Source organism: Nelusetta ayraudi, unplaced genomic scaffold (genome assembly GCF_046127955.1).
Source record: "Nelusetta ayraudi isolate G7.1 ecotype Tasmania unplaced genomic scaffold, CSIRO-AGI_Nayr_v1 ptg000020l, whole genome shotgun sequence".
NCBI classification, from domain to species: domain Eukaryota; kingdom Metazoa; phylum Chordata; class Actinopteri; order Tetraodontiformes; family Monacanthidae; genus Nelusetta; species Nelusetta ayraudi.
In genome coordinates, this window is record NW_027466070.1 from 1 (window position 1) to 69,983 (window position 69,983).

The 69,983-nt window shown below is 49.2% G+C and overlaps 3 protein-coding genes across 6 annotated transcripts in view; 1 reads left to right on the top strand and 2 right to left on the bottom strand.

Annotated features, from left to right (window-relative positions):
• The first annotated feature begins 11,018 nt into the window (after positions 1-11,018).
• Positions 11,019-40,405, top strand: syt7a (synaptotagmin VIIa). Its single transcript, XM_076027152.1, has 9 exons — positions 11,019-11,515; positions 13,875-14,273; positions 18,565-18,699; positions 29,612-29,714; positions 33,086-33,353; positions 34,608-34,777; positions 35,604-35,718; positions 37,377-37,576; positions 39,151-40,405. Exons 1-9 carry the CDS (start codon positions 11,436-11,438, stop codon positions 39,253-39,255), a joined length of 1,575 nt encoding a protein of 524 aa, XP_075883267.1. The 5' UTR covers positions 11,019-11,435; the 3' UTR covers positions 39,256-40,405.
• Positions 40,406-58,238: 17,833 nt separating this feature from the next.
• Positions 58,239-60,077, bottom strand: lrrc10b (leucine rich repeat containing 10B). The gene has a single exon (XM_076027137.1). The coding sequence runs from the start codon at positions 59,391-59,393 to the stop codon at positions 58,239-58,241; it is 1,155 nt and encodes a 384-aa protein (XP_075883252.1). The 5' UTR covers positions 59,394-60,077.
• Positions 60,078-64,261: 4,184 nt separating this feature from the next.
• Positions 64,262-69,983, bottom strand: part of eps8l2 (EPS8 signaling adaptor L2) — a 16,541-nt gene continuing 10,819 nt past the window's right edge. For 3 of the 4 annotated variants that reach the window (XM_076027155.1, XM_076027154.1, XM_076027157.1), the window contains 13 exons: positions 69,823-69,890; positions 69,572-69,698; positions 68,617-68,705; positions 68,455-68,529; positions 67,232-67,380; positions 66,911-67,127; positions 66,801-66,835; positions 66,614-66,719; positions 66,369-66,488; positions 65,996-66,065; positions 65,723-65,903; positions 64,866-64,998; positions 64,262-64,460 (listed from right to left, as the gene is read on the bottom strand). In XM_076027155.1, the coding sequence (XP_075883270.1) occupies positions 64,374-64,460; positions 64,866-64,998; positions 65,723-65,903; positions 65,996-66,065; positions 66,369-66,488; positions 66,614-66,719; positions 66,801-66,835; positions 66,911-67,127; positions 67,232-67,380; positions 68,455-68,529; positions 68,617-68,705; positions 69,572-69,698; positions 69,823-69,890 (1,457 nt within the window). In that variant the 3' untranslated portion in view covers positions 64,262-64,373. Of the gene's footprint in view, positions 64,461-64,865; positions 64,999-65,722; positions 65,904-65,995; positions 66,066-66,368; positions 66,489-66,613; positions 66,720-66,800; positions 66,836-66,910; positions 67,128-67,231; positions 67,381-68,454; positions 68,706-69,571; positions 69,699-69,822; positions 69,891-69,983 lie in introns of all 4 variants that reach the window. The other variant, XM_076027153.1, reaches the window with a different exon arrangement.

Below are 69,983 nucleotides of genomic sequence, written 5' to 3' on the forward strand. Positions count from 1 at the left end.
ATCATCACCATTACCACCACCATCATCATCATCATCCTCATCACCATAACCGTTACCATCATCATCACCACCACCATCATCATCATCATCATCATCATCACCATCACCATTACCATCATCATCACCATTACCACCACCATCATCATCATCATCCTCATCATCATCATCCTCATCACCATAACCGTTACCATCATCATCACCACCACCATCATCATCATCATCATCATCCTCATCACCATAACCGTTACCATCATCATCATCATCATCATCACCATCACCATTACCATCATCATCACCGTTACCATCATCATCATCATCATTATCATCCTCATCACCATAACCATTACCATCATCATCATCATCATCATCATCATCATCGTCACCAGTACCATCATCGTCATCACCATTTTTCATCATCATCATCATCATCATCACCATTACCATCATCATCATCACCGTCACCAGTACCATCATCGTCATCACCATTTTTCATCATCATCAACATCATCATCATCACCATCATCATCATCATCACCATTACCGTCATTGTCATCATCATTGTCATCATCGTAATCATTGTCATCACCACCATTACTATCATCATCATCGTCATCTTCATCATCATCATTACCATCATCGTCATCTGTTTGTCGTCTTTGCACTGGGTTAAAAGGTGCAGAGGTCTATTTTGATGCTGCATGCCTGCGTGTGTGTGTGCGTGTGCTCCTGTTCTTCCTTCCCTGCACTAACAGCACAGAGGCGACTGTCCCTTCCAGACTGTGTGAGTCCTCGCCCTGGTTTCGGCCGTCGCTCACGACTCTTCCTCTCAGTTCACATTTCACACCTGTCCCCCCCCCACCCCGCTGCCTCCCTCCCTCTCTCCCACCCTCCGTCCCTTCCTCCCTCACCCCACCGTGCCCCCCTCCATCCCCCCCGTCTCCCTTGGCCTTGCGTGCCGTCCTCCTCTGTCCTTGTTTGCTCTCCCGCCGGCTGCCGCTCTGCCTCTCTTTCTTTTTTCTTTTTTTTTAATTCGATTTCTATTTTCGGCCGTCACCCCCCCGCACCTCCACCGCCGCCGCCCCCCCCTCCACCGCCCGACTGGCTCATCCTCTGCGCCTCCTCTCGCCAAGTTTTTAGCCGTCGCCAGGATTACTTTGATAGCTTGTCTATTTTTTTGGGTTACCTGCCTCAGAAACCGGAGGCTGTTGAAATGATCATGTGCGCGGCTCCCTATGAGTCGCTGTGCTAGCATAGCGCGGCCCGCGATTGCAGCGAGTTATTTGCTTCCGATTGAGCTGATGAGCGGCTGTTACAGATATTTATAACGGCGGCAGTGTTGACTGAATTGTTCTGACGGTAGCGATGTAGTCCAGGCCTCCTCAACCGAGACCAAGACCAATCAGAGTGTCCGAATCGACAGTGTAGAAGAAAAGCTTCATAGTGGGCCGTGTGGGGGAGGTTGTGCAGCTCACGAAGAGAAGAGGCGGAGAAATGGTGGAAAGATCGACATTTTAAAATTTGTGCCACACAATTGCGTAGCAGTACAAAAAGGTTCTGTGCAATAGTGTTAAAGGGACTTCAAGGGGCTTTTTTGTGCAGTGGTTGTTGTGCGTGTTGCATGCATGTAGCTTTTTTGTGGTTTTTGGTTCAGTGACACCATGACTCCATTTCCAAATGAGCTTTTTTTTTTTCACCTGTCAGTGAGACTTGATGGATGGAAATGATGTGTCAATGTTGGTTAATACGATCTGTCCCATTTCAAAACTCTATCAATCGTTCAGTGCATCTTTTTACTTGCATCTGAAGAGGAAGAATAAAAAATGCTGTGTGTGTGCTGCTGGTGTCACCGTGCGGATGGCGGAGGAGGAGAAGTTGCATCATCCTTTGTTTTGCTTTTTCGAGTTTGTAAAGTCCCGAGTTTGTCGACCAGCAGCTGCTCAACTGGTCGATCAGTGTGTGTGCACAGCTTCCAGGGTCGGCGGCGGCCGTGTGACCAACCGGCAGCTGTGTTTCCCGGCGGATGCGATGGATAGCCGATGGGCTTTTTTTTTTTTTTTGCGGTCTTTATCGGTGTTGCTCAGCCGAGCCATTGTCAACCGCTGCGGCGACGGAGCGGAATTTAAAAAAAAAAAAGTCATTTGTGTTATCTCGAGCTCCTCTTGCGCAGCGACACACATGGACGCGACGTGCAGAGGCAAATAATGACGACGGGAAAAAGCGAGCGCGGGGACGCAGCGGCGGAAGAATGAAACATCGGCTCACAGCCTGAAAAATCTGAGCTTGAGTTGATAAAGTTCAACTTCGACGGTGTTGGAAAACCACCTGTTTACCGACAAACAGCAGCAGGTGGAGGCGACGAGCGGCTCGTCGGCTCTTTAGTATTTCTTTCCCGGCCGAAACTGAAATATGAAGATTTAATCGTTTGCAGAACAAAAGCAGCGTCTTCCCGACTGGTGGCTCGCTGTGTGTCTCCACTATTAATAAGCAGCAGCGGCAGCACCTCGCATGCATGATAGAACTGTGTGTGTGTGTGTGTGTGTGTGTGTGTGTGTCTTCCTGCTTCACTCCTCTCGGGTTGTGCTGAGGTTGTTTCGCTCTCCGGATTGAAAAAGCCAATCCGACCATTTGCGGCTCTACTAAAAACTGCGTCCGGAACGCCGGGATCTGACTCCTCGTCCCTCCGTCCGTCCCTCCATCCGTCTGCGGGAGCTCCCAGTCGGAGTGTTTTCCAGCCGGCTGTGACCGGGTGGGTGTGGGCCAGGGCGAACCAGTGGACAAAGTAAAGCCGGCGGTGCTGGAGGTTAATTCGGGCCCGGTCGGCTCGCTGTCACGGCTCATTACGGGAAGGTCGCCTCCCTCAGGACGGGAACAGCGACGCTCCTGTTGCTCCCTTTGATCCCTCCTCCTCCTCCTCCTCCTCCTCTGACTACAAGCAGCACGGTTCAGCGAAGGGAAATTGTCCCTTCAGCCGCCTGAAGATCCGCCTTTTGTCCGAGCGAAGGCTTAGCGCACCCTGTTTCTCTTTCCCATCCCGCTCAGTGCGCACCCTCTACACCCCCCCTCTGCCCCCCTCCGTCTATCAGAGCATCGCCTCTAAGAGGTCTCAGAGATCTTGGGGTCGGGGCTTTAAACTGATCTCCTTCCTGTCCTACTGGTGACGCCGTGTCGGCGGTGGGGATTACCTGCGTCGTGCAGCGCCGCGCCGCGCCGCTCCGTCAGCAGTAATGAGCTTTTCCGGGACGATGCGCCCGGCGGAACTTCACATTTCCATTCTTCGCCCCGAGGTATCGGCCGGTCACGCTCCGGCTGGTCGCAGGTTTTCCCCCGTTAGGCTCCTCTCGGGTTGCCAGTTGTGAGTTTGGTGGACGGACGGCGGCGCGAAGTGACGGCGGCGGCCAGAGGTGGCGCTCCGCTGCACATTTGAACCATGATTAGCGTCATCACCAGGTTACCGTTTTCCTAAATCCTCTTGATTGACTCTTGATGGGTCCCTCTCTGTGATTGGACGAGCCAATCAGCAGTAGCAAGATTTTCTAGCCTCTTCCTCATCTTTTATTGCAAACATATTTATTGCCACATTCTCTGATGCAGCTACCGTTTCTTTGCTAATGGTTTTAGCAGCAGCAGCAGCAGCAGCAAGGCTGCCAGTCACTTCCTGCATCATCTTCTTCTGCGGTTTTAAAGGCAGCCGTGTGTGTGTGTGTGTGTGTGTGTGTGTGTGTGTGTGTGTGTGTGTGTGTGTGTGTGTGTGTGTGTTGTCAGGTTTTAAAAAAAGAAACGAAAAAGAAAAATTTCAAAATAAAACAAAACAAAACAACAGATGCAACAGATTGTGCAAGACAGGATGTCAGGCACCAAGAAAAGATAAATGTCCTGTTAGTTAAAATGAATAAATAAATAAATAATCACACATCACTGCAGGAAACACCCAAACACAGCAAAAGAATAATTATTATTCAAGTGTTTAGTTAAAAAAATATCGTAATTCCTGACAGTAGAAAAACTAAAAATCGGCATCCTCGTGTGTGAATCCTGTTCAACTCTTCTTTAATTATGTGAGGGATGAGAAGCGTTTTCTTCGGGAGCTCAGCAAAGACGGAACGTTTGAGATTTCACGGTTGGAAATCTCAGCCATCCGTCCTGCGTTGAGGTCAAAGGTCAAAGAGTGACGGCGCTCGTTCACACCTCAGATTACCCTCATAAACGTAGCCCGCCGGCTAAAGGAGCCTTCCGCGCTAACCTTTTACCTCCCGCTCCCCCTCCCCCCTCCCCCCTCTGTTCGTTCCTGGGCTGCAGGGGAAGAGGAACAAGCCCGGCGTGGAGACGGCCGACACCCCCGACTCGGCCCGCAGCCGAGGAGAGAAGAAAGCCATCAAGTAAGTGGCGCTGCTGACGACTGTGGTTGGGTTGGAATTGGCTGGTTTGGTTGGGGTGTTTTTTTTTTTTTTGTATTTCTTTTTTTTTTTTTAAATGGCTCCGTCAGAGGCCCTTGAATCAGGGTCAGTGCTTCAACCAGCCTCACATTTAATCTGCCTCCACCTGCGAACGCTCTCGGCTGGACTGGACTCCTGGAGGCGGGACTTCCTGTTGAGTCTGTAGGCCTTTTAAAATGCAAATGTGATTTTTTTTTTTCCTGTTCCCCCCCCTCAGTTTTTATTTATTTATCTTATTTTATTTTATTTTAGCTCCAAACTAACGTTTTCTTGCAGGGCTGCGGCTCGGCTCAGGTATTTCCTGGGTCAGCGGCGGGAAATGTCAGCGCTGTGCTGCTTTAACTCCACTAAATGCCTGTTAACCTGCTGCTCACTGCTCACTTCTCCTCTGTAGCCCGCCGTGTTGCGTGTCTGTGCTGACTTTGTCTTATTGTTTGAGTGCCAGCAGCGCACACAGAAAAAGTGAATGTATTCTGACTCCTCTTCTTTTGATTTCCAGTCATTTTTGTACTCGGGTCTCTCAGTTTATTGCATTTCCTCTCTGACTGTCTGCAGCAGCGTCGCTGTCGGCCATTTCCAGCTTCAGACTGTGTGTGTTTGTGTGCGTCCACTTCCCTCTTCCTTCTTCCCTCTTTCCCTTTTCCTTCTTTCCTTTTCCTTTCCTCTTCCTACTCCAAACTTCCCTCTTTCTACTTCCATTCTCCTTCATACTTCTTTCTCTTCCTACTTCTTACTTTCCTATTCCTTCTTCCTACTTCCCTGTTCCTTCTTCCCTTTTCCTTCTTTCCTCTTCCTACTTCCCTTTTCCTTCTTTCCTCTTCCTACTTCCCGCTTCCTACTCTCCACTTTCCTCTTCCTTCTTTCTCGTTCCCTCCTTCTTCTTCCCTCTTCCCCCTTCCCTCTTCCTTCTTTCTACTTCCCTCTTCCTACTTCTTTCTTCCTACTCACCACAACCCCCCCCCCCCCCCCCCCCCCCCTGTCCTGGCCTCTGTGCTGCAGCTCCGGTCGTGACATCATCACTCTTCTCTCTCCACACTCTTCTATCTCCACTCTTTCTTTTTTCTCTGACTGTGTGTGATCCCTCCTCCTCCACCTTCTTCCTCCTTCTCCTCCATTAAGATTGTGTGTGTGTGTGTGGTGGGTTCGGAACTTGTTGCTGTTTTGCTAATGTGTGTGGTCGGTGGCTGCCGCCGCCGACTGCAACCGACAGGAAGTGATGTCACCTGCTTCCTCTTCCTCCTCTTGCTGCCTGTCGTTGCTTGCCTGGATCAACAGCTTGTGTCGCTGCCTCTTCTGTCATTGTTTCAATCCATTCGTTGACTTCTTCTCCAACCTCCCGCCCAGACTGGGGGCGGAGCTCGCGCTCCTCTCTGATGTCAGCAGCCGGTGGGCGCGGCCTGTGTGTTGCTCTCACCTGTTTCCCTCTCTTTGGCCGCAGTGATCTAGACAGAGACTTTTGGAATAACAATGACAGCAGCTCAGTGCAGCAGAGGTGGAGCTCCTATCCGCCCAAGGAGTTCCTACTTAACATTTCTCCCTATGCCCCATACGGAGACCCCCGCCTCACGCTCAAGTGAGTCTTTGGTCCAAGGCTGGTAAGAGACTCCACCCCCCTCCTCCCCTCCCGCTCCCACCACCACCACCACCACCACCCCCACACCCCAAACCCCACCCACTGGCAGGGCTGTAACGAGGCAGGGGTGGAACCCCCCTCCCCCCCGCCCCCAAGCTGGCAGGTGAGCGGGAAAACCTGAGCAAGCACTTCAAGTTCAGCAGATCCACAGGCTTTACTTTACTTTACTTTACTTTACTTTACTTTACTTTACTTTACTTTACTTTACGGCCAGTTGTTAAAATCGTCAGATCACAAGTCATTAAAAAAAAAAAGAGAAAAGAATTTTGCAGCTATGAACTGTTTTAGTGATTAATTATTCTGTTTATTACTTCCTTTGATTCGATTATTTGAATATGCAGAAAAATGTTTTTCTGAAAACAACAAATAACTCCTCCTTTTAGTGTGAAAAAATGAAAAGTATAAAAATAAAAGGATGTGTATATATATATATATATGTGTAGGCATATTGTGAGTCAGTAGGTGCGTGAAACACACAACAACGGAACCAGCGTTTAGCTACAGCCATTGTAATGAATGAGTTTTTCACCACATTCATTTTTTTTATCGTTTCCCCGTCAATTAATTGCCTCAGCACTGAAATTATTATTATTTCTTTGAGCCGCCAAACGACCGCTCAGCTCAGAAATGACGGCCGCTTTATTTCCACAGTAAAACAGGGAAGTCGACAGCGGACCGGAACAAACACGTATCCAGTGTAATTCCGGGCCAGCAGCTGATTAAATGCGCCCGCAGCGTCTCGGCCTCCCTTATTTTACTTTTCTCTCCCCGGAGCAGATTTTTCCCATGAGTCACCAGGGCCGGTCTGTCGGGGCCGGGGGGCCTTTTCTTTTTTTTTTCTTTTTTTTAGCTTCAAGTAAACAGAAGCAGAGGGAGAGAGAGAGAGAGAGAGAGAAAAAAAAACACACATCAGCAGCAACAACAACTAGCGCGGCTCTATAAATGTCACCCGGCTGCAGTTCCAACTGCGCGTCCCTGCGCTTGTTAGTGGCTGAAAAATGAAAATAAATCAGTTTCTCCTGCATCGGCGCCGGCGATGACGACGTCCCGGCCGGCCAGGACAGTGCTGCCGCTGCCTCCGCGGGGCAGCCGTGGTTCCTCACCGTGACTCATCATCTGCTCGGGAGACGGGAGCGCAGTTGGGAAATGTCACGCGCATTAAAGCACCGCGGCCGCTGCGGCGGCGGCCACGTCGGCCCCCCGGGGGGCCCTGCTCGTCCCTGCCGCTACCTCTCACCCCCCCCCCCCACCATTCCCCCTGAACACCCCCCCCCCCCCCCTCACTCCCTACAGCCCTGCCAGCCCCCCCCCCCACTAACCTCTGACCTTTGACCTTTCTCCCATGGGCCTCTCTGACCATGGAGACGGACAACCCTCGCTGAGCCCCCGCGCTCGCACGCTCGCCCTCTCGCTCTCTCTCTTTTACAAGTGACCCATGTGCTCTCTCGCTCTCTCTCTCTCTCTCTTTCTCTCTCTCTCTCTCTCTCTCTCTCTCTCTCTCTCTCTCTAACCCAGTGCTCCTTGGTGTCTCTCTACCTCACTGTGTTGTCGGTGTGAAGCTCGACTCGCTGGCCTGTTGCTCGCGGTGGAGGGTTGACCGTTAGCGGCAGGTGCCAGCATTCACCCGGCGCACGTCTGTGCCCCCCCCCCCCCTTCCCCCAGACAGCGCCCCCCAAAAAAGAAAAAAAACAAATGAATAAAAAACAAAAACGCTGGTATGAAAATAAAAGTAATTTTTGTTCCCCCTGCCCCCTCAAAACCCCATACAACCGCCCCCCCCCCCCACCCCCCACTCACCCACACTCACACAGACACACACACACACACACACTCTGCACTTGAAACTCGAATCCAATAAAAGCGGCGGCGGCGGTGATCGGCTGGAGACCTCTGAGCTGCCAGGCATCGGTCTGATACACCGTCCAATAACTGCTCATCTTTAATAGACCTCACTCCTCCTTGAGGAGAGTGAGCGAGTGTGTGTGTGTGTGCACACGCGCGCTAATGTTTGGGGACTCTGAAGGCTGCCGATCTGGAGAAAACAAGGCTCCTAAGATGTGGTGAGGAGCAGGTTGTGGTTCTTTTTTCTCTGTTTGTTCAGGTTTATTGAGGGGGAAAAAAGCAACAGGAAAATAATTTTTTATTTATAGAAAAAAAAAAACCCTCAACGTTGTCGTGTTTTGTCCTTTGAGTTTTTTTTTTTTCTCAAGGCCTCCTCCCGCTTTCCCTGTTGTTGGAAACAGATTAAACCTGTCGGAATCAAAAGAAAACACAAAGAGCAAAAACGCTGCGGTTTTTCATGAGCGAGTCCTGTTAGAAACAACAAACCGCTTCACTTTCTTTTCCACGGAACTGCAGCTTTCAACCTGCAGTGGAACCACATGTTCCGCTTCCTTTTGGGGAGCGTTTTTGGTAACAACAAAAAAAAAAAGAAGAAGGAAAAAAACAATAATAAGCGAGGCATCTTATTGGCTTTTGAGCTTTATCCCACGTTTCTTTGGCGCTAGGCTAAGTGTCCTTGAGCCGCTACACTGGCCGCTAGTTTGATGCCTTTTTCTCATCTAAACATCCATCAACCAATCAGTTTTTATTTCTAAAATGCTAAATTACATCCAAAGGCGTCTCAAAGCTCTTTCTATAGTCAAAGCCCGAACAATGTTTGTGCTGCTGCTGCTGTGCTAGCCTGGCCACCGTGTCACTCGGCCGAGTCTGTGGGCAGGCAGGCGCAGCGACTGTGTTGTTGCGGTGTTGTGGTGTTTGTGAGTCAGTTCTCCAGGCTGAGGAGAGAAAAAAAAATCAGGTTTCTCCAAACTGGGATTCATAAGTTTGGTCATGTTGCGTTTGTGAGTCAGTGATGTGCGCGTGGTGCTAAAAAAGAAGCAGATTAAACTGTAATTCGCAAGGAAACCAAAGAGGGGCAGCGTTCTGGACGTACTTCATGGTCAAGCAAGCGATGTTGATGTCCAGGCCTGGCTACACTGGGAGCTTTCCTCCATCCGACAGTCTGGATGTGAAGTTTACAGACACTCTGAGGAAGCTAGCTGGAACGATGCGAACTCCTGTGGTTCCGTGTTCAGAGGCCCTGATAAAACCTTCATATCTTATCCAGGGTTTGAAAAAAACAGATTTTTGCCACCTGGATGACGCAGCGTGTCTCTCTGACACCTGCCGACTGTCGCACTCAGCCGAGTTATGCGTCAGCAGCAGCAGCAGCAGCAGCAGCAGCAGAAGAAGAAGAAGAAAAAAAAAGAGCAAATCAAATACAGTTTTGTCGGGTCACTGGTTTGATGCCGAGAGGCAGCAGAGGGCAGGCAGAGAAAAGAACAGGAAGTTGATCGCGGGGAGGTGAAGGTGCAGGTTTGTCCGTTGTTTTCGCCCGCAGCTCGATGCGCACCAGGAACTCGTCGGCGCTCGCAGCCGCTTCAATAACGAGTGAAGACTTTCACCTTCTGGCCGCCTGGATAAACGACCCCACCCCCACAACATTGCCCCCCCCCCCCTCCCTCCCCCCTCTCCCACCACCCCCGGTGTCGTGTTGTCGTGATTGATGACTTGTCCACGTGCACTGTCAGGTCAATTGGTCAGAATTAAATGTGAGAGGTGACCTTCAAGGGGAGGACGTGACGCTAGCGTAGCGGCGAGCGTAGCCCCCCCCGCGCCCCCCCAACTACTCCTCCTCCTCACACACACACACACACACACACACCAACCTGCCTCCCAACCCGCATGTCGTCTCCAGGAGCGGCGTGCATATTAATGATGTAGTCATGTCACCAGGGGGCACCACTGTGCTTTATTTGTTCTTTTTTTTTTTTCGTCTGGAGACCTTAAATCTAATAAGGGGCGGGTGCTGGTGGTTATGAGAGGAGATCTGCCGTGACGGCTCAGCCTCCGCAGCGACGCTAATGACTTCCCCACTACCTGTGTAGCGTGTTGTGTGTTTTCCCCCTCCTCTTCCCTGGCAGGATGATGTGATTAGTTTGCCCTTTTCTGATCCCCTTCCGCCGGGTCGCCGCCGGTTCTGCTTCCTGCTGCCTCTCGTTAATGATATTTCAACACGAGACGCGCTGAAGGTCCGCGACTTTTCTGATTAATTATCCAAACGGGGAAAACGACATGTTTAGCCCTCTGATTACAGCCACCTGATGCTTATAATGATTTAATTTCCGGCCCCAATAAAAGACGCGTGGAGCCTTTTTATTTGCTCACCTGGCTGTTAAAACGGAGGTGATGGTGGAGGGTATTTCCCGGTCTGGAGCCGGTGACTAAATCTCCTTTTTTTTGTTTACCTCAAACACGACACCGAAGGTCAGACAGCAAAGGGCAGAGCTGAACAGAGAACCAGGCTCCGCCCCCTTTGTAGAGTTCCTGCGGACAACAGCAGAAATCTGAAAGGTCACTTCGCATTCTCACTCTCCTCACCCCCCCCCCCCCCCCACCCTTAAAACAGGTTATACCGATTTTGTATTTTTCACCCAATATAGTGATCAGATTATCCAAGGAAAACTTCTCTGGACGTGCATCTTAGCGCTCTGTTTGCGGCCTCCTGTTAAAACAGTCACTTTGTTGTTTAACCTTCCAAATGTTTTGGTCAAGGAGACAGAAACAACTTTGTGACATCACAAAGGCCTGACCTGCAGGACACACACTTCCTCTAGTTCCAGCTTTAGCCCCGCCCACCTTACAGCCCCGCCCCCACACAACCATCGACAAGATGAGCCCGAGCAGCCGGACGAGCGCCGCTAGTGAACGCTGGCAGCTGTGATCTCGGTCCGGCGCCGCCCAGGGGGAGGGACTCGTTGTTGGTTTTCCGCCCTCCACAGGCTCCTCTTCCTCTTCCTCTTCCTCCTCCCCTCCTCCTCCCCCCTCTGCTCCCGCCCTCCCCCCCTCCCTCCCCCACTCCGGACTCCAGGCCTCCTCATCCACCTGCCTCTCACTGGGCCTGGAAAAACCGAGTGTCCCCCGCCACCACCACCACGCAGACCACTGACCCCTCCCACTTCCCCCTTCAGCCGTGCAGTCGCTTAATCTGCTCTCCTCTGTGTGTGTGTTGTGTTGTGTTGTGTTGGGTTTGTGTTTTGCGTTGTGTCCGTTTTGTTTTATTTTATTTCCTTATTTTGTGCGTTTGCGTCTGTCCCTCTCACACTCTTTGGTGTTTTTTCTCCTCTGCCTGTTGTTATCCTCTCCACTTCCTCCTCCTCCTCCTCCTCTTCTTCTTCCTCCTCTGCGGGGAACTTTTTTTGGGGGGTTTCCGGCCGACGCCCTGCCCGCCGTCTCTCAGTGGGGCGGTGTCGGGGAATCAGAAGGCGGCGGCCAGCGGCCACGGGGACGGTGGGGGGGCTCCTTATCGCAGCGACAGCGTGAAGAGCATGGTGACGGAGGGGCTGAAGACCGGCAGGTGGCAGACGGTCCAGGGCCACGTGCAGGCCGGAGGATTCAGACCCACAGAGTGAGTTGCCGGCACCGCAATACACACATTTATTTATTTATTTATTTTTTTGGGCGGTGGGTCGGTGAGGGGGGGTGGTGAAGATTAAACCATGTCGGAATCAAAAACAAACGGACGGTTTTCATGAGCAGGTCCAATTGGTTTTTTTTTGGTTTTGAAGATTTAAAAAAGAAAAAAAAAGTTTTGGGTTTTTTTTTGAGCTTCATCCCTCTTTATCCCACTTTTGCCAGTGTAGCATCCTGTAGCCGCTACACTGTCCGGCAGTGAGGTGCCTTTTCCTCATCTAAACATCCATCAACCAATCAGTTTCATAGTTTTGAATCTCTAAATTACGACCAAAGGCATTTGGTTCACGTCCAGACGCACGGGTCACAGACGTCCGGCGCAGGGCCTTCCTCACCTTATCACCTTGTCAATACGGCTTCAAAAAGTGCTTCTGTTTCAGGTCTGTGTCTCTTAGGATGCAAATTGAACGTCCAAAAATACTTTGGCTTTTCATCCAAAGTCTGAATTTACACGATTCTCCAGGTGGAACGACCCAGAAAGGCTTTGTGGCCCTCGAAACAAGAGCTGAAAGGTGATTGGACGAGAAAATCCTGCAGTGCCTTCAAGTTCTGACGAAATGTCGTCGGGTTTTGTGAAGCCGCAGCAGCAGCAGCAGCTTCCTGTTCCTGTCTTGGCCCCTGTAGCTCCGCCCCTCTTCCCTGCCGAAGACGTCTGATTGGTTCGCTTTGTGCCCCGGCTGAAAACATCGATTGTTTCACGTTATAGACTTAAAAGCTCAGCTCTCTCGTGATTGGTGCCTTTGGCCATTAAGTTGCTCACCTTCTGACAGGCCCCCCTAGTGGCGGCCACGGTGAACAGGAAGCAGGAGGTTTCTTTACTTCTCCTCCTGATGTAGTTGGGATTTCTTTTTCATTGCTGCACTTTCCAATAAAACCTCTCGCCTCGTGATTTATTCCTCCACGATCCGTCGACACGTCGGCGATCCTCTTCACCACCTCCTCCTCTCCCTCGCCTATAATTGGATTCTATTTTCGGTGGTCGCTATAAGCGCCTGCGTTCTCCTGTGTTTGCAACTCCCCCCCCCGCCCACCACCCCCTTCTTCCTGTCCCCCTCCCTCACTTAGCGTCTAATGCCAACACTGGCAGTAGGGTGAGGCGGGGGGGTGGGGTGGGGGGTTGGCGGAGGGGGGGTGTCCGAGACAGGAACCTTCCGCTCACCTCTTCATCCTGTGATTCGGCGACAATCGATTACACGGACGTTGCGGCAAAAAGCCGTGAGATGGACGGATCTCCGCTGACCCACTTCCTGTCTGGGCGACACCGAGGGACTCCTGGATATATTTAGGGAGCCGGTGGGAGTCAAGGGAGAGGGGGCGGCGATACAGCTGGACCTAAAAAAAACCCCAACCCAAACAACAAAAAAAACCCAAAAAGACGACGGTAGTGATGCATAATGTGCAGTGAATTCAGGAAGGAGGTTTTTTCTGTGAGGGGGCGGAGTTTCAAGGGAGGGCGTCACTCAGTGGGACACGGTTGGCTGCCGGGGCGTCTCCAGGGGGCGCTGCACGTGTTCCAAAAGACAGAAATGACTTTTTTTTTCTGGTCAGCCAGAGGAGGGAGGGGTAGGAGGAGGAGGAGGAGGGAGGAGGGAGGGGCTGTCAGAGTCGGCACGAGTCGACAGGCGGCGGCGGCGGGAGACGATGAAGATCTCTGATCAGGACAGGAAGTCGGCGGCTCGCTGCCGGGCGGCCGCTGCCGCCCGCCGAGGCCGCGCGCTGCCCGCTCGGTCCACGGCGCTCTTCGTCCCTCGGCCCCTCCCTCCACGGGCCACGCCCCCTGGTGGTCGGCGCGGCTCCGCCCCCTCCTCGCGCGGCCCTCGCCCTCACGCACGCCGACCGCCGCCACCGGCGACAACGAGACGGCGGGCGAGCTGGCAGCAGGAGGCGGCGGCGGCGGCGGCGTACACGGCGCACGCCGACCGCTCGCGCTGCACCGCCTGCTGCTACGTCTGCTACGCCTGCTACTGCTGCTGCCTCACGCTGCTCTCCCTCTCTCTCCTCCTCCTCCTCCCCCCACCCTCCGACTCTCTCTCCTCCCAACCCCCACCCCCCCGACCCCCTCCTCCTCCCCCTCCTCCCCCGTCTGACTCTTCCTGTTTCCTGGACGCTAACTGGACCTCCTCCTCCTCCGCTGCTGCTCCGCCCTGCCTCGCCTGCGATGACGGCTCCGCCCCTCTCTTCTTCGTCTCGCCGGGCGACCTGGACCCCCCTCCGCCCTCCTCCCGCCCCCCCCTCCTCTGCCGGCCGTGGCCGTCCTGGCGCTCTCTCTCCTCCCTCCTGCTCTGCCCCCCCAGGCTGGGCGACCCGGTCCTGTCCTACACCTCCACCCTGGACCACCTGCCCTCGGGGCCGGCCCGCCCTCGCACGCTGCTGCGGCAGCAGAGCCTCCAGCAGCCCCTCATCCGCCCGCCGGGCCCCGTCCTGGGCCACCACCCCCCCACCACGTCACAGAGTTTGGGCCAGCTGCATACGGCGCCCGGGCAGCCCGCCGGGGGGGCAGGCGGGGGGGGCGGGAGAGGGGAGGGAGGCGGCGGCGGTGGCGATGGGGGCGGCGGGGGGTCAGGGACCCAAGCACCGGGCGCTTCTCGCTGTCAGGGGGGCGGAGCAACAGGCCGCACACGAGACAATGCCGGCAGCTGGGACTACATGATGGACCAGATGAGGAACCGAGGCCACGACGTCAAGTCCTTCCTGTGAGTGGGGCAACTTCCTGTGTGTGTGTGTGTGTGTGTGTGTGTGTGTGTGTGTGTGTTTGCTGACTTTCTTCCACTTGCATCCCTGTGTGAGTATATATTCCAGTGTTTGCTCTATAATGTGTTATTGTATGTATTATTATGCTTCTGCTTTAGAGTTACACACTGTTTATGAGGTTTGTGAACACTGCTGTGTGTGTGTGTGTGTGTGTGTGTGTGTGTGTGTGTGTGTGTGTGTGTGTGTATATATTTCAGTGTTTGCTCTAGAATGATGTTATTTTGTGTATTTGTAGAATGTCACTCCTGTAGAATTACACACTGTTAATTAATGATGTTTGTGAACACTTCTGACTGCCCTCTGTGTGTGTGTGTGTGTGTGTGTGTGTGTGTGTGTGTGTGTGTGTGTGTGTGTCCTCTCTGCCAATACACACTCTTGTGTTCTCCGCTCAGTCTTCTGGGGACTCTGGCACCTGATGTGTTGCCGGGGAAGGATATTAACTCTGAGGGTCCTTGCTGGCCGTACGGGGGGGAAAGCGGCGCACGGTCAGCGTGTCGGCTTAATGAGTCTGTGTGCGCGCGTGTGTGTTTGAAGTTCAGTCGAGCGGGTGTCGCGGGTCGTCGAGGCCGATGCACTTTAGCCGCCGGGAGTCCTGCCTCATCCAGTCACGACCGCGCTCATCACTGAGGCTGCGAGATTATTGGCGGCTCGCGTCGTTGCTTTGACAAATATAATATAGAAATAAAGCAAAGCGTAAATATAACCAGTCGCTACTTAACAGCCCGCTCAGAATCGACTGTGCGGTTAATTAAAGCAGGCGGGTTGAACATCATTGCAGTCGACTTGTTGCGTTGGCATGGACACAAAGACCCTGTTTGGTGAGAATCCGTCCGTTCCTTTTTCAGTACCTGCTTGTTCCTGCACTGCAGGGTCGCAGGGGTCTGCTGGAGCCTCTCCCAGCCGTCATAGGGCAAAGGCAGGGTGACACCCCGGACAAGTGGCCACTTCATTGCGGGGCTCCATTGAGAGACAAAGACAAACAACCATTCACACACACACACACACACACACACACACACACACACACACACACACACACACACACACACACCTGCCTACGGACAATTTAGAGTTTCCAGTTGACCTCACTGCATGTTTTTGGACTGAGGGAAGAAACCGGAGAACGCGGAGACACAGGGAGAACATGCGATGGAACCCATGACGTTCTTGCTGTGAGGCGACGGTGCTAACCACTGCGCCACCAGCGCAACTGTTAAAAAAAAAAAAGATGTTTGGTTGGTTGTGATGTCAGTGTGGGTTCAGTTCTAAACACCAACATCTTCCTGGAAGCCTCTTCAGGGACGGTGTTCTAATATTCACAAAAAAAAAGAAGTCACACAAATATTTTCCATTTTCCCGTCGCCGCCGACTCAATTGCGCCAATTACTTCTCGGCGGCGCTGCCTGTCGGGACGAATGCCAAACATCCTGTTTGTCCGCCGCCGTCGTCCGCCACCCCCCCCCCCCCCGCGCCTGCTTCCTTCACAGCAAACAACAGCGTTTGCGTGCCGCTGTGCCACCCCGCGGCGGCCTGACGTGTGTCAGCGTGTGTGTGTGTGTGCATGCGTGCCTCACACGGATCACATGTCACAGCGCATCAGCACCGGGGGAGGAGGGGTTAAGCAGCTGCGCCCTGATTGGAGGTCGAGCCCGCGGCATCGATCTCATGTCAGCGGCGCCGTCGCTTCTTCTGCAATGTGCTGTTACATCGGCGGGGGTGGGGTGGGGGAGGGGGTGAGTGGGAAGGACACTGGGAAGGTACTGCCCCCCCCACCCACCACCACGTCACACTAAATCAATTTCCCCAGTTCACGCTTTCTTTCATTTTTATGCCTTACGGGCCATAAACCTTCCAGCCGAACACGCCCACTAGCCTAGCCGTTAGCCTAGTCGTTAGTTAGCGCCTCCCTCCCCTCCCCTGCTGCCCCCACAAGGTCACGGGGGAATGTCGGCGCCGATATCCCGGCACGGCCGACACTCATCACTCTGATGCGCCGGCCGAGTCGTCGCTGTAATTCCATCCCGGCGGCGGCGGCGGCGACGGCGACACACCTTTTACATGATCGATGACACGCGACCCCGTTGTTCTAGCCAGTTAATTTCAATCTTGGCCGCGTCTCCTCTCCACTCCCCTCCCCTTCCCGCCCCACCCCTCCCCTCGCCTCACCTCACCTCCCCTCGCCGCCGGTGTGAGTGACACAGATACGGACGGAGTCGTTTGACCGCGCGGTGGGGCCTCGCGCTTTTCCTTTTCCTTTTTCCGTCATTCCTCCTTGAAGTCGATCATTTCTTCCGCCGTCGTTCACATCTGTTTCCCGCCTCGGCTCTTCTCAACGCCGGCTGCATTGATTGAAGTGTCCCGTCGATCTGACTCCATGTCGACGCTCTCACGCTTTGAAGGTGACGAGGAGTGGGTGGTGGTGGTGGTGGTGGTGGTGGTGGTGGGGGGGGGGACCCAATTATTATTATTAGCACCTCACAGTTGGAGCTAAATGGTCCCGGTGGTGAACCTGTCCAGAGGTGGTGGACGGATTGTAGATTGGGCCGTAAAGTACATTATATCTAGAGGTTTATAGTGCATTTTATTGGGCGATATACTGTAGATAGTGTGGTGGTCGGGGGGGTGGGGCGACCGGCGGAGGTGGTTGGGGGTCAAGGTTGGAATGGCAGAGTAACTCTGCGCGCGATGACGTTTGGTGCTTTAAGTGTTGAGGCGGTGAGGAAATGGTCTACGATAAATGGCAAAATTAGCGGCCGTGAAGAAGAAAAAAGCGAAACCCCCAAGATTGAGTGCTTTTTAAATACACAGTGAAATATCTGAAAACTGCAACACACACACACACACATAACAGAGGAACCGATGGAAACAATCACTATTTTTACATGGACGCAAATAATCGGAATAAAGGCCCAATCAGATTAAAGATGCTTCATGTGAACGCGTCAATCGGAAGATTCTGATCCGATGCTGTCCATTTGGAAAGGAGTCTCATTCCGGAAGAGAGAGGTGGTTTGTGCCGATCATTATTCCGAATGGCGTCTACGTACTCACCCATTCGGATCCTGTCTTCCTGATCGGGATAAAATGATCTCCACTGAGCGTGTGTGCTACGCTAGCGTGACGTGTTTCCGCCCTTGCGGCACCCGGTCGTTTTTCGGCAAGCGGAACACAAAGATCCTCCCACTAGAACTTCTCAAGCGGTCCAGTCGTCCCGCCCCCAAATCCCCCTAACCCCACCCCCTGTAAAAAATATTGCAATATAATATCGTGTTGTGGGATTTTGATTTCGTTACATCCGTCAAACTGTAGAAAAGCTGGGAAGCAGCCAATGAGGTGAGGTGGGAGGGATCTGGAGGAGCGAGTGAGTGAGTGAATGGAAAGAGAGAGAGAAAAGGGCACGAGTGAGTGGAGCGCTGACCCAGAAAAAACAAAAAAAACTGCGTGCGTGCGTGCGTGCGTGGGTGCGTGCCAGCGATGCGGCGCCGAGCACCTCCAGACGCAGTGTCGCTCAAATAGAAGCAATTAGTCCAGATCCTCGTTAATGAGGCTTAATTAGATCTCAGCTGGGCAGCAGGAAGAGCACTTCCAAGGAAGAGGCCAGTCCGGAGAGAGCCTGGAAAACCTGCTGTGTGTGTGTGTGTGTATGTGTATGTGTATGTGTATGTGTGTGTGTGTGTGTGTGTGTGTGTGTGTGTGTGTGTGTGTGTGCGCGCACCTTTCGCCCGTGTGGACCCGGTACGTGCCAGCCTCCTTTCATTAGCCGTCGTTAGCGGCTAATCAGCGACTCTGTCTAATTGTTCGCTGTCCGCCAGTTGTAAACACAGCCGGCGACTGTCGCTCGCCGCCGCCGCCATGATGCTGCGGCTGATTGGTCCGCTCGCTCAGGCTGAAGTACCATTGTTAATATCCTTCCCCGGACAAACTGACTGACTAACTGACTAACTAGCGCCTCTGTGTTGGCGACAATTCTCTCTGTTTTTCCTCGCCTCTTGCTGATTGGCTCTCTCCTCCTCTAGTCCCGCCCCTGTGCTCTCAGTCTGCCTCCGTGACCTGAAATGACCTTCTGCTCTCTTCTTCTCCCCCTCCCACTCACCCCACCTTCACCACGCCCACTCTTCTCTCCTCCTCCTTCTCCTCCTCCTCTTCTTCCCCTTCCTCCTCCTCCTCCTCCTCCACCTGCTCTCCAACTTTGTCTTATCTCTTGTGTATTTTTTATCCTCTGGGGGGCGCCAGTGAGGGCAAGATGGTGGTCCTGGCTCTGGCCATCGGTGTGGCCGAGCAAGATGACTTTGCCAATATCCCTGACCTGCAGGAAACAGCGCAGGCGGCCCCGCCGGCGGCCAATCAGGAAGCCCCTCCTGAGAAGAGGTACCTGGACGAGTGGGCGTGGCCGAGAGAGAGAGAGAGAGAGAGAGAGAGAGAGAGAGAGAGAGAGAGAGAGAGAGAGAGAGACGAGGGTTGGACGGCCGTGATTGTTATTGTTGTGTGTGTGTGTGTGTGTGTGTGTGTGTGTGTTGGGGGCCCTTGCGGTGAGTCAGCTGCACTTAAGAGACCTGCGGCTGGAAATAGCAGCGTTAGCTTGACACGGTTGCAGAGGTGGAAAACATCAGAGGGCTAAATATGGAGCAAACAAACAAACAAAAAAAACATTGTTGTGCTACCGGGTGGCGGCGGGTGGCGGCGGCTGCCACGGCGTCGGCGAGGTGAGTAAGAACCGTCGAGTTGTTGAGTCGTCGAGTCGTAACGAGCTCATAGATCACAGCACAGCTCCACCCGTCTTATTTTGCCCTCAGGGCTGAAATATCAGCGCATCAAATACACATCAATTCTATTATTTTCGTGACCACAGTAGTTACGTCTCCGCGCTACAGCCGTGTGTTTGTCTGACCCCCTGCCCAGCACCCGCCCTCTCCCTCCCGCTGCTGCCAGACCGCCCCCCCTCCCCCGTCCTGCCGCTGATTGTCGACTTTCCCTTTGTATTAAGGTGCTTTTATTGTGGCGGTCCTCAGCCACCAGTGTTCTTCTTCTGCTTTCCTCCTGCTCATTAGCCGCCTTCAATCAGCCTCGGCTGCTCGCCGGCCGGCTCCACCGAGAGCCTCCTCATTATTCCACAACATGTTAGCCACTTACGTAAACACGCCGCTAAAAATAAACCTCCCCCCCACCACACTCCAATTCTTTCTCTTTTTTCTTTTCTTTCTTTTTTTTGCTTTGCCAGCCACCTTACCCGCTAACTGCTGCCAGCCAAAAGAAAAAAGAAAAAAACAACCCTCCACGTCGGTAAAGATGCTCTGCCCTTTATTTCCCTGTCTCCCAAAATAATTAGTCTTCCGTTCTGTTCGGGAATGGAATTATTTTTTTAATTTTGTATCTTCCCTCACAGCGAGGGAAAAACTGCCCGTTTTGATTTTGTTTCGTTTGCACTGAGGTGGAAAAATACTACCTTTTGTTCTCTCCTCTATAGTTCCCCTCTCCACAGTTCCTCCTCCATGGTTCCTCCTCCATGGTTCCCTCTCCATGGTTCCCTCTCCATGGTTCCTCTCCATGGTTCCTCCTCCATGGTTCCAATCTCCATCGTGTCCTCTCCATAGTTCCCCCTCCATGATTCCCCTCTCCAGGGCCCCGCCCCCTTCCAAGGCAGAATATCCCCCCCCCCCAGTGGTCCAATTAGCTGATTTTAGCCCGGCTGCTTTGATCTTTGATTCCGTGACCAATTGGAGACAATTTCCTGCAGATGCGTTCCGAGTCGTCGGCCACCTTCTTAAGACGGGGGAACCGTCTTGTGATTCGCCCGTCACGCCGGGGCTGTCGCTCGTTCAAACGACTGTTTCATCAATTTGACGCATGATTCCAGAGCTGCGACTCTATTACAACGCAGCCGCCGCTAACTGTTTTTTTTTGTTGTCTTATTTATTTATTTATTTATTTTAATCTGTCTTTTTCCTTATCGGGACTCCTCAGCTGCGGTTCTCCAAGCCTCCTCCTGTGGGCTGGAGATGCTCCTGGTCTCCATCCTGCTGGGGGACGTTCTGGCAAATTAACTCTCGAAAAAACAAAAAACAAACAAAAAAAAAAAACAGTTTTTCTTTTTCTCGTTCATCGCTGAAAATTGCAGCAATGCCACGTCGCACCTCAACAACAACAACAACAACAATCAAAAAACCCTGAGATTTCTCTCCGGTTTGCCCTGCTCAGCTCTTCACGACACCCCCCCCCCATCCCCTTGCAGTCACCTTGCCACTCTGCGGACCTCTGCGAGTCTCCTCCTGCCTGGTTGGAAACTGAGGCGTTGTGTAATTTGTTTGACTTTGCCGGCGTTGTCGTCGCTCACCTGGACACCTGCCATCAGTGTCTGGTGAAAGGCGCTAATGGACCCGTCTGCCGGCGCTCAGCGGGACTCGCCTCGGTTCACGCCCATTGGACTCTCTGTGGGCTTCCAACAGATTAACTGCCCCCCCACGCCCCCCTCCCCGCAATCCCCCTGCCCCCCATTTAAGCCGCGACGTCATTTCAGGATGACTGACAGTGGCGGCGGCTCCACCGTGAAGCTGCAGCTCCATCATCATCGCCGCTGCTCTCGTTTGCACCGTTCGATTTCGACGTCTCTGCGGAGGTTCTCAGTCGTCTAACATTTTGAATAATGGGCCACAATGGGCTCTAAAATTTGACAGAGTGGGCCGGAGCAGGTGGACGGAGTGTTTTGCTGACCCACCTCACAGGAGGAAAAAGTATATAATGGGATATGTCGAAAAATGGGCTTGAATGTCAATTGAAAATGAACAAAAAGCGTTACAACAAAATATGTCTTTGAAGCCCCACAGTATTTAGCTCTTTATTGAAATGACTCTTAAAACACTGCAAAAATGCATGGAATACAGCTATTTTATGGCTTACTTACAATTAATGACATTTTTTCCAATCTAGGATTGCCAGTTTAAAAAGCTTAACGGGCCGCAAGTGGCCCCTGGGCCGTAGTTCAGCCCATGCCTGGTTCTCCATCCTTTCAGATTGTTCTTCAAGACGGCAAAAAAAAAAAAAAAAATCAGTCCAGTGGCCTCAACGTTCAAGCTTCAGGTCTTTCAAATATGACCGTGTGATAAACGGTTCAGGCCCTGGCTGTGATTGGACGCTAAATTTAGCGGGTGACGCCCATGCGTCCGTCTGCACGTCAAAAACCTGTGGGAACTCTTTTGGAATATAGAATCAGAATCAGACTTTATTGCCAGGTCTATGGTGTGGTATGGTATGGAGTTTATGGTATGGAGTTTTATTTAACTCAAATGTTTCTGTCTTGGACACCCATGGAAGCCAAGGTCAGTAGAACAACAGAACAATGGAAAAAAAAAGAACAATAGATAATCTATGAACACATATACATTGTTATTGGATGACTTCCCAATGTTGTATAATAGTGCAGAATGTGCAGATATAGATGAGGTTGACAGCTGACTGATGGGGAGCTCTGCGAGATCTGGCCTGGGCGAATAAACGCTTGTTAAACCAGAGGGAAGCAGTGTGAACTGTGTACCTACCCGGTTCCCGAGTCCTGGACCTGTACTGGTCGTAGAAGAGAGGAAAACTGAAAAGATTGCATGTCGCAGGCTTATGTCATGAAGAAATATTCAGCATATCATTCAAGAAATGATTCAAGATATGAGAGCAACAGTAAACAGTAACAGTTATCCTCTCTTTCTTGTTGCTCCTTGTCCTACTTAAAAGTGTTTAAAACAACAACAAAACAAAAAGCATCAGTTCAGAGACGAGATGCTTCACAGGAAGTGATGAAGTGGCTCTGGCTTTGTTTCACCACCGGCCCCCTCTTAGCGTTTGGCGGAGGTGCGTTCAAGTGAATGTGACACGCTGCATTTGAAGCTGTTCAACAGTTTGCGCGACGGCCCTCGCTGTTTGTTTCCTCTGACAGCCGAGGACACAAACAGCGCCGGCGTTTTTAGACAGTTTCATCGCCTACTTTGTTTTATTCCTCTCCGTCTTCTCCTTCGATTTCTCGGATGTGCAGCTTCCCCCATCTTCGCCCCGCGGCCTGGAGCTCCGCTCGCCTGAATGATGCGGTTAACGACAGCGCACGTGCAACGGTGACAAACGCACAATATTTCCTTGAAGCCCCGCAGCCGCCGCCAAAGGTCGCCTGACCCTTCGCTCCCCCTGCAGGCAGCGGGAAGGTACTGCGGGCTGCCGGCTGCGCCCCTTCGACCCCCCCGTGCTCGGCGGAGGTCTTTTTCCGCAGCGCATTTCCGATCTTCCGCGGCTCCGCTCGGACGTCAGAGGCGAGCCGCCGACGCCTCATTGGTCGCACAATTCCGCCGCGACTCACTGAGCGCGCACTGTGGCTCCTCCGCCAGTGTTGCTATAAAGAGACGCCGCCGCGGCCCCTGAGAGCCTCCAATCTAGAGCTCGCCCTGAGCTGCGGGCCTGCCGTCCAATCAGGAGGAGGGACGGGAACGGAGGGGGCGGGGATTCCCCTTCCCCCCCAACCCTCCCCCGCCTCCGCTCCCCCCCTCGTGCCGCATTAACATTCAATCCACTTGCCTGTGGTCTTTCAATTATTCATCCATGCGTGTTACATCATCATCATCATCATCATCATCTTCCCCCCGTCGCCACATTCTTCTTCCTCTTCGTCTTCGTCTTCCTCTTCTTCTTCTTCTTCTTCTTTTGTAAACCAGCCCAGTTATCCACAGCTCCTCCGGCACTTATTGATAAATATAGATCCGCACGCTCCGATCCATCCCGCAGAGTGTTAATTGTCGAGTGGGCGCCGATACGATATGTCTAAATAATTTATGAGCTGATCGCAGCGCGGCGGCGCTTTGCGTGGCAGCGCTTTGCGTGGCAGTTCACGGCCTTTCAGTTGAGTTCTTGCTTTACCGTCGCCAGCTCTGCGTCTCCCCCCCCCCCCACCCTCCCCCCACCCCGATGGTGAGTGGGGGAGGAGGGGGAGAAGCTCCGTCTCTGCCGTGTGTGTCGCACACGATGTGCTTGTCGGCGACGGCAATCTGAAGGAGTTTTATTTACCGGAGGGGGGAATAAATATAATAAAGCAGCCAAACAAATTTGCACTTTCGAGGGCAGATTCAAGCAGAAACACGGCGTCGGGATAAAAGTGCAAAATAGCAAAACTAAACGTTTGTCACGCTTTGATTTTTATTGGAGAGTCGGCAAACCTGAACAACGCCCAGATTCCCGGAGGGTTTCCTGAGTCCTCCACATTAAGTACAGTGATTTGTCCTGTGGAGAGCCTGGGGGAACCTTCTGGACCTGCAGTTTGTCCGCCACGTCCAAGCTGAGGAGTCATTCCTGCCAGTTTAGTTTTAGACTTCCTGTGTGGGTGGAAAGAGCGACTTTAGCGCTACATCACCAGTTTAGCTCAACTAGTTTATTTTCATTTTGTGCTGAAGCCAATAAGGTGGAGCGTTAAAAAGGCGCAACAACTGCTCTCTGTCAAAACCACTTTAGTTGTGTTAAAACTGTTGTTGCTTCCTGCTTTTCTTTGTCTTCTGTCGTTTTTTTTCAGTCAGATAGCAACAGTCGCTTCCTGTATCTGCTACCGTTGGTGGCTGGCTATCTTGATTTGCAAGGCTAAACAGCTTGTTTTCTTTTATCTATGTGGAAGACAAAAAAAACACAACGACATGCTAATGGCTGTTGCGGAGCTTTCGCACGATAAAAATCGACTCGCTGTGCAGTTTGCACACAAACATGCGAATCGATCAGGCCACGCTCGGCTAGTCCGAGGCAGCGCTCCTCCTCTCCACCCCCTCCTCCTCACCCTGTGGGTGGGGCTTCAGCAGCCCGACCAATCAGCCTTCTGGTCTCCAAGGGCTCCTGTTAAGTTCCCTGTCGCCCCCCCGAGGCTCTGTGCCCCCTTGTGGCCACACGGTGGAGGGGCGGGAATGAGGTTGGAGGGGGCGCGCGAGGGAGGTGGAGTGAGAGGAGCGAGCGGAGCCGGCAGAGGAGGGGGAAGTATAGATGGCGCTAAAAGGAGTGACGGAGCGGCTCGGCCATCTGTAGCTTGCGTCCAGGAGAGGCCACTTAGCGGCGGCCCTGCACAGCCATGCGTTATGCTGCGGCTGAAGGCAGCACTTTAGCCGGCAGGTGCAGCCTGGTGCGCATGATGCACAAACATACAGATGGATGGAGCGGCCATCCGGGGGCGGAGCTATTTGGAGCGCCAACCTGGCGGGAGTCCCGCACAACTGTAGCGCCCCCCGCAGCCTCCGCAGCGGACTGCAGCTCCGGTTAAGCGTTTTGTTTGCTTGCTTGCTTGCTTGTTTGTTTTTTTAATCGATTTACAAAATGGCTTGACGGTTCCCCGGCGTGATTGGCTCATCCTTTTTTTTTTTTTGCTTTTTTTTTTTGCTTTTTTTTTTTTGTTGTTAATGGAGCTCAAAGACATAAACACCAAATTGCGGAGAGTATTGGGAGGCGCTAATGGGAGCAGCGGTGCAACACAATCAGAGAGAGAATTTTTTGGGGGGTTTCTGCTGTGTTCATCAGTGTCGAGCTCTTCATGCTAGTGTGTTAAAAATGATGCATATTTAGCCCTCTGTTTACAGCCTGCTACTGGAACTGATGCTTTCTTTGTTGGTCCATCCACTGGTTTGGAAGGGAACTATAATAAAGTGCCAATACCTGGCTGGAAGTGTAATGTTGACCTTGGAGGAGCGTCACTGCCCTTTGTGATGTCACAGAGGTGCTGATTTGGAAAAGCGAAGCAAAGGACAGAAGTCCAGACAGTCGGATTCAAATTCAATATGACTTGTTTAAAATGCACGCGTTCTGCATGATATTTTTATATTATATTATATTTATATATCATGTTTTCCACTCCATGGTGGAGCTCAGCACACACACGCACGCATACACACACAGAAGGCCGAGACTAACACCTCCCTAGTTGCTCCTTGCTGATATGGGCTTCCAGTCAACGTGGCTATTTTAGACTCGACTCCAGTTCCGAGATCACAGGAAGTCATTAGTTAACGGGGAGGAAGAGGTATTAATACGCGGTGTCGGGTTGAAGCCCTGAGGTTGTGATGCAGCAGCGGCAGGAGCAGCAGCAGCAGCAGCAGCAGCAGCAGCAGCAGCAGGAGTCCAGTGCTGATGTGTTGCATGTGGACGGTGGGAGTTATGTAAGCAGCAGCAGCGGTGGCGGCAGGGTGCACTCACTGTGTGTGTGTGTGTGTGTGTGTGTGTGTGTGTGTGTGTGTGTGTGTGTGTGCGATCCTGTGACAGAGGGAGGGAGGGGTGGAGGGATGGAGGGAGGGAGGGAGGGAGAGCAGCACGCCGTGGCCCCGGACGAGTGATGGATCTGGTGGGCGGTTCATGAGATTGAGCGATGAAATGCATCACTTTATGGACTGGGGTCGTGTTTGTGTGTTTGAGTGTGACATGTTTGCAAATGGGCGTGTGTGTGTGTGTGTGTGTGTGTGTGTGTGTGTGTGTGTGTGTGTGTGTGTGTTGTTGGGAGTGAGGAGTGGGTTTTTTTTTTCCCTTTTTGTTTTTTTTTCTCCTTTTTTCCCGCGTCTCTCTCCAGCCTCGAAGTGGAGTGTCTGTCCCCCTCCCCTCCCCCCTCTTCCAGCCGCTGGCCGTCGGTCAGGTAACTAAAAAAAAACAACAACAACAAAAAAAAACCAACAACAACCACCAACACCAAACAACCAGGATAGTATCACAGGACGGTGAAACCCCAACGTGGCCCCGCCTGCCTCCATCTGTGCGTGTGTGTCATGTGACTTGTGCGTCCGCGAGGCTCTCACCCGTCCCTGTCATCTATCCTGAGACCTTCCACCTTCTCAGTGTCTCCTTCCATTTGCCTGTTGGCCCCGCCTCCCGACCCTCCCTTTTCCCCAAACGGCACCCCCCGCCCCACCATCACCTCCCCCCCAACAACCAGCCTCTCATCAACGTGCTCCCCCTCCAGCGTGCGCGCTCTGTGTTTCTGGAGCCGTTGCCATGCCAACAGCCCACTTTCTCGTGTGCCTTTTCAAAAACTGTGGGAGACTCTGACGCGAACTTCACAGTCCGCTCTGCCTCCCGCTGGACACTATAGGCAACTGCAGGCCATTAGGAACGCTGTTTGCTTTGTTTCCCCCCCTCTACACTGTCCCACCCCCCTCCCCTCCCCTGGGAGGGGCCGGGGGTGGTGGTGGTGGTGGAAATAAAAGTGTTGGCGCCGACGTAGCGGTAGTAATTGTGCCATCTGCCACAGTTTATCTTCTTAAATGTTTTTGTTTTTTTTACAGTATTTCTGAAATTGAATAAATCAGAGCTTGTTCTCGAGTTTCTGAGCGACTAAATGGCCTGAAGGGGGCGCTGCAGCTTCTCGGCACGCACCGAATGAAGCATGAAGAAGAATTTGTTTGTTTCGAGATGCTCGCTCTACGCTGCCCCCCCCATCGCCATTTGTAGGTGGACAGTGGAGGTGGACGGTGGGTGGGGTTGTGGAGTTATGGCTCTGCCTCCTCCACCCTCCCTCCACCTCCCCACCCCCCACCCCCACCCCCACGCCTGCAGTTGCAAGTAAACTAAAGTTGCAATTATCTCCCCGGCAACTAACTCAACTAACAGCGATTGACGAACGTCCCAAACCATCTCTGATTGGCTAACCCCGCCCCACCCCTGTGCCCCCCCCCCCCCCTTTTATTTGCTGGTCTAAAGTGATGGTCTGGTCCACCCCCTCACTCCATCCACCACCCCCTTGCTCGCCTTGTTCACTTTCCTGTTGTTTTCTCCGCCTTTTCTGTCTGTCTATTTGTCAGTATACTTCACTTCCTGGTTCTGTCCATCGCCTCTTCAGAAGGAAGCAGCATTCAGCATCAATTCTCGTTGCAAAACTTCAGGAAAAAAAAAAAAAAATACCAGCTTCTCAGCAGCCAATTGTAGCCAATTGCTGGCCGGACAGACAGACTTTGTGTGGGCGATCCGTCTCTCTCTCTCTCCCCCTCCCTCCCTCCCATGCGGGCATTGCCTTCACTCTCCTGAGAGTGACCCCTACTGGCATATCGTGCACATATGTCCAAGTAGCCAATGCCGCTCTGTGCCTTGGCCCCTCCCACCCCTCCTCCTCCGCCGTGACCCCTCCCACTCCACACTTTTAGAGTGTTGCCGAATGGTTGAAATCCTGCCAGTCTGTCAAAACCACCGTAGCCCCGCCCACTTCTGTGACACTCTAAACGTGACCTTCCGATGTTCTGACGATCCGTCCTCCTCTATTAGTACTGTTTTTTTTCCCTCCTTTTTTGGTGTTGTGTGTTTGTGTGCGTGTGTGTGTGTTTTCGATGGGTTTGATCTCCTCCACGCTGTGTCCCATCTGTCGCTTCTTTTTCAACTCTCCTCCATCTTGGTGACCACTGGGAGTTTTTTTTTCCTCTTCGTTCTTTTTTTTTGGCTGTTGGACTGTAATTATTGTCTCTCTCTCTCTCTCTCTCTCTCTTCCTCTCTCCTTCATTTTCTCCCTTCAGCATGTTTCTTTGTCTCTCCCGTTGTTTCTTACTTATCAGACTGACCAAACTGAGCCTCTCTTGTATTTCCAGGCTTTCCTTCCTTCCTCCTCCTTCTTTCTTTCCTTCCTTCTTTCCTTCCTTCCTTCCTTCCTCCTTCCTTCCTTCCTTCCTTCCTTCCTTCCTTCCTTCTCTCCTTGCAGCTCTGTTTTTCTTCTCTCTTTACGATGTGCTGGTGTTTGTAACAATCTCACTCTCTGTTTTTGTTTTTCTCCTCCTCCTCCTCCTCCTCCTCCCTCTCCTCCCTCTACTACTTGTATTTTTTTTCTCCTATTATTTTCATAGCCTCACTGTTCATGCTATTAATACTTGCTATCTCTTCTTTTTTTGTACAGAAAAAAAAAAAAATATTCCGCTTTGCTTTTTTTTTCAATTTCCTACATTTCTTGTTGGAACTTCTTGTTCTTGTTCTTCTGCTTCTATGATTTGTCGTCTGTCCGTCTGTTTTTTCGTACGTCTGTGACTTCAGCAGCTCGTTCTCTCTCTCTCTCCCTCTCTCTTTCTCTCCCTCTCTCTGTGTTCCGTGTTTTCTCTTCTTATCTATTTATCACATTTTCTTTTCAACTGCCTTACAGTGTTTCCGTGCTTTAATTCTGCTCCATGTGCCTTGGCCAGTCATCTATGGAGTGCTGTGTGTGCAATGTGTTTGGCCTGGACTTTTGTATTTTTTTGACTCTCTCTCTCTCTCCCTCTCTCTCTCTCTCTCTTACTCTCTCTCTTCTACCTTCTCCACATTATGATTTTTTATTTAATGTCTTTCTTTTGTTTTCTTCTTAAAAAAAAATACATTTTGTGACTCTTGTTGTTTTTCAAGATGTATGAACACAGAGGTTTTCTCTCCCAGAATGCTTGTCCCTCTCTAACGCTGTGTCTCTAACAAAAACAAATCCCGGTGTGACGGAAACTAAACTATTAACATTTTCTACCCGAGTATTCACCACCTTTGCCGCGCTCTCTCAGTTTCTCCCCCTGCTGCCCCTCTTTCTGTTCTGTTCTACTCTGTGTTGCTGAAGCAGCTCACTATCCGCTGAGGGGTTGGTAAAAGCCCTACAGAGTGTTTTAACATCTCTTCTGTTACTCGTCTTCTTGTCCCAATGTGTCTGTCTGTCTGTCTGTCTGTCTCATGTCTGTTTGTCCTGTCGCTGTACACGTCATTATCCATGTGTGTCTCGTCCTTAGAGGGAAAACTGTCTCGAGTACCAAACAAGAAGGTTTTCTTTAAAAAAAAATTTAAAAAAAAAGGCTATTTGAGGAGAAAAGCGGAGGGGTTTTTTGTAGATGTGACAACTTGTGGTTGTGCTCTGTGTCCAGTTTGGCGGCCGCTTCCCCAGTTAGAGAGGTGGACTCCTGCCACGGTGCTCTCAGATCCATCAGACACGCTCCATCCCATCAAACGCAACTCAGCAGAGCCCCCGAGGGGCCTCGCTTCTCGAGCCCGCCCCCTTTATCTGCGCCGTCGTTGGCCGAAACAGAGCAAACCACGCAGAGAGAGAAGCACTCGGCTCCACTTTGAAGCCGCGTCTGTACAAACGGGCTAACTGGGAACTCGCTGGGAGGGGGGGGGGAAGAGGAGGAGAGGTGAAGGGCGGGGTCTGGGGGGGAGGGGGAAGGAGGGTGCGCTTTAGTTTTGTTTTTGTTTTTTTCTAAGGGCCAAACAGGCTGAGGTTGGACTTCGTCCTCGTCCCTTTTCCTTCCGTCACGCTCCCAATCTGATTTATTAGTTTATTTATTCGTCTTTCATTTTTTTTTGGCTTCTTCAGAGGCAACAAGCCGGCCAACAGTCCCAAGGGTCAGCCGCCTGACGCTGACGGCCACTCCTCCGTCACAGACCTGGCCAACTCGCTCACTGGAGACATGGTGATGGTAGGACATTATCGCTGTTTATTTATCCATTTATTTATTTTTTCCCTGCTTTCTTCCTCTTTTTCCTGCTGAACTTCTGATCATTTTTCAGTACTGACGCCGGGGTTTTTTTTTTTTTTTTTTTACTTCTTTGCGGATTTGGAGGAGTTGCAGTTTGCACTTGCTCTTCCCTCATCCTGAGCCAAGTTTACTGGAATACTGAACTCTGTTGCACTGAAACTTTTGCGCAGTGGAGTTCAGTGTGTGGCTTAATCAAGGAGTGCTTAAAGTGTTTAAAGTTATATATATAATAATATAATATAATAATATAGTAATATATGTATATATATATATATATATATATATATAATGTATATATATGCAGTATATATATATATATATTATATATGTATATATATATACAGTATATATGTGTGTGCATATCTACAGTATATGTGTGCATTACATTAATAGATATTTATAGAGCTTTTTTTTACATTAAGTTAAATAGTATTATTATTATTATTATTATTATTATTATTATTATTTTCTACATAAGAATTGTATAATGCATAGAAGGCAGCAAGTATTCACTCAGTATAAGAGGGGTAGGAGTACATAAGTTTTTTACTTCCTCTGACTCCTTTTCGCTCTTATGTTCACATTGTTTTTTGTTAATTGATTTCTTTGCTACATTAGTTAGTTATTCTTGAATGACTTAATTTGTTTTATTTTTTTGCACAATTTTTTATTAAATGTATATTGATAATGAATATGACTAAACTAAGCTAAGCTATTTCCAAATGGCAAAGGACAGTGGTCCAACCAGAGCTCTTGACCTTGACGCTTGACGATGTGGCATTGCAGCTTAAAAGTCTTGCAACTCTGGGTAGCTCCAGCAACTTTTACTCTGTTTATTATTACCCTCATTAGACGCCATCCTCACCAGAATCATTCCCATTTAATCCTGATTCCATTCATTTTGCCTGGATGTATCCCATCCCATCGTAAATATTGCAATTTGATCTCATCCAAGGTTCATCCAAAACAGTTTAGCGATAAATCAGAAGGCCGACTGTGCCAGCGATTATCCGCCGCCATCAGACCACCGGGACCCAGAGCCAATCAGGCCACCCCACCGCCGCTCCGTTGTTGCAAATCTCAGCACCGCCGCTCCAAAAATGAAATTAGCCAAGGCCAAAACTGGATGAGCCGACCAATCAGGCTGATGGCTGACGGGATACGAGCGCGCCTGTTGGCTCGCAAGGAAGGCAGCGCTCGCATGCCAGCAAGGTGGACGGACGGCTGCTGAGTCATATGCCGGCTCGCTGCGTTTGGAAAGCGCCGCACGCTAATAGCTGGAGCCGCCGCAGCGGGAATAAATAAGTAAACACAGGCAGTTCCCACGGTGGCAGTCGGGCGAGTCGAGCCACGTTCAAGGTGACTGCCGTGTTGAGGTGCACGTGGAATATGTTTCACTTTGTCGCCGCCTTTCCGCCCGCACGACTCGTACGAGGAGAATCCCAGTGAGTTTTTGAAGCGATTCTCGCTGTCCTGACGCTTCCTTGAGGCACTTGTGACCTGATGATGGCTGGATGAAGTTGCAGGTCTGCGTCTCGTCCAGTAGGGGAATCCTCAAGAAAACAAACCCCCCCCCCCCCAAAAAAAACCAAAGATAATTCCAAGGCCGCCCGGATGGAAGGCAGCGAGTGGCCTTGAGCTGCGTTCTGTCAGCTTTCCTCGCCACATCTCTGCGACCAATCAGACGGCTTCCTCTCGGTGGTGGACGCTGATAAACCAGCAAACTCACTGAAGTCCAGTCACTGAATCACTGAACTGGTCTTCTGTCCCTTTAAAGAACCTTGGAGGGACACCAAGAAATCTCCGTCGTCCTCTTTAATGCCCCACCAACCTGTGTGCGTGCGTGTGTGTGTGTGTCAGTGTGTGTGTGTGCAGCTGCTTCACAATGCTGCCTTATAGAAGCTCAGCACTGACGAAAAAAAAAAAAAAAAAAGAAGCCTCCTCCCCTCGCAGCTCCAGTCACGGTCTGTGTGCACGTGCCTGTGTTGGAGGAAAGTGTTGCGCCCTTGGACTGAGGCTGTCGTGTGAGCGGCTGCTGCAGTGTGTGTGTGTGTGTGTGTGTGTGTGTGTGTATGTGTGTGTGTGTGTGTGTGTGTGTGTGTGTGTGTGTGTGTGTTGGATGTAGCCAGGCCAAAGGTCTGGGAGTCAAACCTACGACCTTGTTGCTTTTGCGGTGGCAGTGTCGGTCGGTACCAGTCTGTCAATCTGCATTTATTTCCACTGCTCTCTGCAGTAGGAAGCAGGTACTGCACTGATGACAAGGATGAAAAAAAAACACATGCATCAACAAGCAGCACACAGGGACGAAGCAGCGTTAATTTGCAGCCGCCGCTTCGCCACAAGCTTCTCGACTTGAAGCTCTTCTGCAGTCGGTCGCCGCTGATTCATGCAGCCCACCGGAGGAACCAGCAGGTGTCCCGAGTGCTTCACCTCCAGGTGGAGGAGCGAGACAGGTCGCTGTGTGGCGTTTAAATCCAATCAGCCCCTTTGAAGAAGGAGTACTGTGATCCGCGGGTGAGGACGTCTGAAGGTGAAGGTGACTTCCTGCCGAGTCTCAGGGCAGCGCCTGCGAAATGACATCAGCCCACACGTTCGCTGCAGCTCGACCTGGCCGCCTCCTGAACCGAGAGGGACGGGCGAACGCAGTGAGCTGTGAAAAATCTCGGGCAAGTCAGCTGTTGGTGCCCTTAAGACGAAGCAGTCGTATCTGAACAGCCAGAAGAAGAAAGAAGAAAAGGAGGAGGAGGAGGAAGAGGAGGAGGAGGAGGAGGAGGAGGAGTAAGACGCTCCACTCCCTGGGGTTCTCACAACGTGAAGGCTGAGATTGAAGTCTGATTGGCAAAATGTTCCTTCAACAATCCATCCTTCAGCTGCTTTCACATCTTCACATCAGCCCAAGAAACTGCAAACACAATAAAATGTTGTTCATTATTATTAAACAATGCCTGAACACCCTGCAGTGTCCAGAAAAGTGTTGACTGTGTGTTTTCCTTCCGTTCCGACAGTTTCCTGTCTTGTCCATAACTATCATGTTTGACTCATGACCGTCCAACCCATTGACTGTATATGAAGATGGGCGGAGAAATCTTTATGAGCTCCACCTTAAGCTGCCCGCCTGCCTTGAAACCAGAAGATTCCGCATGTGGACGTGTGGGTGGTTCTGGTGCCTCAGCAGTTCTTAAGCTGGAGCTGCGACCACAATTTGATGGCATTTTCACTTCAAACTAGGCCAAATCTGAAGCTCCGCCCATCTTTCCACACAGTCACTGACCGTACACCTGACCGCTGCTCTGTCTGCCCCGCCCCCTCAGCTCTCCCCAGGCTCCGAGGACGACGACGGCGAGGGGCCCATCAGCGAGAAGCTGGGCCGCATCCAGTTCAGCATCGGCTACAGCTTCCAGAACACCACGCTGACCGTGAAGTTGCTCCGGGGTCAGGAGCTGCCGGCCAAGGACTTCTCCGGCACCTCCGACCCCTTCGTTAAAATCTACCTGCTGCCCGACAAGAAGCACAAGCTGGAGACCAAGGTCAAGAGGAAGAACCTCAACCCGCACTGGAACGAGACCTTCCTGTTTGAGGGTTTGTGTCTCTCGTTGGCTCTCAGATGTTGATGCTGGAGCTCAGACTTCCCGTTTCACTCGGAACACAGTCCCTCATCAGTAGGATCAGAAGGTGGTTCTGTTGAAGGTGTAAATCACTCCTTACATCCTGTGTAGTCTCATATTTTACATTGTAGATCTCCAACAAAAGGGATTATTAGCCTTCTGTTTACAGCCTCCTGCTGAAACTGATGCTTTGCTGGATGTTCCACATGTTTGGAAGGGGACAGGAACGACAGGGCGGCGCCATCACCTGGCTGGGGGTGTTGTCACATACCCAGTGGGAGGAGTCAGAGCTCTTCATGATGTTCAAAGATTGTCACAGCAAAAAAAAGGATGGCAATTTTCTGTTTTTTTCTGGCAGGATGGAAGTCATGATTACTGCTGAAAAAAAAACTGTTGCAAATCAGAATTCTGGGCCTTTAACACATGCCGGGTATTAAATGTCGAGCTCGGCGTTGCAAACGCGATGCACGTGAAACGAAAGCCGGCAGACGTTAATGACTCGGCTGTGAAATAATCCAGCCAATCCCGAGCCACTTTACTCAAAGGAGCCCTGAAAGAACACTGAAAGGTGAACCGCCGCTGACCCCCATTTTAGAGGGATTTATCCCGCGGGGCTCGTCTATTAAGACCAAGACGGAGTCTGTAACATTAATAAGGAAAAGGAAAGGAACTCAATTACAATGACTGATCGCATGTTTAGCTGGGGACCTCATAAATCCTCCTCAGGGTCCCAGACCCCAACTCAGAAATACAGATTAATTTTTCCCTCTAAAAATATATATATTTTTGTTGCTGGCAGCGATTCTCCTTGTGCTCGGCATTCCAGCAGAAATAAGTTGTAAAAATTAAAGAGGAGGAAAAATATGATGCAGATGTAAGAATTAAAGTGCAAAGAATATTCGGACTATTTGCATCAGCTTATTGGTTGTGTTGTGTTCATTATTTGTGAGACAGAAGTTGTCGGTTTTCTTTCTTTTTTTCTTTCTTTTTTTTAGCGCTTAAATAACCACAACAGTTGGCGGCGGAAAAAAACGAGGTCAATAGAAAAAAGCAGACATCAGCAGGTAGACGGCAGACGGTCTGAAAGCCGCAGATTCTCACTTTTGCATGGATGTCCAAATTTGAATTCTAATTTTGAATCCAGTTTCCTCTGAGACACGTTTTCCCACATTAGGTGGCTGATGACTTCCACCACCTGTTATCATTATTATTATTCCTCCTCCTCCAGGCTTCCCCTATGAGAAGGTGAGGGAGCGGACGCTCTACCTGCAGGTGCTGGACTACGACCGCTTCAGCCGGAACGACCCCATCGGCGAGGTGTCGATCCCCCTCAACAAGGTGGAGCTGGGCCAGATCAAGACCTTCTGGAAGGAGCTCAAGCCCTGCAGTGATGGAAGCGTAAGAGAGAGAGAGAGTGGGAGTGAGCGAAAGAGAGAGAGAGAGAGCGAGAGAGAGAGAGAGAGCGGCCATCTGGCCCACTGATGACCAATCACTTGTTCTCGATGCTCGCGCAGCCCAATTACCGTCTCATTGAAGCGAGTGCGCTGTGTCATGTGATTCATGGGCGGGGACACACTGGAATAAAACGGCCATCGAGGTCAGATTATGTAACGTTGTTTGGACTAATATGACCTTTTTTTCTCCACCCCTGAAAAATATAAACCTATTAGCAGAGGTGGTGACCCAATATTGCATGTTTACACTTTTAATAACAATAACCAATGTTATTTTCCCCGTTTGTTATTCCTCTGTACTGAAAACGTACTGAACAGTGACCCCAAAGCCGAGGTACTATTATGTAATCTCCCTCAAAGTGAGTTACTTTGAACAGAATTTGTTTTAGTGTTGTCTAAAATATCGATATATCGATTAAATATCAATATTGAAAATTGAAAACGGTTCAATATGACTTTTCCATAGTATCGATATATCGGTACTCGACGCGCGCCGCCGCCGCCACCAAAACACACACAGACACTCAGAGCACCCCCCCCCCTCCCAAAAGTAGCATTGAAAATCGCAATATTTTTCAAAATAAAGTCTGAAATCCAGTATCGTGACAACACTAATTTGTATCTGTTAAAAACACAAGTAACCAGCGTGTTTTTCCAATCTAAGGAGTAGAAAGTACTGATATTTGTATACAAAAAATGTGTGTGTGTGTGTGTGTGTGTGTGTGTGTGTGTGTGTGTGTGTGTGTGTGTGTGTGTGTGCTCCTCCTCAGGGGAGGCGAGGGGACCTGCTGGTGTCTCTCTGCTATAATCCCACAGCCAACACCATCACTGTGAACATCATCAAAGCTCGTAATCTCAAAGCCATGGATATCGGAGGCACCTCAGGTGGGTCGCTCCGCCTTTCCTCCTCTCCCTCTCTTCTCACCCGTTTCCCTCTTCCTCTCCCCCCTCGCCATATCTGGAGCACTGCATGGTGTGTTTTTTTCCCCCTTGCTTTGCACTATAGTGCTTGGGAAATGTTTGAAATAAGTGAGTGTATTATGGGCCGCTGTGCCGGTTCTCCCTCCTGTGGAGTGGAGGCTGCTGCTCCTCCCCAGGCGGCTCTTCTTCAGCCCTCCAAGGGTGCTGCTTTTTCAAACACTGCCAGTTTTTTTTATGAGTGATCGCTTACAATGTTTCTCTAGTTGCCACTAGTCTATATTGGTTCACCCTGGGGGACTTTTTCCCACTTTTGGTTCAGGATATGCAGTCATTGCCACACACACACATGCACACACTTGCAAGCAGCTTTGTGATTGGTTTTGAGATGGATATTAGCGTTTATGAGCAGCTCAAGGCGTCAGGGTTGTAAAATGTAAAGTGATGGAAGGAGCAGAGAGGGCTAGCTAGCATCACACAGCCGCTTCCAGATAAAATCTCAGGCAGTTGCTAATTATCTCAACTGGGGGAGGGGGGAAGGAGGATTGATATTACAGACCTCCCCCCCTTTCCAAACAGTTTCTACGGGCTCTTTTCCAAACGGCTCGCTGGGACGAATCTAATGGATTTAGAAAAGATTTCATCAGCCGGTTCATTTTTAATGCCTCGGTGTCGGATTGGTTCTCCGTATTATCTGATACATCTTCAGAATCAATCTGTGTCACAGCTCATCCACCCATCCATTCATCCATCCATCCATCCATCGTTCCTGTCCTGTCTGTCTCCGCCCACATCTGTAATCCACTTATCCATCCCTCCATTCCTTCTGTGTTTTCATCCATTCATCCACCCATCACAATCTGTCCATTCATTGTCCAATTATCCATCCAATTATCCATCCATCCATCCATCATTCTCTGTCTATATAGCCATTCATCCATCCATCCATCCATCCATCAATCTAGTAATCAATCTAGCACTCAATCTAGCAATCATTACCCTTCTATTGTCATAAAGCCTTTTGTTTCATCCATCCATCCTCCATCCATCCATCCATCCATCCATCCATCATTATTCTTTGTGTCTATCCAATTGTTTTGTATCTATAACCTTTCCATAATACAGCCATCCATCCATCCATTTATTTTCATCTCCTCCTTCCATCCATACATGCATACATGCATACATGCATACATGCATACATCCACCCTTCTTTGTAACACCCATCCATCCTCCCCAACCCCCATCCTTTTACCCATCCCCCCATCCTTCCCTCCCTCTATATCAGGGACAATCTCCCAGCTTGCTGTCTAAATCTGTGTCAGTTCAGTCTGGTAAACAGTCTTTTGAAGTATCGGGTGTCTGTTCCCTCCTGCGGCTGCTTCTGCTGCTGCTGCTTCTGCCGCCGCTGCTGCTGCTGCTGCTGCAGAGCGCCGCCGCCGTCTCAGTGTCGCACAACACGGCCGCGCTCCAGAGCTGCGAGGGGGGTCAGATGACGGCGTCCTGTTTCCAAATAAAGGCTGCCGCCGTCCCGTCCCAGTAGTACAATTCCTGATGGTGGAGACGAGTTGTTGACCTTGAGCTTGACCTTGATGCCCCCCCGCCCCCATATCCCCCATTCCCAGATCCCTACGTTAAGGTGTGGCTGATGCACAAGGACAAGCGCATGGAGAAGAAGAAGACGGTGACCATTAAGCGATGCCTCAACCCCGTCTTCAACGAGTCCTTCCCCTTCGACGTGCCCGCCCACGTGCTGCGGGAGACCACCATCATCATCACCGTCATGGACAAGGACCGGCTCAGCCGCAACGACGTCATCGGCAAGGTGAGGCGTCACCTTGACTGGAGGTGTTGGTGGAGGGGTTCAGAGGATGGAGGGAGGGCTCTCATCCTCCTCTTGATGCCCCTTCTTTCACCCCCAAAATTTACAATTGTGTGTGTGTACATAAATGTGTGTGTGTGTATGTGTGCGTGTGAGCTTTCTTCACCGTATCTCTGCGACCAATCGGACGGCTTCCTCTCAGTGGTAGATGCTGATGGCCATGGTCTGTGCATTTCCTGTTTTATTTTGACGGCTGTTTATTCTGTTCTCAGCGTCTTTAGTTTTACTTCCACTGTTTATTTCTTGATGTCTGTCGCCTGCGTCTGGTTGTCAGCCCTGCCCTTGATTGTTCTCACCTGTGTTCCCCTGCCCCAGTGTATAAATAGTCTTTGTCTCCCTTTGTCTTTGAGGGATCATTGTCTTCTTTTCAGGTTAATGTTATGCTGTTAATGTGTTTGCCCAAGTGCTCTTAGGTCTGTTCTTGTTTTTCCTTAGTTTCTTGTTATGATTTTCTTTTGTACCTGCCTTGTCTTTTTGTGTTAAATCTCCCAGTGTGTTTTTGTTATTAGTTACCCTCATGGGACCCCCTTAGTTTAGTTTTGTTTATAATTTAACCTCCTACGACCTGGCGTCCACATTTTCGCTTGTCTAGACCAGAGGTCCGCAACCACCGGGCCGCGGACCGGTGCCGGTCCGTGGGTCATTTGGTACCAGGCCGGACAGAAAGGATAATTAACTTCCGTTAAATTAAACGATCCTGCGTTCATGCCGGTCCGTGAAAATATTGTCTCACAGTAAACTGGGCCGTGGTTGGGGACCGCTGGTCTAGGACCACAATATTACATTTTGGTCTACAGAAGTTCGGAAGGCCACTCCCAGTCCAACATTTCATGGCTGATTCCTGTTCAGATATGTATAGAAGTGTTCAGTGTTTGTTGTGGAAGTCGAATTTTGCTAAATATGAACATGTATAACTACATATAAAATATGTAATATCTCCCATGTGGACATCATTTTTCTCAGAAACAATATCATGTAAAAAGATTATTTTTTTTCTACACTCACGCAGGTCCCAATTAGCCAACATATCAAGGTCTTAGGAGGTTAAAATAAACCTTTTGCCTGCAACCTGAGTGGTCTGCATCTGGGTGCTGCCTCCACACTCCCGTCCTGACACTGATTGACCAGCAACACACACTGAACTGGTCTTCTGTCCCTTTATAGGACCTTGGAGGGAAACCAAAAAGTCTCCGTCCTCTTTAATGCCCCACCAAAGTGTGTGTGTGTGTTTGTGTGTGTGTGTGTATATATGCTGTGTGTCAGCGGCCAGTCTGACGCCAAACAGCCCACACCAAGCTGCTACAGTAGTTCAGTAGTTCCCTGTAGTTCAGTAGTTCCCTGCCTTCCCTTCCTGCTCCCTCTCATTATTTCTCCTCTCGAACGCCAGTGGAGCAGGAGACAGCAGAATTAGCCCTCTGTTTGCAGCCTTCAGCTACAATCGACGATGATGATGATGATCACTGTGGGTGTGTGCGTGCGCGGAACCTAACTGTCCTGGCGATTGTGCTTCTCCTCAGATCTACCTGTCGTGGAAGAGCGGCCCGGCCGAGGTCAAGCACTGGAAGGACATGCTGGCCCGGCCGCGCACCAACGTGGCCCAGTGGCACGCCCTCAAGGCCTGATCACCCCCCCCAACCCCGCCTCCGGCCCACCCAGACCCCACCCCCATCCCTCCTCCCTCCCCTTCCCGTCCTTATGCACAAGACTGACTTGCTGCCAGGCTGCGAAACACGGGTACAATTAGCCATCTGCTCTCGTAAAACCTTTAAACTCTTTCCCCCTCCTTCCTCCTCACGAGGGAGGCAAAATATCTGCCCTCTTCCTCTTGTTGTCTTCTTCTTCTTGTGTTTTGTTGGTTTTTTTTATCCACCTCTCGACTCCACCTTGCCGCCGGTCCCCCTGTTCTCTTCTCCCAGGCCCTCTGACCTCTGACCCTTTCCGGGTTCTCTGGTCCTGGTTCAAGGTGTAGATTCTCTGGGATCGCACACCGTCTCAAGTCCCCTGTGTTCCCCGTTGTTTCCGACTCTTACACACACACACACACACACACACACACACAGTGTAACCGTCTCTGCGTGTACATATTAATACATCAACTGTATAGACTGGCAGACAGGTGGCCCCGCCCACCTGCTGTTTCTCCTCCGTCTCTTCATTTTCTCGCTTCGTCCCTCTGTCTTCTGTCCTCTTCTTCTTCTTCTTCTTCTTCTTCCCTCTCTTTTTTTTTCCTTTTTTTCCCCCCAAAGCCTTCAGCTGGAGTTTGTGCAAAGCAATCAGCCGCCCAGCCTGTGAGCAGATGGAGTTGTTGATGCTCTTCCTCCTCCTCCTCCTCCTCCTTCTCCTCTTCTTCTCCCCTTTTACCGGCGTTTTTGTTTTTCCCTCCTCCTCTTCATCTTCCGTTATATTTGCCCCCCCAGCCCCCCTCCTCCCATCCCACCTGGCCCCGCCTCCTCTCTGGCACAATATTAGTGAACTATCTGGGGAGATGGGGGGTCGTCTTCGGCCTCCTCCTCCTCCTCTTCTTCACCGTCCTCCACCTTCCTTGTTGTCCGTGTGCTGTGGGTGCTGTGCTGTAGCTCCAACAACAACAACAAAAAAAAAATAGATATATTCAAAAAAAAAAAAAAATCATAAAAGACTTTTCAAAAAAAAAAAACTTTTTCCGAAGCCTGGGGAGCACCGACGGGGATCGCTCCGGATTTTTTTTTCTCTCCCCGCCAGATGGAAAAAGACCTGAGCGGAGAGAGAGGGAGAGAGAGAGAGAGAAAAAGAGCGAGAGAGAATAGAAGATGATGAAGGGAAACGCCAAACCAAGCCCCGCCCCTTGCCCCGCCCCTGCCGCCGCCCCCACCTACAATACGATGATGTCATTTCTTTCCTCATCCGCAGCATCGGCCAGACGAAGGAAGGAAACCGGTTTTTGAAGATGAAAAGAGGCTCTTTTTTTCCTCCCGCTCTCTCCATCCCTCCATCGCTTCCGACTGTCGCTGAACTGTGGCTCCGGCCGGGCAGCGCAGCCGCGGCTCCGCGGACTCGACCCGTCCTTTCTCGTCTCTCCGCCTCCCCGGCGCTCTTCTCGCTCTTCTTACTGCCATTGTTTCCCCTGTTCTGCCCTCCCCCCCCTGCCCCCTCAGCCCTCAGCCCTCTGGGTGACTCCAGGGCACAGGGGGATCTCGGGGGGGGGCGAGGGGTGTGTCGGGGGAGGGGGCGGGGGTTCCTATCTGCACTTTTCTGAACAATGTAACAACAGTAATACTGACGACGGTAGTTTTGCTGATCATTGTTGTGCCGGTGAACATTCAAGGGAGGAGTTTTCCGGAAGGGTGAGGCGCGGTCGTGGGCGGGGGGGAGGGAGCTGGGGGTCTGGAGATGTTGGTGGAGGGCTTCACAGGATGGATGGAGGGCTCTCATCCTCCTCTTGATGCCCCTTCTGTCACCCCCAAATTGACCTGTGCGTGTGTGCTTCCCTCGCCACATCTCTGCGACCAATCAGACGGCTTCTCAGTGGTGGACGCTGATAAACCAGCAACACACACTGAACTTGTCTTCTGTCCCTTTGAAGAATCTTGGAGGGGCACCAAAAAGTCTCCGTCCTCTTTAATGCCCCACCAACGTGTGTGTGTGTGTGTGTGTGTGTGTGTGTGTGTGTGTGTGTGTGTGTGTGTGTGTGTGTGTTTCTGTGTGTGTGTGTGTATGTATGTTGTGTGTTAGCTGCCAGTCTGAGGCCAAACCGCCCACACCAAGCTGCTACAGTAGTTCCGAGGCCCTGCCTTCCCCTTCCCAGTGCCCTTTGTGACATCACCAGAGACTGATTTTGCGCAGTTATGAAATTAGACCCATTAGAAACTATCACAATGTGATTTAAGCGAAACAGAAAATTGTGCCAAGACCCTGAAACAGCTGAAGCGGGGAGAAAGTCCCAGGTGAGTTGTGTGTCCTCAACGAAACTGAAAAATGTTATTGTTGCTATTTTTCGCAGACGCAACGCAATAGATTTTTTTTTTTCCCCCCGTTGTGCGCTAGTGAGATGAAACATTTCAGGTTTTTTTTTTCAAGAGCGGCACGCAGCGAGCAGGTAGCTGCTCCACTTGTCAAACTGGTTCGGCTCAGCTCGACAACGTTGTGGCGTAAATCAAAACACAGCGCAGAAACGCTGATTTCCTCTTTGTTGTTTCCGTCCGCGACGCCGCCGCCACTTTGAAAACAATCACCCACTTGTCTTTCCCGCTCCCGTCGCTGCAGAGTACATATGTTGGTTTTGTTGTTTTTTTTTTTTGCTGCAACGCAGTTTTTGCAAAGAGTTTTAAAAGGCAGGGTGAGCTCAGCTCCATCCTTTGCAAGTTGAGACTCACGAACCGTCAGAGTGACAATCAGTCCCGAGAAGGCAGAACCAGAACCGGACAGGAATTCCAGTTCTGATGCATCATTTCATTTTTAACCTGTTTTTTTTTTTTTTGTTTTTTTTTTAGCTGTCAGCCAGACGCAGGATTTAATTTAAAATCCTCCGACAGCCAACAGTTTCTCATCTTGCTCTGTGGTGATTCGTGGCGACAACAGCCGTCTAACCTTTGACCCCGTCTGGATTCATCTGGGCGCAGCTCACCGTGCCGGCGCCAGTGTGTCTTTGGTGCGAGTTCTGGGTTTCTGGCTGACTCCCCGGCGCTGCACTCGATGTTTTGACAGGCGCTGGCTGCGGCGTGCCGGCGCGTTACGTCGCCTCCAGGTGGCCGGAAGGTAGATCTGCGACCTCTGGGAGTACTGACTGAGAGGACGTTTGTTTCAAAATTTAGAACTTCTTTGCAATTGTGAAAAATGGAGATTATCCGGTGGGGAGTGGAGGCTTCAAACTGGGGCGGATGCGACCTAATTGGCCTTGAAATGCAGCCATTGAACTGGGACAAAACACTGCCCCCTGTGGTTTTCCATCAGCACTGCTGCACTCGACCTGTATCCGTTTTTTTTTCCCATTCGCAGCTTTTTTTTTTTTTTGTCGTGTGGTCAAATGTTGCTGCCGGACGAGATCAGGGATAAATTGTTGTTCAATGAAATCTAGATATTTTTTTTTTTTTTTTTTAATTTAAAATTTGTTTTAATTATTTTTACAGTTTAATTGTTAACCTTGCTGTTCAACTTCCCAAAATTCTAAGAATTTGGCTGTGATATTTTTTAGACTTTTTTTTTTTAGGGTCAATCATAAATATAATACTTAACGTAGCTTTACTCGAGAATGTGCTAAAAAAAAAAAAAAACATTGGCGTCTTGCCAGAATCCCAAATGTTTTTCAGCGCAGTGTCTCCAGTTGACTCCTCCTTCCGCCCACCGCCGTTAATCAGACAGCGGCCACGCCCCCTCTGACAGCCCTCGTTCATCATCAGTCTCGTCCTCAATGAGGCCGTGACTTTTTAAAATTACCACCAAGCGCTGCAAGCTGAAGAGTTTAGCACAGTTTCAAACGATGGCGTGGAGGAGGCATCCCTCTGGCGTAAGAACTTTGTTTGTCTTGCACCATTTTCTGGAGACACGACAAAATGCTGTGGGTTTTTTTTTTTTTTTTTGGGGGGGGGTTTAGGATTTTCTCTCCTGACTTTTGTTTATCCGACTGCTTTAAGCAAAGCTAACAAGCGCGAAAAACCTCTCATTTCGATACGATTGTAATGTTCTGCCTTCTCTGGACGGAAATACACACACACACACATGTACACACACGTACACACACACACCGGACCAACAGTGTTTCATCACCAAGTGCTGCGACAGCTGCGCAGCTCATAAAATAAACACAACACCCAAACACTGAGTTTCTGTGGTCGGCCGGCGCTCCGTCTGCACAGCGCTATTAAAATTGATGTTGAGCCGGGAGCCGAGCGGCGTACAGGAGGAAGCAATTTCCCAAATCCGACTTCCATTATATGGCCACCTGTCTCACACTTGTAGACGTATTGCCTTTCTGTTGGCAGCGGCCGCCGTCGGCAACGACCTTCAAACGTTGCCGTGAGTTGCGCCGCCGCCGCTGCCGCCGCCGCCGGTGCAGCGTTTGAGCCGAGACTCGCGGCGGCGACTCGCAGCGCCGTGTTTATCCTCGGTGTTTTTTCAAGCCTCTCGGCTCCTCCGCACGCCGCTGCCAAATTAGATGTGGGCTCCGGCACTGTTTGCCAAAGAAAAGGATGAATTCAGGAGCAGGAGGAGAAAAGAAATTCTCTTAAAAAACTGCCAGCTAGTTACCGCAGCGTCCATGCTAATCATTTTAGCGGCTCAACTCACAGCTGCTTTCTTCTTCTTTCTCTTCTTCTTCTTCTTCTGTGGTTTTTTAAGGGTGTCTTGCAGATATTGCCACAGCCAAAAGGACGCAATTCTGTCCTAAGATCGACTAAAAGCGGAAAAAGACTGTCTTTGGGAGCTCGGCAAGATGGCTGTGTGAGATTTCAACATTGATATCTCAGCAGTTTGGCTGCATAGTTAGCAACTTAGAGGAAAGTCTCTGAAAGAAATCCCTCTGTGAGAGAATTTGATCTTGATAGTTTGCTTAGGGGGAAAAAAAAAGGGGGCGGGGGGGAATTAAAAAAATTAAAGTATAAAATTCTGACAGGACTTTTAAAGAGCTCAGCTTAGAGTGCCGGCACAAAAAAAGTTCGGCATCTTAGCTCAGCGTCTTAATTAGAGTTGGGAGGATTTGCCGAGGATTGTGGTGAGGAGAGGATGATTGTGCGTCACGTGCTTCCGTTACCAAGTTGAGAACGTCGACTTTGGGCTGAACTCTGTGGGACTTTGTTTGCCTTGGTGTGTGATTCACACTGAACAGTCCCGAGTGGGTGCGTAAACGAGGACGTCTTTTTTAGAACACGACGGTAAATTAGGCAGCGCGTCTCTGTTTGGGCTCGTCCTGTCCTTCTGCAAACTGCTCCGAGGAAAACTCTCCTTCTGCACCTTCAGCTGAGACCCTGAGACAGAAATAGCAGCGACACAAAGAGCCCTGAAATGCATTCTGTCACTTTTGCCACACAAAAAAAAGCACCGTATTAACCTCTCTAACGTTCCATAAAACATTACTGACTCCGTCAGCGGAGAAACTGCGCTTACATATTTACACAGTGGGTGATTATGGGTAACAATATAAACGGCAAAACTATTTTGAACCCAATTACTTGTTGAATTTACACACACCGTTCTGTCACTGCTCAACTTGTGTCGTCCTCGCAGCAGGAAATCTAACAGTTGGCACCACTGTGTCCAAGATTGACTTCTTGTGAATTCTGAACCAACAAACCTACAGTATTTAGCTAGTGGCAAATGCCTGCGGCTGAGCTTATCGACAGCTGTGAGGCTCTTGTGCATTTTCTGCTTCACTTTTTTTTTTTTTCTCATCAACAACTTTTTCTTCTTCTGTGGTGGGTGACTGTGGAGCAAAAGTTCAGAGCACTTAGCTGAGATTCAGGCTAACGTTCCCAAATTCCCAACTTCTTAATGAAAGCAAACGTTATCCCCACCCAACTTCAGCAGTCAGCCTGGAAAAGGCCTCGCCGGATTAGCGTTAGCCCACGATTATAAGCCGTAGCTAGCTAGCTAACGAGCACAGCCTTGCAGAGGAAAAGGAGCTCAATCTCCCAAGCTGCCATCTCCTCTCAGAAGTTTATTTGTGCGTGTGTTTGTGTGTATGTGCGTGTGTGTGCGTCTCCTGTCATTGTCACCAGCAGCCTTCTCTCCCCCCCCACCCCCCTCCCTCCTAGCCCGTATTTACTTCCAGCTGAAAGCTTTATTGGTGGAAGGGGTCACGCCTGTTTGCCAAGAGATTAGCGAGATATTCTTCCGAGCCCGACCAAACTGTTTGTCCTTGTCACGGTGCCGCCTTTGGTCGGTGGCGACCGCTCCTTCCTGGGGCGGCTGCCTCATTTTCTCACGGTTGAGTGCCGGCGACTCACGCCGCCGGGCAGGTGCCTGTTCAGTTGTCTGCAGTTCTGTGCAATATTCAGAGAGAGATACACTGTGCTTTATGTCTTTGACAGCTTTGTGAGGTCTTTGTGTGTGTGTGTGTGTGTGTGTGTGTGTGTGTGTGTGTGTGTGTTTCGATCGGAACTCCTCACCCCGCTCAGACGGAGACGTCGCCTCCACCCCTTCCCCACCCTTTTCACTCACCCTTCCAATTGTTTTAAGCAGCTGGCGCGAGCCAGGTGTGACTCCTCCCAATCAGGGTTCTGAGCGAACGTTTATGTGAATGGCGACAAAAATCGACGTGAAAAACAAAAACAAAAAAAAAAACAACAACAACAGAGTAATAACAATATTCTATTTTCTCCTTGCGTTCACATTTGACTGTTGGTCAGTGTGTGTGTATGTGTGTGTGTGTGTGTGTGCTCGGTGTTCCTGTGTTGGGGTTCCATTTTCTTTCACGTGGCAAAAAGGAAAACAAAAACAAAACAAAACAAAAAAAATCCTTCTCGTTTTTAAAGAAAACTTTATGTAAATATCGTCGGTGAACGCTGAGAGAAAGGAAAACAAACAAACACACAAAGAGAGAAAGAAAGAACTCAATGCTAGCGGTTGACATTTTGCCGTACGCTAAAGTTTTCATTTGGTCGCCCGAGACAATGACGAGGAGGAACAGCGGTGACGTCCAGCGAGAAGCCGCGCTGGTGGCTGCGTCGACCACGCCCCCGACCACTCTCCCATTCTAAAACCGCCCTTCTTGAACAAGGGCTCTTGATGTCCGCCGTGTTTTTGTTGGAGGGGCTGCGAGGTCGAGGGGTCGAGGGCCGATGGGCGGCGAGCTAACAGGCTGGACGCGCCTCAGGCACCGCCCCCCAGCATCACTGCCAGGCGCCGCCGCTAACCCCGGAGCCGTTGTGCGTACACAAATCCCATCCCACCGTTTTTTTTTTTTGCTTTTTGTTTGTTTTTTTGTTTGTTTATTTTTTTTTTGCTTTGAGGGGCCGGCTCCAGCCTCCCTGGAGACTGGCACGCAGGCAGGCAGGCAGCGGGGATTTGCTGTAATTCCATTGTTGTGAGCCGGGATTGGCCCCTCGCTGGCCCCCGCCCAGCCTCCTCCGGAGTCATTCCCACCGCTGCATCGGGACGGGAGACACAAGTCTGCACTTTTCTTTTTTTTTTTTAAGATGATTAGCATAGCATGCTGGGGATTTGTTCCCATTTGTGGCAGCCTCGCCGCCATATTACGCAAAGATTTTATTGCGAGAGCCAAAGTGTTATGCGACATGCGACGTTATGGTCGACGTGAATAATATGAACAATAATGGACATGAGGGTTTTTTTTAATTGTTGCAACAGACAAAAAGGTTAATCTTCTCCAAAAAAAAGAGAAAATAATAAGGAGCCCCGTGCCTTCGCTCCTCCGCCCACTGCCGTCTCCCACCAGAAACTCACAGGGTCGCAGTCAAAGTCGTGTGGTCGGCTGCTTTTTTTTAACCCCCCCACCCCTTTAACCTGGAGGCGATTTGAAAAAAAATATTTTTTTATTTTCAAATCTTTTTTTTTAAATTATTTTCAGTTCAAAACGGACAAGTTCTATTTCTTACTGCCAGTTCGCCGGGTAGCAACACAGTCGAGGCTTCCTATTGGCGCGTCGCCGAAGTGAAGTAAAGTGAAGTGAAGGAAACGTGTCGTTAACCACGAAAAAAGTCTCAGTTGCTCTTCTTCTTTTCGCGTGACGTTAGCAGTAATCTCTTTAGCATTAGCATCTCTTAGCATCGCTGTGGACACTTCCCTGCGCGTCTTTGTCGTCTGCAGCTTTTCAAGAGGACAGCTCACAGATTTAAAAGGAAGCCGGTCGGAATGGTGGAATCCGAAACTGAAAATGTATTTCTCTCGGAGAGTCTGTCTGAAGATTTCAGACTTGAAGTCGTAGCCGCCAAGCTTTAGCTTCAGGACCTCGTGCACCCGTCCAAGGATGGACTTTATCTGTCGTCACGTTTCTTTTTCAGCCGGTTGAGGGAAGTGGCTGCACTCTGTGAGAAAGTTCCCAGCATGCCGTTGGAAAACACACACACACACACACACACACACACACACACACTGCCTTTTAGCCACAGAGATCCTTAGTTACCATTTTCTTTCTCCGCCTCCGGTGGTGAGCACACCTCGTGGTTTGGCCCCGCCTCCTGCCAGCACCCTCCGCGCATTTATCAAACCAGGATGGCGACGATAAGCAATATACTCAACCCGACCTAGCGCCACCTAGTGGGATCCTGCCTTGTCTAGTGCTAGCTTCAGCCCCCGAGGGGGGTTGTCGAGGGTAACGCCCCGTCTCCTCCCCCCTTCGTCTCGCAGCGTCACCCCTCCAACAAAGAGTGCTCTAACTTTAAAAAAAACAAAAAAAAACAACAAAAAACAAAAATGAAAAAAAACAAAAACACAAATTGTGATGTGTACAATCTGATTTCATGTATTTATTTATGTATTTTTTTGCCAACTTTGTATAGTGTATAAATATCTATAAATATAATTAAAAACTGACAGTACTGTATAGATTTTAGCTGCCTGGTAAGGTTCATAGTATATACTTGGTAGACTAAAAGAGAAACGCGTAGAGCTGTTGACAAGCCAGTCCTGGAGAAACTGCTTCCTGTCACCACTGGGCGCCGCTGGCTCTTTTTATAACCTCCGTTTCCTTTTCCGCCCTTTTTATTATTATGATTTTTTTTATTCTTGCCAGTGGGATCCAGATGATTAAGTGTGTGTTGTCCCTCTTTTATCGTCCGTTTGTTTGTTTGTTTGTTAGTTTGTTTGTTTGTGGACCACTTGGTTCCCTGTTTTATTATTGCGATGATGAAGACGATGATGATGATGATGATGATTATTGTTTGTTTTTTGCGATGAGACGCAGCGAAGCTCTGGCAGCCAGGAGAGCGCAGTGGAACGCAGACCGGAGGCCCTCCATGACTCACACTGGTGTGTGTGTGTGTGTGTGTGTTCATGCTAGGTCTCCCACTCACCCTCTTATGATATAGTCGGTCATGTGACTCAGGGTGTGTCAGGATGTTTCCCCGAAGCTGGCAGGTGCTCACTCTCTCTCTCACTCCCTCTCTCCTTTTTGGCCCTTCACTCTCTCTCCCCCTTCCTCACTTTCAAATTCCTCTCAGTCTGTCCCTCCCTTCATCCGCTCCCTTCTACCCACCTCTTTCCATTCCATCCTTCTCCTTCTCTCCTTTTTTCTCCTATTTATCTGTCAATTTCCCATCGATCTCGCGCTCTCTTCAGTTCTTTTCTCCTCCGTCTCTCTTTCGCTCACCTTTTCCCTCTTTCACCCCTCTCTCTCTCATTTCAATTTGTCTTCCCCTCTCTTCATCTCTTCCAAATCCCTCCACTGCGTTTTCTCTCTACCTCCATTCCTTCTTTCTGTCCTTCCGTCCCCCACTTTTTTAGTCCTTTATTTTCCCCCTGCCGCCTCTCCTCCCCCCTTCGCTTCTCCTTTCTTCCCTCAGCTCCCCCCACCCCCCCGCCTCAGTCACACACACTCTCCCCATTTCAATCCGCATAACGATTTTCTTCACCTCCACCACATTCTTCATTTTCTCCCACAATCAGCCGCTAATGCAAAACACCGGGGCTCTAATTTCTCCCTAATCCATGTTTTCACTCCCCTCCTCTCCGTTCCCACCTCCCTCCTTCTCTCTGCCATTCTTTTCCCATTCTTCTTTCACCTTCCTCTCCCTCTTTTAATTGTCCCTCAGCAGCTGCCATCCGTCATCTGCTGCCATAGAGCACCTTGTTGTTTTCAGCACCGAGCTCTGTGGACCAGAGAAAAATGTTCTCCGAGAGAGAGAGAGAGAGAGAGAGAGAGACAGAGACAGAGACAGAGAGAGAGAGAGAGGGAGAGAGAGAGGGAGAGAGAGAGAGAGAGAGAGAGAGAGAGAGATTCTATGTCTCTCTATTATTCCTCCTCACTCTCACTTGTCTCCCTCCTGAGGAGACGGGCAGCTGCCAGCTGTTCGGCTGGATTCGGATGTCAAAGCACATCTGTGGCTGAAGCTTCAACTTGTCCCTGACACCCCCCCCCCCTCCCCCTCTTTCTGGTAACCTAAGAGATAACGAATAGAGTCAGCGATTGGCCAGTGGTGGCTAGCCCCTCCCAGTTTCCCCCAGTGTCCCTGTGTGCTTGGTTGCTGTGTCCAGTCCAGTGTGTGGTTCCAATGAGGTTCCTACTGGGTTCCTACTGGGTTCCTCTCGGGTTCCTGTGCAGACGCCCTCCCTCCTCCCTCCAGTGCCCCTCCTCTCTCCTCCCCCCACCCTCGTCGTCACTTTCCCTTAAACAGAAACTTCTAAACATTCCATCTTGAAACCATCAAGCGGGCAAAATCCTTTAGTCTTAGTCTTAGTCCTAGTCTTAGCGCCACCTGAAGGCCCCAGACGGACAGGACCGCGGACGGCCTCTCTTGGAGCCATGTTAACAATAATAAGCAAGACTGTCTCGTCCGTGTCCACGTCCCTCTGAGCTCGGCAGAAACCGCCCACTCGGCGGGTGTTTCGCGGGATGGGGGAAGGGGGCGGGGTCTTTCGCACCGCACCGCACTGAGCGGCGCCGCCTCTTCCCGCCGCCTCCGCATCCGCCTCGGTGCCGACCCCACCCTGCTCCGCGGAGCCTCTGACCTCCGTCGAGGAGGAGCAGGAGGGGCCAGAGGGGGAGGACGGGTGAGGCCGGCGAGGAGGCTGGAGGGCCCTGGGAGGTGGCGAAGAGGCGGAGCCTTCGGCGGTCACCCCGCCCACCCCTCCAACCCCACCCCAGGGTCAGGAGGTGATGACGGCGGCGGCGTCTCCAGGTCGCGACCCCGGTAGCTCTTCGGTTCTGCGTTCCACGTTTTTTTATTTTTTGAGCCTCTCCTGTTCTCCGGCCGAGCCGCCTGCGATCTCACTGGTTATTGTTGTTGTTGTTGTTGTTGTTGATGACGTTAGTGTTGTTGTTGAGTTTTTTTTTATTTTTTCAAATCTTTTCTGATTTTTCTTTCTCTCGTTCTCCTTCACCCGTCAGTGTTACAGAGTGTGTTGGGTGGACGGAACCATGGAGCTGAGCTCTGATTTTGTTCCATATTAAAGAATCATTTTTACTAAACTGGCGTTGCAATGGGTTTTTTTCCCCCCCCTCCTGCGGCGAGACACAAACATCCGCCTGCATTGTGTGTTTATTCAGCCGGTTCAATCAGACCGAACCTGCGGCAGGTCGGTGTCAGGCGCTTCGTCAGTCTCAGACAACTTAAACGTTCTCAATCAGTGCTTCTCAGGCTTGATTTTTAAAGGCTAACCCAGAGGTCAAAGGTCAAGAAGACTGGTGAAAAACAAATCCCCTTTAATGAAGCTTGTTTTCAGTGAAGAGTTGGCCTATGGCCATTTGTTCTGGAACCCTCAGCAGACTATAGTTTTAACTTGATGAACAATGTACCACCTGCTCCCACATCTGGACCAGAGATCCTCCGCTGACCATCACTTTATTATTATTGAAATAAAAATGCTATTTTTTTTGACTGAAGTAGGACAAGACTGTGTAACTTTGAGCTTTTACTCACCATCTTGTGTTCACACACACACACACACACACACACACACACACACACACACACACACACACACACACACACACAGAAGCTAAACTACAGAACAAATAATTAGAAGCCATAAAAAAAATGCCGTTTCAGTTTCGAATGTTAACGGCTGCAATTTGCAGAGGTTGTTTCTGCCTCTGAGGGCAATTTGAAGCAAAACAACAGCAGCGACAAAATTCCCCGGCAGTGCGGCTCCACTGGCGCCCTCACATTAGTCAGCACCCAACTAAAACGGATCACACAGCGACGCGCTGCACTCTGAGGGAATCTGAAGCTTTTTGACAGATTGTCTCATTAATTAGCCGCTAGATTATTCCCACAGTGCACCTCTACACCCCCCCGCCCCCAACACACACACACACACACACACACAAACACACACATCTCCCTGTCCAGCTATTTTTCCGCATCTGGCAGTGACGGCGGCGATGTTGAGGTGCATTTCTTGCCAGCTGATGATGAAGCTGATGGCTGTTTTTGTTGTTGTTGTTGTTTTGTGTTTTTCTCATGTTCTGTACACCTGCTGTGATGCAAGGCTGCAGACGTGAGGGGCTGCGCTGGCGCTCCTTTGACGTCTTCATTTAATGCCTGAATCGCTCCACATCCCGCCTCGTGACAGTTCGCCTCCTTAACGCCGCAAAGCTGAGCAGCCGGAGAGAGAGGAAGGAAGGAAGGAAGGAAAGGAGGAGGGGGAAGAAGTATAAAAATGTGACAATGCAATTTACGCCAAGCCGTCTGTGGCAGATTTGCCTATTAAGTAGAGAGAGGGAGAGAAAAGCGGGCAGGAGATAAAGCTCTGAACGGCGAGGTGGTGGCGAGGCGGCGGAGGCAGTACCTCGGAGACCCGCCGCACAAAGCGGGGTCTTAACGTCTGAGCTGTCTCTTTATGTCTCCCGCAGTATTAATTCTGCACAGTCCTCTGGCAGACACGGTGAGATGGCGAGGAACAAAAAGCCGGGGCTGCACGCTACTCGGTGCAGGGGTGGGCGGGGCCCGGGGAGGCCGAGGTTCCGCCTTCCGCCTCCCTCTGAGTTGCAGGAAACAGACGGCGGCAGTGGAGGCTTGATGCAGCCTCCACTGCATCAAGTGGATCACCTCCACTGGATCACTTCCACTGCATGGCCTCCACTATATAACCTCCAATGCATAACATCCACTGTATGACCTCCACTGGATCAGCGGTATCACCTCCACTGCATGACCTCCACAGTATCACCTTCATTGTATCATCTCCACCGTATCACCTATGCTGTATCACCTCTCCACTGCATCAACTGTGTCACCTCCACTGCATGACCTCCATTTCATCACCTCCACTTATTCTTAGCAGAAATGCACCTATATTGTAGGTTTCCGTCACTCTGGCCCTTCAAGTGCAACAAGTCCCGTTTTCAAATCCACCAAGTTTAGTTGAGGTGTGAAAAGTAAAAAAGGTGAAATTTGGGGACTAAATCTTCATCAAGAGGTAGAAAGTGAATTCATCTCAATCAAGATACAGTGGGATCTTTGTAATTCTCCATTAAATGAGTTTGTTTTAATCTCTGATAATGATCTTGTGGCAACTCTTTGTCATGGATAGAGAATTTTAAAGAAAACCCCAACAAACTTTCAGAGATTTTCCAATTATCACTTAAAAAAAAGTCCACAGGTTTATTCACGCAGGTCTCACACCTGAACAAAAATGTAAACAAATGTGCATTTGTGTGAAAACCGGACTGAGGAAGATGGGCTGTGATGCTGTGATGTCACACCAACAGACTTTTGTTCCAACTGCACTTGAACTCAACAGAATTTTCTTTTCTCCCCCACACTCCCAACCCCCTGATGTTCCTCTAATACTTTACCTGTTCAGATGAGATTTCCGCCGGCACCGATGTGGATCTGATGAGCAGCCTGCCGCCGTCGTCGTGTCTCAGGTGCACTAATCAGACGGCTTTGTTGCAGATGACGAGCCGTCATGCCGGCTGGAGAGTCTGCGAGTCTCGATTTTCATGACAAGACGACGGCAGGTGCTCCCACTGATGCTTCCTCCTCCTCCTCCTCCTCCTCCCCCTTCATATCTTTCTCCTCCCCCTCCAGACTCTCAAGTTCCTGTTGGAATAACGTGAAAATCTGCGACTCGGGTGGCAGAAATAGTCTTATTTCCTGCTGCGTTGGATCGCGGCGCCTCTGTAATTAGAAATGCCAATAATGTGCTTTGTGCTTAAGAGAAAGGACGCAGGAAATGAGACTGTCACTGTCAATGATGCAGGCGTTGCCCTCAATAATTCCTTCTTACCCCCCCCCCCCCTCCCTGAAAAGATAATGAACACTTTCTAGATTTGGCACGGCAGCGTGTCTGGTAGGGGCGGGGCGGGGGGGAATGAAAGGGGGGGGTGTTGGGGGGCGTTGTGTATGGAAGTTACTCGGTGAAAGACAGGCTGTGCCGTCTGCCGGGCCCGGACAGATGGAGGGTGGGAGGGGAGGAGTGACAGAGGTGAACGTTCAGCACGACTCCAAACAAAAAGGAAGGAAGGAAGGAAGGAAGGACGGAAGGAAGGAAGGAGGGAAGGAAGGAAGGAACAAAAGCGAAGACTGTTGCCGTCAGTCCGGTGGGAGAAACAGGTTGTCAGTGAGGAAGAAAGAGAAACGGGTTTCATCCGAAATCCTGTCAAATTGTGACACGACGAGGGAATAAACGGAGGAAATCACTTCCTGTTTTAAAGGAGTGTGGGATCCCCGGCGGGAAGCAGAGGTTCTGTCACATCAAGCGGGATAAAAATAAATCTGCTCTGTTTGATTAATAAAACAGGAGGGAGGGAGGGAGGGGTGAGGGGGGGGATCCTAATAATTACACATGAAGGTGATTCTTGTCCAGATGAAACTCTTGAGGTTGCTCTGCTCGATGATGACTTCCTGTCGGGGATGGAGAATTTTTTTTATCAAGATGAAACGCAAGTTTTAAAGCCATCCATCATTTCCTCCAAAACCGCGCCCCCCCACATCCTCACACGCACAGACACACGCACGCACACACGCCAACACCACCCCATCAGCCAGCAGTTTCTCAGCCTGACCGGAGTCACGGTAGCGCCACACTGCCATCCAGTGGACGTTTAGAGAACTTGTCAGGTTATTACAGAGCTGTGAGAGGTCAGTGAGGCTGCACCTTTACATGACAATAGAGACTGTTCACTGTTTTTTTGTTTGTTTGTTTGTTTGTTTGTTTGTTTGTTTGTTTGTTTTTTGGAATAGCAAAACTGTTGCTCAAAATGGCCAGTGGGACTTTTGCATTCGTACTTACCGTTCTGCCATTGTGATGCTACAGTAGGAAGTAAGTCATTTTTATCTAGTGTAACTTAAGTTGTTGTTAAGTCGCAATACAGGATTATAATGTATTCCATACAGCAGGAGAGGAGGCATCACGTGACCAGTTCTCGTGAACTTGACGTCCACTTGTAGATCACGTGACCAACCAGCGTACGCCCTAGCTGGGGCCTGCGCAGGTGTGAGAGGTTAGAGATAACCTTTTTTACTCTGCACTCGGCTGTGTGCTTTCGGAAGTCTCCTAGCAACAGCCAGGAAGCTGCAGTCGAGACCCAGAGCCTGGAACAAACAACCACAGGTACGTCTGGGGAGCAGCGCCGCAGCCAGCCATAATTAATGTCTGGAGGCCACCGGTGATGCTGCGCTTATCTCCCGGCTGGTTCCACCAAGTGAGAACTTATCGGCCACGAAAAGCTGCGAGAGCTTAATTCACTGGCCTTTGTTTGTGGTTACAGTCCAGCGGATGCGATCAACTCATTTATTTATTTTTTATTCTGCAATCCATCACTGCTTAACGCTGAAGTTTTCCATTACAGCGGTCACAGATGGCTGGGCAGCAGGCGGCGACGTGTCCAAACTCTGTTAGACCACCTCCTGCACATCCTACGGGGGGCGGGTGGGAGGGGGGGGACCTGCTTTGGGATCCATCCGGCTGAAACTTCAGAAAATATGTGTCAGCACAAAGAAAAATGATTGTTAGTTGTGAAAATGATTGTTTGAGCAACTTTTTCAGGCACATCTGTCCTGAGACTGGACAGCAGGTGAAGAACCAGGACTCGTTGAACCTCTTTCTGCTGCGATTTTCTGATTTTCTTTACTTTCTGCTCTCATCAACTACCAGATTGTTTTTTTTTAAATCCAAAATGACAGAAAATAAAAGAAATTTGGATGATTATTATCTTAAAAATGTCATAACATTGCCAGCCTGAAAGCAGCTGGCTAGAATATAATTGAGCCATTAATCTGGCGAGGCTGCTCCAATCTTCTCTGCTTTCTTTCTTTCTTTCTTTCTTTCTTTCTTTCTTTCTTTCTTTTTTGCTGGTGATAACTTTGTGGCCTCATGTCTTCCCTGACTTGGCTGTTTCTGTCCTGTTTTCTACCTGACACCCTGGTGTCTCACTGTAAACGGCACCGACCGGCTCTTCTGGGTCGCTGCCAAACCTTAATATGAAACCCAGAGGCTGTAACTGCCATCAGCCCCGGTGTTGTCTGGAAGGAGGAGATGGAGGAGGAGGAGCATGAGGTCGGACTTGGAGACACAGCACCAACAACTTGACCCTGGGGCCGAGGAGTGAGTTTGCCATTATCTGTCACCCAGAACGTCTCCACTTACTGAGCAGCAAAGAGAGTTCATGCCGACGGGTGAGGAATAAAGACCCCAAGGTTTCTCTACCTTGAGTTAAAGGGTTCAGAATCATTTTTACAATTCGCTGATTTGTAACGGGGGAGAATTGCACCACTGACACTGACACAGCGCCCCCGCCTGGATGATAAAAATGTAGATAAGAAAAGTATAAATTACAAAGTCTACACTCTCAGGAAAATAAATGTTATCAGGTCTGAAATGTTTAAATGAAATGTTTGAAGTAGAAGTAAAGGTGGCAACAAAGGGTAGGGTGACACCTACTGCCCGGGAGGTTCCTTACTATCAATCATTGTGTTTATTTAATTTTTTTCATAGTTAATTGCTGAAGTACCTGTTAACTCTAAACTCTAAGTACAGAATTGGAGTACTAAACAGTACTGAACACCACAGTGGAGCCGTGGAGCACACTGTCCCTGCACGATCAACACACGGCCAATAAACTCAAGACGGCCGAGTCCAAACTGAGTGTGTGTCTGTGTGCGCGCGGGGGACTGTCAGTGTCAGCACACCAGATCATGTTTAATTAGCTGCCTGTGTGTCTCCCCCTGAGGTGACGCCGAGCACAAATACCACTGTACTGTTCATGGAAAGTCACCAGCAGCCACAAGGTTTCTTTATTTTGTGATGAAAAAATAAAAATAAAACTTGCACATTACTCAGCATACTTTTTCATTCACTGTAACACTGTGACCCATTTTGAGTTCAGTGACAGCAAATTCCTGATTTCTACGTATGAGGTTGATGCGAGTTATGAAGTGAATGGAATGCACCAATCTTGCTTTCAGTTTTGCCCAGTGGCCACATATGGTTTTGCAGCTCTTTTTTTTTTTTTTCTCGTTAATGGATTTGAAAAAAATTAGCAAAGTTTTGAAAGTGATATTTGATGAAAAATAGTACGCACAGTGGGGTCACGTGTACAGGAAGTAACCCTGGAAGTCAACTGGAAGCACAAAACATGCAGTCGATGTGTGTAGCTTGCTGTTTGCACGAAACAGATAAAGGACCTTGTGTCGGGCGTCATAACTTCTTGTTTAAAATGTTGTGAATGACATGTCTGCCTTGTCTCTGTGGTCGTCATGCATGCAACAAAAAAACAACATGCAAATACTTCTAATGTTGTCCAACATGCACGTCTCACAAATGATTTCATTTCTTCTAAGTATTTTTATAGAAACAATCAAGAGAGATTAATACAGACAATGCTAATAGCACGATAAAGGAACTCATTTCACAGTTCACTTTTGCAATAAAACAAAAATATACACTAACTTTTTCTTAATAAATATGTTTATGTTCAAGGTCATCAAGAGGCAGTCAGGAACAGACATGAACATGAAATAGACAAAATGTTATAATATACCCTGGAGTCATACAAATCATACAAGTGAGTCAAGATCATCTGTGGACAATAAATTAGAAATAAATATATATATTTATATCAGTTATCCAGTCTGACAATAAGACTTGAAGACACCCACACATTGTTATTATTGGTTTTGAGAACGTTTCGCAGTGCAGGAGGAATGGGGATGTGCTGCCGTACGAGCGCAAGCCATGAATATTTCAGCAGCGGGGATGAATGTTTCACTCCTTCCATGAGATGTGAGAAGACGAATACGTGGCGGGAGAGAGGTTTGGATTACATACGAGCCCCACATGAATAATTAGTGGCGAGATGAGAGGAGTACAAGGGCTGAGCCCGATACATGTTCGTGTACACAAGGAGTGCCTGACCTGCAGGGGGCGTCTGATTTTATTTTTTTTAATTCCGATTCTATCTTTTATTTAAATTGACTTGATTCTTATTTTGGAAGTCTGTTTCATGACTGGAACCTCGGCTTTAACGGATTCTCCTTTTATGGCGAGACACCCCGGCTATTCATACGACTCATCTCCAAGCACTCGCCCCCCCACCAGCCCGCCCGTCCCCCCCTCTTGGCCGCTGACGGTAGCTCAGTGTTTACACAACATGGGCAAAAAAAAGGGGGCGCAGCCGAGAGCCCTGTTTAGCGTGTCATAAATATTTTTTTCAAATCCAAACTCGATACGTACGTTCACACAGGCCCCATTGTGGAAACATTGCAAACGAGGCGACGTCGCGGTGCGTTAAACAGACCCGCTGGCCAACGACTCGCAGACAAATACACGTAAACAGTCAGTTCCAAGTTAGGACGGGTTTGTTTTATCCCAGACGAGGCCAAGTTAGCATTTAATATTGAAGGAGCAGCATGCACTTGCACTTTACTCAGAATCCTGCTCTGATTGAGATGAGAGTCACGTGTAGTTCCAAATCATTAGCAGCACAGTCAGGATATGTTTGTCCCTCACTCTCTCTTCCACCTCATTCTGAAGGTCTGTAGCAGGTTCTTCTTCATGCCACCTCATCTCCTCACCCGCCGGTGTCCTCCAGCTCCTCGTATTCGTAGCCCACCTGAAGGCTCTCGTACTCCAGCTCCTCTCCCTCATACTCGAACCCCTCGCCCTCGCAAATAAACTCCTCTGTCTCATACTCGAGGCCCTGCTCATCAAACTCAAGAACGCCACCATCGTACTCGGCGGACAGCAGCTCCGCGTCCGCCTCATTACCCCCTGAAGGTGCTGCTGCTCCGTTGGACGTTTGCTTCGAGCTGGAGCTGCTGTTCTTCAGGATGCCGTGGATCACCGGCTCCTCTCCTGCCACGGCCGAACCCTCAGCGTCCTGCTCTGCCTCCGCCAGCTGCCTCTCCTTCCTGGCCTCACGGGCCTCCAGGAACTCCGCAGCACCTTCCCCGACCACGAGCACCTCGTCCTCAACTGTTGGAGGCTCGTCCACGGGGTTGTGGTCGTAGGAGAAGAGGCGCAGGCCGCGTAGCCGCCTCAGGCTGGGGAATTCTGAGATCTTGTTGCGATCCAGATCCAGTATCTCCAAGTTCTCCATGCGCAGCAGAACCCTGGGGAAGGTTTCAAAGCGGTTCCCGTAGAGCCATAATCCCCTCAAAGCCTCCATGCGCCAGAGGTCAGAGGGCAGCGTCTTCAAGCGGTTGTCCCCGATCTGCAGCGACTTGAGGTGGGGCAGGTCGTAGAGCTCCCGGGGAAACCTTTGAAAGTAGTTGCTCTCCACCCAGAGGCAGCGCAGGCTCCGCAGGTTCTTCAGCTCGGGCGGCAGGCACACCAGCCTGTTGCTACCCAGGTAGAGGCGGGTGAGGTTGGCCAGTTGGCACACGGCCATAGGGACGTCTTCCATCTTGTTGAAGTCGAGGGCAAGGATGCGCAGCCCCTGCAGCTGCGAGACGCCATCTGGCAGGTTGCGCAAACGGTTCCCGCACGCGTACAACTTCTCCAAGTGGCCCAGCCGGCAAACCCGGGCCGGCAAACGCCTGAACTTGCGGTGGCTCAGGTCCAGGACGGGATCGCCGCTCTCCAGCAGCTCCTCCACACCCACCGGCAGCTCCTCTTCCACTTCCTTCTCCTCTTTTTTCCTCTTCCCTGAGAGTTCTGCCTCGTCCTCATCCATCCCGCCCTCTTCCCCTTCCTCGCCCTCGCCCTTCCTGGAAGAGTTGCCCATGTCCACGGCCGGCAGCCTCCGACGGCCGCACGTGAGTTAGGACAGGGTCATCAGACGAGGTGGAGAGCGTGACGAGCTGAGCCTCCGAGCCGAAGATGATGACAGGACTTTGTGGCTGCACCCACCAGCATCGTGCAACAGCGTCATGATCCAGGGCGGTGATCACCACCGCAACAGCAGCAGCAGCAGCAACACTGTGTCAGGTGTCCATCAGTCCCTTCATCTACGAGGAGTATCTTAAAAAACTAGGGAACAGTTGTAGTGGTAGTAGTAGTAGTAGTAGTAATAGTAGTAGTAGTAGTAGTAGGAGTAGTAGTAGTAGTAGTAGTGGAAATAGCAAAAGTAGTAGTGTTGCTGGTAGTCGAGCTCACCAATGTTGGAGCTGAAACTGAATCCTTGTCGTTCTCACACTTTTCCACTCCTCTTCACTTCCTGGGAAAAATGGTAAAAAGGGTGGAGGGTTTCGAGAGGGTCCCCCATCCATGTGACTTTCTTTTAAAAGTAATTTTCGAAATTAAAAACTTAGCAGGAAAAACAAACAAACAAACAAACAAACAAACAAACAAAAAGGACAAAGTTAGCAGATGTTTCCAGTAGTTGGCATAGTTGGCCGCCCGCCGAGGCCGATTCTGCCCACAGAGACGGTGGCTTCGGACCGGACAGAGTGACGGAGCTGCTGCACTCTGGTTGATGAGCGTGTGTCTCCATCAGTGTGAAGGTTTACACTGGAGTGGAGCCTGTGTCCTCCGCTACCTCCTCCCCCTCCTGTCCCTCCTCCCACCCGCCTCAACCCCCTCCTTCTTCGTGTGTGAGCGCGTGCGTAGGTGACCTTTACTTTAACTCCATTCCGAGCTTTACCAGTGAGTTCACCTCTGATAAATGTACTCTCAATTTACTTTTTAACCCTTACTCCTGCCTTGTGAAGGGTCATTATTATTGTTATTATTATTATTATTATTATTATTATTATTATTATTACTAACAAGGATAATAATAAGAAATTATCATCATCATCATCATCATCATCATCATCACCACAGCCATAATCATAATAATAATCGAGTTTTTCATGCTCAATCCCATCTAACTAAAGTTGACAGCAATGTTAAACTTTTTTTTTTCTCCCGTCTGCGTTGTGTAGAATAAGCTTTATGGTGAACAACTAAGTCTAACACCAGCGGACAGTCACCACACGCAGTGGCCGCTGTGGATGGAAACTTGAGCTCAAATCCATCGTGATGACAGTTTCAGCAGGTTTTTATGAACCAATTAAAATGTGTGAGAACTTTGGCCAACTACGTGGTCGAAACTCAACAGGCATCAAAATGAAAGTGGCCCAAATTGCGTCAAGTCACTTAGACTAACATTACTGCACTTTTTTTTTTAAAACGTTTCATTCTTATTTGTCTGTCAGACCAAATAAATGTCAAACCAAAATACAAAATAACTTGTTTTGTTTTTTTTAAAATAACTTTTACTGTTTTAGGATCAGAAATTGCATATCTGTTTCTGTCAATGTCCTTGTTTTGCAGATTAATAACTTGTATAGAAATATAAAACAAATATACAATCCAATTACCTCACTTCAAACAGTTTCAATATTCCTTATCTGCAACAATTATTATAATATCACATATTGATGTTGGGTCATTAATTTGATCAAAGTAAAATATCAAAATGTTGGCACTTAAAGCAGGTTATTTTCCACTTTATGAATTATTATCTTGAGGGGGGGAAGCAAAAACGTAGTTTTCTGACCCTTATTCGCCACCAAATGGCCATTATCTCTCATCATTCCCATTGACCTCCCGTGATGTTTTGTGTAGAGTGCAGAGTGCACTTTCTGCCTGAGTGACACTTTGTTTGGTTGGCTGTGATACTGGAGAAAAGCTTGGGAAAGCTGCCGGGGTCAGACGTACAGTGCCTCTGTCAGCCTGATGAGCTGTGGCAGGAGAGGCGGACGAGCAGGGCGGACAGGCGGCGCAATGCTTGAGGATAATCCTGTCTGATGTGCTGAGGAGCAAAAGAGCTGATTTGCAAATTTGGCCATGGCGTCGAAACGACCCTGAAAATGACACAGCGGACAGACTGTGAGCAGCACACAGACACAGGCTGACCTCCAGTGTACTGCTGAGGTGAGTGTGTGTGCAAACAAACTGAAGCACTGTTTGACCCAGTCCATCACGCAGAGACATGACCTGTTGGGGGAAAGAGAACTCTAAAAATGTCATTGATGCTCCTCAGCCTCATTAATAATAAGGATAATAAGGGTAGGGGAGGGTCGCATGACCTATTGTATTGAAGTCTGCCGCTGTATCCTTGGGGTTAAATAAGGACAAGTGGAGTGGCCATTTGTCCTCTTCATTGATCTTGTCCTTAATATCAAAACTAAAAAAACTAAATCTAATTATTCAAAATCAAACAGCCACTGAGGCACAGAGGGAATGAATTTAGGCAGGGATATGACAGAGTTCAATGTCCAGGCAAAGAAATAATGTGTCTTTTTTGTTGTTTTTTTAATTTATTTATTTCTCTATTGGCAAGCAAACAAACAAAACAATGGCTGCTGCTGCCTCGCTTGCCCTGGTCAAAAACCAAAACCCTTCCCGGTGTTGCCCCCTATGCTTGGCAGACCCATATATGTAGATCACCGTGTGTGCCCCAGCTATAAAATACCATGAAAATAAAATTATTAATAAATATTTACATGAGCTCAAATCATGCTAAATATTATGACCAAACTAAAGGTATATTCATCAAGCCAAACAAAATTAAATCATTAAATATTACCAAAAGAGAATGACAAATTGCTCCAACAACAAGGAATTATGTTTCTAACATCTGCTGCTAGTCAAAAGAAGAACTGCAGAAATACAATCAAAACTCATCAAATCAAACAAAATCGTTGCTTGCCTTGTCAAGGTGTTTGTAACATTCAAATACCTTAAGTTGACAGGTTTATTTGTGTTTCAATGTGTTTGTTTTTGAAGCTCTCTTTTATCGACTTGTTCAAGGCACTCTAGTCTCTAAATGCATGCTGCAACGCCAGGAGGCGCCAGAGTTCGGTTTATATTGGGCCGGAGTAAAGCAAAGGGTTTTTTTTTTCTGTTGCCATGGACGTGACAGACATTATTTTATGTATGTATCTATTTTATTCCGACCTCTTTCGGGAGAAGAAGCCAGTAAAAAAAAAAAAAAAAAAAGTGCTCCAAATATATAACGGGAGAGTAAGAACGTCAAGTTGAGGGACGAGTTTAAGGGCTGTATCGCCCTCAATATTGAGATTCTCAGGCACCACCCTTGGGAGTAAGGGCTACCCAGAAGGCATTGCGTATTTTCGCCAAGACATCTTCGAAAAATGGCGATGAAAAAAGCGAGCTACAAATGGAAGTATTTTCTTAGTTAATAAAGATATAAATATTACGAAACCAAGACTTTTTTTTTAATGGATGATTGACATCGTTGTTGCGTAACTTTTTTTTTTTTTTTTTAACTTTACGATGTTTGTCAGCCGGACCGGCGGTCCCGGCTTCACGTTACTTGTGTACATCGTTGTGTAGCGACGGAGGACTTCTTCTTTTTCGTCGTCTTCTTCTTTTTCCTCCTTCTTCTTCGTCGTCGTCGTCGTCTTCTTGACTGACTGGACGTAGCTTTGGCGTAAGGCCGTCCCCCACACTCTGAAGACGTAACTGCACTTAAGGGGTGTCCCATTTCTAAGCCCTTACATTTATTTTTGAGGGCCAAGATTGAAGGTTAAGGGCGAGGGTTGAGATTGAGGAATTAAGTGAGGAATTGGAATTGGCCCTAAATGTCAAACTGTCCAGTTATTCAATGTTAGGTTGTCACAGATTAGCTAATAGAGTTAGCAGGTTAGCTAATCGCTAATAGCCGTTCAGGCTGCTGAAGGTCACATGACTTTATAGTTTTAGTAGAGCAAAATCTCAGAAGAGCTACTCGAACCATGGACTTTGGCTGGAGGTGGAGCAGCAATACGTACAAGTCAAGATAAGAAGTGTAAATACAGTAAGTCTTTCTGAACAAATAAGGAGTAACTATAATTTAAAAAAAAGAAAAAGGTCTGGTTATGTGACTTGTCGGGTTTTTATTTATTTATTTATTTATTTATTTATTTATTTATTTTTTGGTGATGTATTGCTTAAAAAAAAAAAAAAAAATGTCCGGTTCTCCATTGTCCGTCGGTCAGCTGAACGATGCAGATAAATATAGCAAGTAAAAACGGACAATCTGACGGACACTGATTTCTCCTCTGTGAATAGCGGCAAAAGTATAAACTCATTGAATCAAAAAAAGATGATCACTGACTCTTTGTGATACACACATGACATTAAAGTTAGGAATGACAGGAAAGTTTTTGCAGTGCATATATTTGTTTGTTTATTTACTGTTTACTGTTACATCTTCACCCAAATAATTTCTGCCCATCTCTTCACTTAATCATCAACAACAGAACAAAAATAATCTCACATGTTCCTTATCAGTTCGGTGCAGCGAAAACATCAGGTTGCAAATAATTATTTTTTCCATGCAGGATGATTATTGGTATCAGGCTATGCAAAGCCTGATAGCAAAAAGCATTGATAGCATAAAGGCATTATAAGAGCAATTTTCCGTAATACCAACTGCTTAGCTGCAGTCACCCACCAAGGCGAGACTAATACTTCAGATACCTGAAGGTCCATGCACAGTGTTTTTTGTAAACAGTGATGAGAGAATTATTGGCTGTATGTCAGAAAATGAGTTTTTTTAGAGTCTGGCACAGATTACAAAAATGCAATAGTTGATATTTACTTCTTTACCGAGACACTGAGTAAACATCTGCAGTATTCCAATACCAATGTCATGAGATGTTTTAAAAAAAACAAAACATAATTAGACGACACAGCGCCTGAGGGTAATGAAGTTGGGAGATAATAAATATACAGTTTGAAAATGTACATGATGCCGCAGTAGGTTCCACTGTTAATAGGTCTGGTCGTTGCTGCTTGACTCATGCGACTCCTGCCGCTCTTTCAAGATCTGCCTCAGCTCGCTGTCGCCCGTGATCACCTGAGTGCAGAAATACAGACAAAAATCCATCATGAGGCCTTTGATTTTTTTAAAGTATACGTTTCACATCGGTTCATATACTGTACATTTGCCTTTGTTGTTGTCTTTTTCATTGAGGTTTTGATGAGGGAGGGAACACTACTCAATTTTCCAAAGGTGAGTAGGTCACAGCAAAATAGAAATTGCAGCTGTGTTCACGACATTTACATTGTTACATAACACAATGACTCAATGTTTGACCAACATTAAATGTACAGACAGAGCTTCGTTCTATCTGACTGAAAAAAATCCTGGCATGAAATCCTATGAGATGGGAGGGAATTGTAGATGTTTACAAGGTACTTTTGACAAAGCCACCTTTTCCCATGTTACTGGTGAGGCTTCTGGCCTCCTACTGGGACTGACCTCCAGCTGGTCTTTCTGCAACTTGACCTGACTGAAGACTCGGTTGCCCTCGTTGCCACACACCGCCCTCAGTTCTTCCTTGTTCAGGGAGAAGAGCTGAGCTCCGGTCAGGATCCCCAAACAGTCAGTAGCCCTGCAGAAGTAGGACAAACAGTCGGTACCAACCACATGCTCCATTATATATATGTATATATATATATATATATATATATATATATATATATATATATACATGTATATATATGTATATATATATATATGTATATATATGTATATATATACATATATGTATATATATATATATGTGTGTGTGTGTGTGTGTATATATATATATATATATATATATATATATATATATAATATGTATTTGGGCAAACTTGTAATCCAAACGCGTGTTGTCATGTCAAGCTGTAAACCGAGCAATAAAGTGAAGGAAAAGTGGATTTGCCCTCTAGGTATGACATTGGTCAACCCATTTATTTGTCAAAATTATCTCACCAAGCACTCCAAGGTAATAAAACCCACAAAAACATGATTCCTCTTGACCGACATGACATTGCACAGTTGAAGAATTGTATGACTTTCCTAAATTCGCACGTGGCTAATTGGCAGGCACCGACATTAAATAGCCAATATGAAAGAAATGAAAATGTGGTAAATGCACCACCTTGTGGGAAAATAATGTAAACGCACTCAAAGCAAATAATATTCACCAAACATAGGACACTAATAATAAACATCAAGGAAAACATATAAACAAATGGCTCCAACAGCTGAAATGTTTTCAGTTGCTAGAGAATGAGGCAGGGTGGCCAGTCAGTAGACTGGAAAGCATTTTGCACGTTTGGCCAACTTACGCTCTAGAGATCCCGATGGAGTTGAGCCACTCGGTCACCTGCTCCGGGGTGGACTTGGTGGTCAACGCAACTTGATTGCTGAGCACTCGCTCCTTGCGGGGGGGATTGGCCCTAAAGACAGTTGGCTGGGTCTTGCTGGCCGTGATCTTCCTCAACAACTCGACGTTCACCTCATCCATCTCTGCAATGTGTGTGGAGTCCATGGTAGATTAGCTGCTAGAGGCAGAAGTCTGACTGTGTGCGTGTGTGTGTGTGTGGTCCCATTTGACTCACTCTTGTCTTTGTGTCGGCCCTTGTCAAAGCTTCCCTGACTCAGTGAGCCAGGCGGCGACACTCTGTAGTCCTGTTGGCAGATACACACACACACACACCACAACTGCAACTTGAGTGAAGTCTCTCAAACAAAGCTTTCTGTTAACCCGATGACAAACAGTATATCTGTGGGTGGGTTTCCCTGAATAACCTGCTCACCAAGATAACAGCCCGTTATCACCACATTTCCCAATCATCCCTTGGACATTAAACTGGGAAGGGGCCTGACTGGAATGTGAAGCTTATTAAGTTATTAAACTGCCTGGAAAGTTTATATTATAAGACACCAATTGTGAGGCTTTAGAAATGCACTGTGCCACGTGGCTGTAGTCACCTGGGTGAAGACACTCTCCCCCTCATCTGTCTTCACCATATCCAGGATGTTGGAGGGGACATACCCGGCCTGGCCACTGCGATTCCGAAGCTTCCACCATTGCTTGCCGTCCTCCAGCACCTGGCAGACAAGTGTCACAGGCCAACTCAGGTTAGGTCGGAGCAACATCCTGGAATCTGAAAGGAGCTGTGGCGATGCTTCCGCTCAAGGTTTTTTGTTGTTGTTCTTTTGGGTTTTTTTTTTACCTCAAGGATTTCATCCTGCAGCACCGACAGCTCGTTGGCATTCCTGGCTACAAAGTGGTAGAGAATTTTGGCATATTTCCGTGGGCTGTGCATTGCATCATAAGACCTGTTGGGACAGGTGGCATTGTTTTTATTGGCTTATGCACTCAAAGTGACAGAAAAGTATGGAAGGAACTGGTGTATTTACCCGTTTGATGAGCCTGAGGAACGGCGGCCGAACATCTGGAAGGGAAACAACAGACATTTTCACTACATGATGGCCAGGAGCAGTGTGTTTGCTGTCCAGTCAGTCTATACCTCTTCTGATGATGGTTTTCTGTAAGTTGGGCTATTGGGTGACCCCAGTGGGCCGGTGGGTGACCTCAGTGGCTGGCCGATGGGTGACCTCAGTGGCTGGTCGGTGGGCCCCTCAGTTTCCCATGGCGCCGTCCTAAAGAGCTCGGCCGGAGGCTCCCAACCATTGCGAAACTTTGGGTAGTAAGTGGGAGCGCACTGATCCCTGGGCCACTCTGATCTGGAGAAGGAAGCCAGATGGTCAGATGATAAGCATTAGGCTACAGGACCTCCCGTGTTTACCCAAGTGCAGGGTGCCTTCAGATCAAAGCGGTGTTCCTGTACCTGGGTTTGGTCCACCCGTCGCCCAGCATCTCGAAGGTGGTCATCTCTTTAGGTGTGAGGTGCCCTCGCAGGAAGTCCACGGTGTCTTTGGAGAGGTGAGGGGAGATGACTGAACGCACCAGGTCTGGACCCCCATAACTCTGCAGCACCTGTGGACACACACACACACACAGTGACTTTGTCCACTGCTGTCCACATTAAAGGCATGAAATCATGCTCAGCGACCATCACCCGGTTTATTAACTCCGGTCAGGATGGACCGAGAACGATTTTTGGGTGTGATGATGCGCACAACCGTCTCACAAGGACCATAAGCTGAAATATTGAGTCGCGTCAGCATTTTCCATGTTTCTGCAGCTTAATAAATCAGTGTTGACACGTATCAACATCGAATGAAAGGTGAAACGTGCCTCTGCAGTGGAGGACATGTTATGCAACACCTGAAGCAACTTGAGCAAACGCCGGCCATTTAGATGGACAGATTAAAATACAAAACAAACAACAAAAAGTGTTGCGCAACAGAGCATCTGTATAGTGGAACTGAGGTGGTGACCCCCTTCAGCTTTATCTGCCTTTATCACAGCGAAAGTGTCCAGAGGTTAAACCCCCTTATAAACTGGCCATTTTCTGTATCTCTGTGAAGCAGGGGTCAAGGTGTGGCATTATGTAAGCATGGACGTGCCTGTGTCAGCTGAGGGTGAAAGTCTAATACTGTGGAAAGAGGGTGTGGAGCCGCAGACAAATTCAGAAAGCGTCAATGGCTCCAGAAGTCCCTTGGTTTGACGCATCTTTGGTTAAAACTCAGTGCTTATACTTAACTGAATATAAATTGTCTGATTTCAATTGATTGTAATTATGCTTGGTGGAAACCTACATACCTTCCCCCGCCTCTTGTTTTTTTTTTCTCTCTCTTTTTCTTATATATGTTTGATAGATTGACAAACAATGGTGCTCCACTGCTCAGTTTTCGTTAATTCTCATGTTGGAAATAGCCTGTGAGGGGCAACATAGATTTTATATAAAGACAGTGTATGAATTGATGGCTATGATGTATTGCATAACTTATCATGGACACCAAAAAGCTTGCCTTTTCAAATAAAAAGACAATTTCTAAAAAAAAAAAAATCTCTGAACACTTTTAAACCTTGACCCAAATTTACGCTGCACAGACTAACGTGGATTCCCCACATCGACCCTTCGGAGATCACATCCGCTGCTCTTACCAGTTCCAACGGGCCGAAGAGGAAGTGAATCAGCTCGGCCGCACTCGGATTCTGTATGTGCCGCTTCAGTTTGGTCTGCAGGGGGGCGCGGACACAGGCAGTGAGTGGGTGATTGGCAGACATATTTAGAGGAAGAAGAAGAAGAGGGACAATGAAGCTCACCAAGATATTGAGGGCCAGCTTGAGTTTCTGCATACTGTCAATGAAGTCGGCCTCAGTTGGCGGCTTGGATCGCAGGGTCAGGACGCCCTCTGTGGACGGATAAGGCAACGGTCACCACATGAAGGGGTCACGGCAGCACCACACAGCTCTCACTCTGGTTGGACCAATGCGTGCTAGTAGTTTAAGTCAAACAACAAATCACACGTGTTTGAATTTTTAAATTCTGCTGTGAGCAACGGCGAAACGGCAGGTCTGGGTGTGTTCCTCCACTCAGAAATGTACACAAACTTTGTGAAAAACGTTTAGGAAGATTGAAACCTACAAAGATGGTGGTTGTTACCTTCCTCGTTCCAAGTATGATAATCAAATCAATCCAAGTTAAGCTACCGACTAATTTGTTTTTCAATCCAATCCCAACCTTCCGGTCATAGAAAAAATGGCCATTGAACAGATATTTCCCAAGTACAGCTCATGTTGGTGGAAAACTTTAAGTGTGTAAGTCAACAGTAGGGAATTGTGCTATGGAAATATTTGTTCCCGCTGTAGTCCAGGTGGTTTGTCCAGCACACAAGAGACCTTTGTGAAGGGAGGCGTCTAAATATTGGACCTGAAGTAAAGTTCCCCGGAAGAAACCCTTGATCTTATTACCACAGTTGTATTCACACTAAGTGTCATCTAATGTCCATAATCTTGAGTCATGAGAGACTCATGAAAGGTAAGATTATCATAATAAAATTAACAACTAATAATTTACAGTAATAGCAGTTAGTAGACCAGCTAAAGACAGTCTGGAGTAACACACACACACACACACACACACACACACACACACACACACACACACACACACACACACTTACAATAACACAACAAAACAAACCATGTCAGCGCAAACAATATATTAGCATATTGTCAGCTCACTGGTGCCACAGCATGAGAAGAAAGGGGGACAGACCTGCTGGTCCTTTCTTCTTGTTCTTCTTACTCTTGTTGCGATGGTTGAGCTGAGTGAAGGCCTCCGCTGCCTTCTGCAGCCGCGATACAAAGATCTCGATGTCGTCGAGGGCGCAGTTGAGGATTTGCTGTGTGGCACAAAAACCCAGAGGGAGGGTAGAGGAGGAGAAGACTTAGCGTGAATGAAGCAGTGGGACAGCACAATTGCGAAGAGATTTCCGTTGTGAAGGCAGGTGTGTGAGTGAAGCCCACCACGTCCTTCTCGATGCGCTGCGCCAGTGTCTCATGGGACTCGACCTCGTTTCCAGACAGTCGTCGTTCTAGGGCCACAAGACGAAAACTCATGTTAACACACACAAAAACAAAAACAAAACAGCCACACAAACAGTGATTCTGTCTGCAATGTCCCACCG

What these genes read in the sequence shown, in the direction of transcription:
- syt7a (XM_076027152.1), top strand. Translation starts at nt 11,436, where the DNA reads ATGGTGACGGAGGGGCTGAAGACCGGCAGGTGGCAGACGGTCCAGGGC. An exon ending in GGAGGATTCAGACCCACAGA is followed by an intron (nt 11,516 to 13,874) that starts GTGAGTTGCCGG and finishes CTGCCCCCCCAG; the next exon opens with GCTGGGCGACCCGGTCCTGT. An exon ending in CGAGACCTTCCTGTTTGAGG is followed by an intron (nt 33,354 to 34,607) that starts GTTTGTGTCTCT and finishes CTCCTCCTCCAG; the next exon opens with GCTTCCCCTATGAGAAGGTG.
- lrrc10b (XM_076027137.1), bottom strand. Translation starts at nt 59,393, where the DNA reads ATGGGCAACTCTTCCAGGAAGGGCGAGGGCGAGGAAGGGGAAGAGGGC.